Below are 72,089 nucleotides of genomic sequence, written 5' to 3'. Positions count from 1 at the left end.
CTGATTATCAAGGTTTGATGCACTGTATTTGTCCCAAGGTTGTCGATGGTTTTCACCAATTGATTGTGTGTTTGCATTGCCTGCTCGTGCACTTTACTTTAAATCTGAGCATCCAAGTACTTATATTTACTACAATAGATCTAAATCCAGTAATGTCATGTGTGATCAAGGCTGCATAATTATGTAGGGCTTAAGAGTTTCACTTTGATGATGATGCCCTTTGCTGCTCAAGATTTTTCATATATGGGCACTGGAACTCAGGCATCTATTATTTCGCAGTGAACATGTAACCTTTTCGCTTTTGCTCTGCATGTGCTTCTCAGTTTGCTAGCTATATCTCTAGGTTCTTGATTGGCTTCACTAGTTGATTGGTTGTTTGCATTGTCTGTTTGTGCTACTTTCCCCCGAGCACCCATGATCTATATCGAAGAATGTTACTTTTGAATTCTGATTATGCCGAATAGTTGTGTAGGGGTAAGAATTTTCACTTTGAAGATGCCTTTGGTGTTCTGTTACCTCCTGGTAGGTTAGATGCAGGTGATTAGTTTCCCTAGTTTAGGGTTTTCTCAGTGTATCAGATTTAATGAGTCAGCTCTGCTTTATTCCTGTGTCTATATGGTTTTCTAGTGCCTTTCACTGGATGTTTTTAAGTGTAATCCCCATGTGTTTTTAGCCCTGTATTGGTTCAGTAGGTGTTTCCTTTATTTTGTCAGTGTTAGATCATCTCACTGAATTTGTGTGTACAAGCCCTGCAGTGCAGATGTATTTTAGTGTAAGCTCAGCAACTTTTGATGAATTCTCAGTGTAATATACCCCAGAATTATAGTGCAATTTATCCCATATTTTGAGTGTATTTGTCAGTGTAATATACCCTAGAATTATAGTGTAATTTAGCCCATATTTTCAGTGTAATCTCCATGATTAATTTTTTTGTATTTACAGTGTATTAGAGTGTAATTTACGCTATAATTATAGTGTAATTTGTCCCGATAATTATAGTGTAACCCTCATGCTACTTATATATAAGTAGAGTGTAAGTTTTCCCATAATTTTCAGTGTAGCCCTGATGCTTCTTATATGTAATTACAGTATAAAACTTCCCCTAATAACAGTGTAAATTTTCCTATAATTATAGTGTAACCCTCATGCTTTCCATAATTTTTGTTTTTTTTATTTGAGGCTCATCTTGTTATATATTCTTTGTATCGTTGCAGTGCAGTTCTTGTTATATATTTCTGGTTGTTAGACTGTTCAGCTATGCAGAGTGAAATACAAGTTCAGCATGTCGATAATGATTTTGGCAGTAGTGTGAGGCAGCAGTGTGTGGCACAATTCCTTCATTGGATAATGATTTTGCAGGTACCCCAAGAGGCCCTTGAGTTTGCCGGAATGTCGATTAACTTCCGTTCCGGCAAATTCGGGTACTCCATATGTCCTATTTTCAGCAAAGGTCATGCTGAAATTTTCCGTGAATTTTAGCATGACTTTGCTAAAAATAGGACATATGGGGTACTTGTGAATAGTGTATGGGCCGGGGTATCTTAGTAGTTAATTAAGTAGGATCAAGTGCCCCGGCATACTTGTGACTAATGCATGGCTTTTAGGGTGCCTCGGTGTCGATAAAAACCGAAATGATGAAAGCTTAGGCTTTTAGGGTGCCTCGGCGTCGAAAAACCCTCAATGATAAAAGCTTAGCTTTTAGGATGCCTCGGTGTCGACAAACCCTAAATGATGAGACCATGATCTTGTTCCTTGACAATAACCAACTTTTTGACCAAACTTTGTTCCTATTTAGAGAGAAACATGGCCAACAACGATGAGGCCGGGGGTTCGGGCGGCAAGGCATTCTGGGAGCTGTCCCAGGAGATGGAGGAACAACCTCACTTGTATGAGGACGCCGCCTTCCCCACCGATCCTGAGACCACTGATGGTACCGCCGAGGATGACCCCACTGATGCCACCACTGATGGTGCCGCCGAGGATGCCACCACTGATGATGGCGGCGCACGCACAGATGGCAGCCAACCGAAGAGGCAACGGAAGGACCGGCGCCCGACCGTGCTCCGCACCCTCAAGGAGGAAGTTACTGAAGTGGACTCCGACGGGAATCCAACGGCGCCCGAATGAATAGTCGAGGGGTACTCGCTTCAGCTCGGGTGCATTCTCCGGAGCACCGTCTCGATCAACACCGAGAACCTGAGGCATCCTGACCGAGGGAATTTGCGCAACCTCCTCTTCACGAAGCTGCACGAACGATACAAGTTCCCCGCTGAATTTGAAAACACAAGCCTCAAAGGGAATAAAGTGAACAATGCTGCCCTCACGAAGATGAGCAAGGCCCTGTCTACATGGAAAAGCAATGTGAAGAGAATGATCGAGAAAGGTGGGAGTTATGAGAAGATCAAGGAGAAAAATCCTCCGATCACCGAAGATGACTACAACGACTTCAAGATCAATTGCTCGAGCACCGCAAACTCCGAATCAAGTAAGTGGGGGAAAGAAATGCGGGAGCTGAACTTAGGGGAACACAACTCGGTCCCGGCGGTTACAGAGTGGCGGAGCCTATATGGGACAAGGAGGAGGCGGACCGTGCCGAGCAAGGCCTACCGCCCCTCTTCGATAAATACGGTGACAAGCAGACCAGGAACTTTGTCAGGGCCCAGTACAAGAAGGACCCGAAAACAAAGGAGCTTACCATGGATCCGAAGACCAGGGAGCTTCAGCTTGTTCTGGTAAGGAATACACCCCCGAGTAATTAGCTCCATATGGTTGCATTCTAATTAATGAAGCCAAATTTCTAAATGGTTCACATTCCTTCCGCAGGCGACTGAAAGCAGTAGCGCGGGGTCGACTAAGAGAAACCCTTGGGACACCACTCTAAATAGGGCGTTGAATGTAATGAAGAACAAGGATAAGCTCAGTAAGCCGACGCCAGTTGGTCGTGTGGCCGGCAAAGGCTTGTCGACAAAATGGTCGTCATACTATCACACTGGTGGCCGAAAGGAGAAAAAGACCAGCTCGGAAAGCCAGGCGCGCGAGGTTCAAGAACTCAAGGCACAGGTGGCGCGGATTCCGGAGATTGTCCAAGAGCAAGTGCAACAACAACTCGGAGCGACGATCACCGCCATTGTGCCTACCTTGATCGAGGGGTTGAGTGCGTGGATTGCGGGCGGCCAACAGGGGCCGCCCCCGATTCCTAGCTTCACGGCCAGCAACTTGCAGAACGCGATGGCGGGGCCATTGGTGTCTCCGGCGGAGGCGGCATTGGTGTCTCCGACGCCGGCACAGGAGCTTAATGCACCCGGGTGTACGCCGGCCGGCACCTCTGCAGCAACCGGCCCCTCCGTCAACTGCACGCCCGCCGTTGGCGGTGCCTCGACATTAGCCGAGCTCGACGCCATCATCACGGTAACTAATTAAGCCTCTCTCGGCCGAGGACTTCATCTCCTTGCCTTTGACTGGGCATCCCTGACGCCCTACATGTTTTCGTAGGGCGCCGTCGACGTTCCGTGAACTCTCCTGCACTTCGTGAACAACGAGTTGGTCGATGTCTCCAAGGGCAAAATCGTTCAACCGGGCAACCCCTTGTTCCATGGTACCCAGATGCCACCCAACTTGTCTAGGGTTCAACTGGTTCGGGTGCTGTCAGGCTGCGACGAGTTGTTACCTCCGATTCGACCCGTCGGGGCCGACGATGATGACGTGATGACCCTCAGCGCCTGCCTGAGCTAGCCCTTGCTTTAGCCGAAGAGCCAGATTCGTTTGGGGGCGGGGGACACAACCCCAAAGGCAACACCGCCAGTCGTGCCGGCGCCAAGTCGGCCCCATGGCAAGACCGCTGCAACGGTGCCGGACATCCCTATGCCACTGGATCCAAACATGCATATGGCACAGGATCAGAACAACGACGACGACGATACATTTGCCAACGTCGATCAGTACTTTGCCGATGATGGGTACGGTGGCGACTTCATGGGGCCTCCTTCTCAAGAACCCAACCCAACAAAAGACATGCACGATCTAGGTGGTACCGCGGAGAAGCCAAGTTGCAACAGGCGTCGTCTGCCGTTCAGCTCTCAGGAGACGCCTCCAGCTGCCGACTTCACCGAGCCTCAGATAGGCGAGGTGCGAAATATTATCAGCCCCAACACACTCAAGAAGGCGGTCTGTGAGCAGAACTCGGTCCCATTACAGGAGAAGAAGAAGGCACGCAAAAGAAAGACTAACAAGGGTGCGGGCCAGCCGGCACCGAGTACGATCCGTTCTTAGGACGGGCCACCTTCACCTGAGGATATCTCGAGGAGGGTGCATGTGGCGGGTAGGCCGATGCTACCGAGAAATATGCTCGATGCTGCAACCGGTGCTATGCGGAGTCTGCATGACAGTGTTCTTTCTTTGGAGAAGCGGCGTCTCGGAGAGAAGGATGTGGCATACCCGGTTTTCGCGGCCAAGGTGCCAAAGGGCAAGGGCTTTGTGGATAACTCCATCGGGGGTACGATCGTCCTGCGGTTTGATGACATCCACGCTATGTTGAACCTTCATCCGCTGCACTACACCTTCGTTCGGCTATTTTCGCTGAGTATGGAGATGCGGATCATTCGCGACAAGACCCCGGACATCGTGATAGTCGACCCCTTCTACATGCGTGCCAAGATCTTGGGCAGCGCTGGGGACCGGCAAGTCGCGACTTCTTACCTCGAAGGCGTCATTCTGGCAAACCAAGATAAGGATAACTTCCTCGTGCCTTACTTTCCCGAGTAAGTCCTCCCCTCAACCGCCCCGTAACATATGAATTCTTAGATTTCAATCGTTTTTCTTTTAACATTCCGTGTTTTCTGCAGTGACACACATTGCACGCTCATCCTCCTAAGCCCCAAATATTCCATGGCCACGTATTTCGACCCGGACCGTCAGTCGAACGTAGACTACACAAATGTCAAGAAGGTTCTTGCTGATGTTCTCCCCGGCTACGTCAAATCTGGACGCACCTTCACCAGGCCTATTCGTAAGTACGGCAAGCACGTGTTCTCCCACAATACGATGTTCTGCTGCGTCAAGCAGCCACCTGGCGGTCATAAGGGTGCCTACTACGCCATCCATCACATGCGGGCGATCGTACGGGACCATCATCAACTTCTGCTACCGAGTAAACTCAAAGATTGGGCCGCGAGCATGTCGGCAATCTAGGACGCGGACATCAGACAAGAATTCTTTCGCATCCAGTCGGAGTTTGCGGAAATCATCCATCAAGATGTCCTTCGTACCTCGGGGAAGTTCTACCTCAGAAATCAACCGTCCAACAGTGACATCGACACAATGCTACAAATGCAGGCTGACAACGACCGTTATTTCATGACGCCCACGATAGACGGCGGCTTCATCCATGCTCCGGTCCCTTGAGTCGAGTCGAAAGCAGTGATGCTGTGTCTAGTTCTGAAACATCGATTGGCTCATGTTGTAATTAAACTTTAATGAACTTGTAGTATGTCTCTTTGGTTTCGAGAGTCGTTCAACTTAGATGTAATCGATGCTATTAATGTCTTGCTTTTCTCTTCCGATCGTTCTGTTGCATACTTATATATTGCTTATGTATTGTCTGTGAATTGGTACTAACGTTTCGTTTGGCTACTGCATAGCGATGCCGTCGTATGTCGTGTACAAGGGTAAGGTTCCCCGAGTCTACAACGACTGGGAGGAGTGTCGGAGACAGGTTCACCGATTCAGCGGTAACAGTTACAAAGGGTACACCACTAGGGCCGAGGCCGAATCTAGATACGCCCGCTATCTAGCGGGAGAGGGGAGGGAGCGCTAGAGGAACCGGATGAAGACGAGTTTAATCGTGATGATGCTCATCGTGATGACCGCAGCTCTCTTCTATGTGATGGTAGTTTAGATGATCGATATCGACTTGTAATGTGAAGACAAACTCGCTACTCGCGGTCTCGAGACTTGTAATATAATGTTCTATCTTTGTTCGGTCTTTTCAGTTCGGAGACTAATATGATGAATTGTATTCGGAGACTAATATGATGAATTGTATTCAGAGACTAATCTTCTATTGTATTCGATGAATCTGTTGTTGATGTGTGCTGTCTATATTTTGTCCAATTATACATTTTGTAGCCTGTGCAAAAAACAGAAAATAAAAAATAAAAAAACCTAATATTCATACTAATGGCGCATCACATCACAGTGCGCCATTAGTATGCCAAAGGATACTAATGGCGCATCATTAAACAGTGCATCATTAGTATGCGGAAGTTACTAATGGCGCATCTTGTTGTTGTGCGCCATTAGTATGCCAAAGCACCTGGGTATACATGGCCCCCTGGGAGGCATACTAATGGCGCACTGTTGTATATACTAATGGCGCATCTGAGGTGCGCCATTAGTATACCAGATACTAATGGCGCACCAGTGGTGCGCCATTAGTAAAATATACTAATGGCGTGGCACTAATGGCGCACCACTAATGCGTCATTAATGGCCAAATTAGGTGCGCCATTAGTAGGCCTTTTCCTAGTAGTGTTTCAATGGCTTCACTCGAAGGGATTGGTAGGTGTAGGATTTGAGTTGAGCATCACCTGGAAATTTTTCCTTAGTATTTCCTCGACCCCCTTTAACAGTACGGTGTTTCCTATGACTCAAGGAAGAGAAAATGAAACTACGAAAACAAAAGTCTTCATGCTTCATGTTCCTTGAATGAATACCACGTCTTCAGGATCACACCAATTTCTTCATTTTCAAAGTCTTCAGAAATCCAAAATCTTCAGTCGAAGAACTTCATTTTTAGGGGTTGACTTTCTCTGTAAATATCAAACTCCTCATAGACTTACAGACCTGTGTACACTCACAAACGCATCAGTCCCTTAACCTATAAGTCTTCAATACACCAAAATCACTAAGGGCCACTAGATGCACTTACAAAGTGAGAAATATCTGGGCCTGCCAACTGAGGTTGGGCAATCTAAGAGTGACACCTTCAAGTATCTCCGAGATAGAGTCTAGGAGAAAATCAAGGGATGGATGGAGAAACTTCTATCTGCTGCAGGAAAAGAGGTGCTTATTAAATCAGTAGCGCAAGCCATCCCAGTTTTCTCTATGTCTTGTTTCATGCTATCCAGGGGGTTATGTGAAAGCATCACGTCAATGATTCGTCAGTTTTGGTGGGGAAGTAAAGAAGGAAAAATACGACCATGTTGGGTGTCTTGGGATGTAATCACAAGACCTAAATGCCTTGGTGGTTTGGGTTTTCGGGATATGGAGATATTTAACCTTGCACTCTTATCCAGGCAGGCGTGGCAACTGCTAGAATATCCTGACTCCCTTGGTGCACGTATGCTAAAGGCAATCTACTACCCAGACACATCAATCCTCGAGGCAGAGTTAGGGTCCCGACCTTCTCAAATTTGGCGGGCTGTCATCGATGGGTGGAACATTACGAAGCAAGGAATTATTCATCGGATAGGAGATGGCTCATCAACATATATATGGACTCAGAACCGGATTCCAAGGGAAGGTTTTTATAGGCCTGTTTCTTCACTGGTTGCCGCCCCCCTCAGACAGTTTATGAGCTGATTGATCACAGTACAGCAGAGTGGAAGGAGGACTTTGTGCGACAAGTTTTTATACTAGTGGATGCTAAGGCTATACTCAAGATACCAATATGCACACGACAAGTCGATGATTTTGGGGCTTGGGCCGAAGACCCAAGGGGCTTGTTCTCGGTCCGGTCGGCTTATAACATGATTTTTCGAATAAAGACTGGCAGAGAGGCTTGGCTCGAGGGTATAGAGGACATGTCCAGCAATACTGGTGAACGCAGGGGGTGGTCTTCCATCTGGGGCATGCAAGTGCCGTCGAAGTTGAAGGTTTTTACATGGCGTCTTGCACAACATTCCCTCCCAACGAATGATATCCTGCACCACCGAAATATGGCTCAGTCCCATGAGTGTGCCATTTGTGGAGCGGCAGATAATTGGCGTCATTCCATGCTAGACTGCACAATGTCAAGAAGTGTTTGGGCCCTCGCAAGTACTGATCTAGCAGAACATATGTGCATGAACATGGATGACAGTGCCAAGGGATGGTTGTTTGCTATGCATGAGTCGCTGCCTCAAGCAGGAGTTCACCACTATGATTGTTACCCTCTGGGCAATTTGGCATGCTCGCCGGAAACTGATACATGAAGGGGTGTTTCAGACCCCTCTCTCCACGCATTCTTTTATCAGCAGCTATATGAGTGACTTGTAGTTGATATTCAAGCCGGCCACCAGGACACGCCCAGCGACTCAGCCCAGACTGGCAAATTGGCTGCCACCATGTGTGGAGCATGCCAAGCTAAACGTTGATGCGGCAACTCCCAGAGCTGGAGGGTACGGTGCTGTAGCAGTCATCTGCAGGGACATCTCAGGAGCTTATCAGGGTGCGTCTGCTGTCTTGTTCCGAAACATTGACGAGCCGGAAGTGTTGGAATGCCTCGCAATCAGAGAAGCTCTAGCCCTGGCGGATGATCTCTATATCCAAAAAATATCTGTGGCATCGGATTGCAAGCTAGCTGTTGAAGCCTTACACAGAGGGACATCATCGGCGTATGGAGCAGTGGTGAAGGAGATCAAACAGCACTCTAGTGATTTTATTTCATGTGTTTTTAGTCATTAGTTTAGAACCTCGAATACCGAGGCCCATAAACTAGCAAAGCATGCTTTAACTCTCGGGACCGGCCGCCATGTTTGGTTAGGCCACCCAGGAAACCTTATCTTCATCCCTGTAGAGGTGACGTTTTAATAAAAAGCTTTGCGAGTTTGCCTTAAAAAAAGTTAAGTTCATGCAGCATCAAAAAAAAAAGTTAAGTTCATGCAGGTACAGTGAAAGTACAGCTACTCCGATCTGTTTGCATTTTCTTAACTAAAGCCTTGACAGTATTCGTGTTACAAAGATTGATGCCATGTAGTAGACATTTCTAAGAGATTCCATTGTAATTCATAGTTAAAAGAGTTACTTTGTACTACTCCCTCCGTCCCAAAATATAAGAATGTTTTTGACACTATGCTAGTGTCGAACACGTTCTTATATTTTGGGACGGAGGGAGTAGTTTTTTCGATCTATGATCCAAAACATTGCACTTGTAATATTTTTCAATTCGCAAAAAATGTTAAATTGGTTCTCGAAAGTAGAAAAAAGTGCAATTGGCTATGCATATTTCACGAGAAAATACTATCCATTTAATACTAAGAAAAACTTTTGTCTAAGTCGACGTCTTGAGCCATCCCAATGCTGAAATATACAACGGCTTAGTACGTCGACTTATACAGAAGAAAATCTTAGGCAACTCGGATTTAGTAAAAACCAAGATAGATTGCATTGCTCTCTCGACCTCCGAACCAAGATGATGAACAAACTCACAACAACCAACCTTTGAGCGCAAGCACACAGTGTCATCAGATGTCAGCACCACGAGAATGCCAACGGAAAGCAAACATGTCCGTGATGCCAAAGATGCAGCGAGTACGGCACTGGACGGCACGCGTTTGTTAGGCGATGGCGGATACGCTCAATATGGGAGGTATTATATAGTAGTGCTCAAACATAATTTTTCAGAGACAAACACCGGTAACAGCTAACAACCAGAATAAGATTTTGTGTTTATCTTGGCAGCAAGATTGCAAAATCGAATTCAGTGCTGGAATAGCATCCGAATGGCCTAGAATAGTTTTATACATATTGGAGGAAAAACATGGCCCAGAATAGTCATTTCCAAAAGTGGGGTTCAGTGGAAAGTGGCATCGTTCAGCATTAACTTGTCTAGTTGTGCAACTTATGCATATGCTTCAGAAGCAGATGAAACAAATCTTAATGAGGTTTCTGGACGTACAGTGCATAGATCTATACTTTTATTTCTAAATAATATGACAAGCTAGGGTCAATAAGTCTACACAAAGAAAAATGACAATCCAGGTTCTGAAGCTTCAGGACAGACGCATATCATGAGAAACTAGTTGCTGTTTATCCAACAAATCTTAATGTACATATCAACTATATATTGTTGAGTCAATCACCTTCCAAAGAGTAAGATGTTAAACTTCCCGGATCTAATTTGCAGCATGAAACAATAATATTCTCCTGGTGAGATGCAAGAACAATAACTATTCACCAGCATTCCTACAGAATCCAAAATAATATATGATTATTAAATAGTTCTAGAAACTAAAACTTTGAGCATGTAACCAATTAATGTATGATGGAAACTTACCTTCTATATCAAAATCATTTGCTTAATTGTCTATTATTTTCCTAGCATGTCGACTTAATCTGGGCAGACCCAAGTTCCATCCGACCTCTCCGTTTGGGAAAAACAACGGATATGATGGTGGATCATAGCAACCATGGTATGCTTTTATATATTGTGGACGGTCTGATACACCATAAATCATGATACTTCTATCAAAATGACCTCGAGGATCGCTTCCCTCGAACCAAATTGCTGCCACCTGTGATGCTGTTAGAGCATTATATACTCTCTGATCTAAAGCAATATTTGTGTTGAGCTCAATCCTATACTCGCAAAGGTTTGAAATGGAGCCGAGACTTCTAAAGATATGGACATAAGGATTAGATGAGAGTATGCCCAACAATTATCTGATGAGATCTTTATCAAGGTTAGGTGAATGGCGAAATCTATGCTGTAAATCTGCATCAGTGTCATAAAAGTAAAGTTGTAGATGCTTGGGCCCATCATCCTTTGGCATTAATTGGTCAATTCGATGATAAATTTGACCTTGTGCGCAGAATGTGTAAACTCTAGATCTGTTATTGCAAAAACGTTGATCCAAGACAACACCAAGAGATGTAAAGGAGAAGTGAGAATTGAAGTAACGTATGTTATCCCGGAAATACTTCGCATCTGGATCTTGGCTGCTGTACAGTCGACGTAATTCATCAGGGACTGGTGGAGTTACTATTTTAACTTTTCCACCCATGCAACAAAACGTTGGTTTCTCATACTGGAACCTTTTTGCATTGCAATGCCTACAGTCAGGAACTGGATCTAGAAGATGATAATCAGTGGGTAAATTTTGATATATATGATCATATGGATCCACCTGAATGCAACTTTGGGCATTATTCTTTTTCTAAATACGACTGAAATTCAAAACCTGCATTTTTATTAGGCTAGATTAGAAATACAAATCATATTTAAAAGTACTATTGTCGATTAAGTACAGTAATACTTACCATGCCCGCTAAACATACGAATTTCTTCATCAGGGTCATCATTATATCCAAGCATTTCTCCTGTTTCCCCAATGTTATCTGTTGATTGTCGAATCATCATATACGTCACACAATGTTTTATATGGACCAATATAATAGATAAATGCTAGTTGGTACTGAGATTACCTTGAATGGCAGGAAAAGAATCCTTTCGCAGGTAGATGAAATCTTCATGTTGACGGCTGGTATGATCTTGTAGTTGCACATGAGTATATCCAACTGTATTTTGTACATTACTACTAATTGCCTCATCAGATGTATCTTGTGCATGGCTGCAACTTGCGTCTTGAGACTTTCTTCTTCTTTTATACTCACGGCCTCTGTAAATATGCTTCTTTTTGTTAAGGTGCCAATTGGGAATACCAGCTAGTGCGGTGTCGCCGCTTACATCCACTGTTATTTGTTTGCGCATCAATTACAACTTGGTCTTATGAAGCAATAGGAGATACAGAAATTCCAGATGCACTGATCTTCAGCCAAGTACCCTTTTTTGGGTGGCACATGTTTGGCTGAGCAAGGATGCTTTGGTCAGATGCAGACACATCATAACTATTGACTGTTGTCACTGTTTTTGACATTACAACAAACAAATTAGACTGTAATGTTAGTAAACAGAAATGTATTAGTACTGAATTAATATATTTTTATCAACCTCGTTTCCTTTTTGTCAGACACCTACTTTGATGGACCCCTGAACTGTGTGTCATAGAACCTGAAAATGGAAGGCTTTCTTGTTCTTGTAACATAGTCACTGCTATTTCTTTCCCTGGCACACAAATTACAGACTAATGTCACCACCTAATCATGTATATTGAAGATGATTATTTTACTTATCATCACACAACAAAGTACCTTCTGTCGTCATAGAAGATTCAGTTGGCAAGTGTGTGTTATCATTGGTATTCATACTGGTCTCCCCTCTTACGGGTTGCACAGTCTTACTAATTGCACAGTCACCTCGCTTGATTCGTTTGTACTCACGATTCCTTTTCAAATAAGCTTCTCTCTGTTGTGGTGTCATCTGCATATACCTAACCCGACCACGGTAACGTTTGCGTTGAGAAGGATCCGTTGGTACAGCACCGGTTTGTTCAGTTAGGTGACGATATTGATCTACAATCATCAGCTTAATGAGACGCACACAAGAAAAGATTGGTAGACAGGGCATTGGGGGGGGGGGGGTATGCTGTTTAGCCAACAATCATTTTTTCATGGGTAACACTAGTAGAAAAGGGGGCTTTGGTCCAGGCCGGGTAAGCCCATTAGTCCCGTTCAGTCCAGAACCGGGACCAATGGGTGCATTTATCCCGGTTCGTGCGGCTAAGGCATTAGTCCCGGTTCACCTAGGCCCTTTAGTCCCGGTTCGTGCCACGAACCGGGACTAAAGGGTGCGATGCCCATTAGTCCCGGTTGGTGGCACCAACCGGTACTACCTTTAGTACCGGTTGGTGCCACCAACCGGGACTAATGGGCTTTGAGGCATTAGTACCGGTTCATGGCACGAACCGGTACTAAAGGTCCCATTTTCAAACTCTACCCTCCCCCCCCTTGGATCGCCTTTTTAGTTTAAAAAAATAAAAGAAAATGATGGAAATGTCAAAAAAATAAAAAAAAACAAGTTTCTCATGTGATATGTGGTCTAGTTGTTGGGAAAATTTACAAATATGAATTTCGACTTTATTTACAAAATCTCTCTAGAATTTGTAAAATGGGCATAACTTTTGCATACGAACTCGGATTAAAAAGGTTTTTATATGAAATATCATCTACTTGAAAAGTTACATCCGATGAAGACCGCCTACAGCCTGTTTGCAAATTTGTAGAATCCTCAAATTCCAAAAGGAAAAAAGTTATGCTCAAATTTCAGTTTTTTTAAATTTTCATTAAATCTGGTCAAATTATGGTCAAACTACTTATTCAAGAAGTATTAGTGTTACTAAATAATTATTCAAGAATATTAGTGTTATTAAATAGTTATTTCAGTTTTTTTGAATTTTGGTCAAATCTGGTCAAACTATGGTCAAACTGTGGTCAAACAATGGTCAAACTACTTATTCAAGAAATATTAGTGTTACTAAAAAATTATTTTTTTTAGAACAATAGTTTCAAACTCAAACAGTGAAATGTGTGACTTCATGCTCAAGCTAAACTCCTGAGGGTTAATAGGATTAACATCTTACTATTGTCAGGAAAACAACGAGTGCAGACTTGGAAACGAGGGAGAATAGACCCGGAAGTTAAGCGTGCTCAAGCTGGGGGAGTGGGAGGATGGGTGACCGTCTGGGAAGTTAGATGATTTGGAATGATGAGGGGTGATTAGAGATTAAATTGAGCAGTGATAAGGGATGATTAGAGATTAGAGGTTAAAATAATTCAGAAATTTGAAAAATAAAAAAAATTCAAAAAAAATTCAGAAAATTTCCTTTAGTACCGGTTGGTGTTACCAACCAGGATTAAAGGTGGACCGGCCACGTGGAGGGCCCTTTTTCTACCAGTGAAACAGAAAATACTCCCTCTATTCCAAATTACTTGTCGTGAACTAAAACCACGACAAGTAATTTGGAACGGAGGGAGTATGAATTAATTATCGCAGTTGATGTCCATCAGTAATGAGTGTCAACCATATTTCTACCAAAATAAATATTTTAAATGTGAACAATGAAATGGCCCAAATAAAATAGTGGAGTCATAAAAAAATCAAGAAAAATAATCAAATCATCTTTCGTGACACACTTATCTCAAGACATAGTAGCTTTTGTAGTCTACGTACAGAATCTGCAACTTACACTGGCTTAGACAAAAACGCAAACACCTAGCACGCAAAGAAAGAGCCAAGAACATCAACAAGGTATAACCAGCTAATCCTAATGACATGAAGCAATCTGACATAAAGGAATTCTCCAAACTCATAACCATCAACAAAAAAAAAGGGTAATGTAGAGAAGGAGCAACTCACCTGTGCTTTTCTCCCGTGTTGTTGGCCGTCCGCACAGAGAATGTGTATTGTACATGGCCGGCTTGCCGGTGTACGGCGCGGCTGGAGAGAGCGAAGAGACGAAGACGTGCGAATCTGAATGAACGGAGACGGGGCGCAAGAGTGGCACACTTCATAACAACCAAGCCCTGCGATCTCAATAGCAAGGTCGTCAAAGAATTGAGGTACTCTGCAAGCAGATGGAAATGGAATTTTAGCAAGATGTGAGCGGGGAGATACAGGCAATGGGAGACAACGGGGATGGAGTTGTGGCAGGATGATAGCCTTGTGCTAGCTCGGTTTGAAGCTTTTTGTTTTTTCCTTTTGAAATCGGGATGAAGCTTGAAGGTATGCAGTCTTTTCCGGTCCAGCAGAGCGCGCGCACGGGGCTCTGTTTCAATTAAATTATTTCAAACATCGTGGGCTGTGGAGCTATCGGGAAGGTGCGAGCAGCTTCGAAACGCGCGAGCGCGCGGGAGACAGCGCGGGGAGGGAGTGGTGACGGATCCAACTAATTGCAGCCGTCCGATTCGGTGGAGCTAAGGGCTGATGAAGGGTGGATAAGGGGATACGTGGTGAAATCAACGGCTAGAAGTGAGTTTGTGTTACTTGGCGGGAATCAAGAATGGAGTGTAAATCCAATTTCAAAACTGATGCATTATACTAGTATTAGAGATAATGTCTTACATCAAAATACTTCCATAACATTAGTTCCGTACAAGAACATGCTTACCAACCCTCCTTACAAAAAGAAAAAGAAAAAGGATTTAGCGGTGACGGTGGATCCTTGCCACCGCAGCCCAACCAAAGGTAACTATGATGGGCCAAAGTGTAGTGGTCATTATGAGCGTGTACATCCTTAGTAATTCTACCATTCCTTTGAATAACCCCTTTCTAATGCATAATGGTCGTGCAAGAATAACAAATTTAGAAATAGCATCCATATATGTACCTAACCATACGGTAGGAGCAAGAACACAGACTGCAACAGCAGTATTACGAGCAACTGGACCTAGCACCATATACACACCCAGTGCAAATGAAATTGACATGAATATGAATGAACTCGAGAAGGAAAGCGCAGATAAGACTTAGTAGACTTCACGGGTGACCAAGTTAACCATCGGATTTGCAGGAAACGTGAAGCCAATTGTAGCTAGTGAAGAGCATATGAAAGCTAATGTGGTGGCCATCATGAAAGCGTCAAAAACAAAACTCCCAGCATATGTTGGCGTGACTCCACTTATATGATCATCGTTTCTGTAACCTCCAGGGATGGAAAAAGTTGCACTGAAGGCCACAGTTGCTATTAGGACTGAAGCAACGACACACGTTTGTGTTGCATCTTTCAGCCTCCGTGATTCTTTGTCCTCCTCCTCTGGCTTTGGCGGCCGACGGAACGGTTCCTCAGCTTTATCCCAGCGAACGACACCATAGTTCGCCCCAACTGACCTCAAAGCGTGGTATATTTTATTCTGAGAGTTCTGAAATAAAAACAAGAAGGATTATATGAGTACCAAATGAAGCAATGTGTCATAAATTATTTACTTTATTCAAGGGGCAAACTTGAAAGTAAAACAGAGTATTACCTCTATATAATTCAATCTGAATGAAAGCTTACTGATGGATAGATCAAAGGGAGTTTCCCCCTGGTTATTTGTTATATTCAGATTCACCTCTGGATTCCCAAATAGAGCACAGAACATCCTAAAGTTCCGAGCTTGGATAGCCAAGTGCAGTGCAGTGTTTCCATCATTGTCTTGCATATTCAGAATCCAAACTAAAGATGGAGTTTCACATACATAGAACACTATGTCCCGTATTTCTTTCTCGACAGCAACATGAAGGAATGTTCTTCCTTTAGCATTGCGCAACCCAACACAATTTGGATACTTGCCATGGAAAAACGGTATGGCATCTTTCGCACCTGCAGAGGCAGCTAAATGTATGGGGAAAGATCCATTATTGTCTGCTTCATACAGTACGGTGGGGTTCGCTTCGAATACTATCTTGAGCATCGATGTAGAAGTCTGGGAAATCCATACAAAACGACACCAAGGAGGTCTGCTGAGGAGCTCAAGTTGCAGACACGAGGCAGTCCCAAAAGACAACGATGAAGCAAAGTGAAGCGGGGTTCTCCCATCTTTGTCCACCTGTGTAGTAAGGCTTTTCTTCCAATGCACTAGGAGCTCTATCATCACTGTCAACAATACCCATTTTGTGTTAGTGTAGCAAAGTAGGAATTATCTTAATCTGAATAACATTTCGTAGAATTGGGCGTTAACTTAACCATGTTCCTATATCAAGACATGACAATAACAACATCCTACGTTGCGGAGATACTTCAGAAAGCACGCGTATCCAGCCGGATACTGCCCCGATACAGCCCGATATGTATCCCGTAACTATCCCTCGATTTTTTTTATTTTTAAAAAATAATATAATGTTTGATACATCTGGATACTGTTGCGATACGTTTTGGATACCTCAAACCTCACGTTCGACTGAAATCCCATCAATAATAAAGGCGCACCTTTTCAAGATTTCCAACATGAGCATGAGTTCATGTCAAAACATGACTATTAATGTTCTTGTTCAATTGAAAGGTGAGCAAAAAAGAGTCGATGCACTGATGGAGCAGCAAGTCTAGGGAAATCCCACTGCCAATTAATGGAAGTAGACCAAGTGCAAGAAAAGAAAGAGCGTAATCTATTGAGGCATGCTTTAACTAGAAGCTTCTTTTTTTTGAGAAGTGCATCTTAGGTTCTCGAACTATTTCAGTGGTTTCACGTAGGTCCTCAAACTATGAAAATCGCCATCCAGGTCATCAAAAGGCAATGTGTGTGTCATCCTGGTTCTCAAACTATTTCAAAGGTGTCACATAGGTCCTTCAACTATTACACTTCAAGGATTTTTGAGGACGTAGATGACACTTTTCATAGTTTGAGGACCTACATGACACCTTCGAAATAGTTTGAGGACCTAGGATGCAGTTCACTCTTTTTTTCCTTCATATTTTTAATAATTAATATATGTAATATCTGTATATAACTTATCCCTGTATTCATGTTTTTAAAAAATTGACATATCGGACGTATCCCGATATCGTGTATCCGATACGTATCCAAGTATCCGGGCAACATAGAAAACAACAACAAATACGTAAGTGTAGAGAACTATATCTACTTTATGCTAAAAGCACAATTTTGCCCCCCCCCCCCTACTGGAGATGCCTGGTTGCATGCATCTCCACAGCTTTACAGCGATATGTGAGATGATGAAAATGAAGCGCAGGATCCTCATGCGGTAAAACTAAAAATGTTTCATTTCTCTTTCAGAGCAAAAGCAAACAAATAGTTCCTATCTCTTTCGAGAGTACCCGTTACAAAATGCGAAATATGTTGCAATATATTTATGACTAAGTTTTCTTGGATTTTCTAGTGTATTTCCTTTTTTCTGAACATTCCTTTGATCGAGTATATTATTCCATTTGATTCATATTCAAAATAGGTTTTCATTTGAACAAATTTATGGCATATAACTTATAGTTTATCAAATGTATGCTAAAGGTAGGCTGGAAATTCGAGGGGACGCTAAGTTTTAGAATGAGGGAGTAGACATGGAAGTTCTAAAATATATATGCATTTAGTGAGTACCTGAGTCTCTGTGTGGAAGAACATCAATATGCAGGGCATTTTGTCCATCTGCTCCGGAATAGGAGAGATTGCCACCACTCTTATCGTACAGAATCAATGCAATTGTACTCTTCCCTAGCAAGATGGCTAGATACAAGGGTGAAACGCCATCCGCAGGATAATTAGCTAACTCTGGATCAGCACCCATCAGCAGTTTGACTATATTCTTCTCTTCCGGTGCGCCCGCAGCATCATCCTTATTCCTTTTTTCTCCGGCGGTGTCAGTAGCATCAAGCAAAGCTCCTCTCTCCTTCTGACCCAGAATTGTACCGTCTTCGTATCGGACAGCCTCGTGCAGGGCCGTCTCATGACGCTTATTTTCCATTCTCAGGAGCCTGAGCTTCGTGTCGGCACCCTCGCGTGCAGCTAGATCAACAAGATAAGAAACCATTTTGGAGTTCCCAGCTCGGGCAGCACAATGCAAGGGTGTGTCACCCTTGTGATTCCTCGCAAACAGGAGCCCCCTGTCCCTTCCGTAGATGATGCCGGCATACTCCAGGAAATGTTTGCCATCCTCGTGATTCTGCGCGACCACATGTAGTGCAGTATCACCATCAGGAGTGACGCCCTTGAGGAGTGCTCCAGCTGCAAGTGAAGCAGCAGGCTGGTCGTCGACGCCCTCTTCTACATCACCAAAAATTGACACTGCAGTTCTTCCTTGGCCACTGCTGCCTCCCTCTACCAACTCGAGAAATTCTTGAGAAATAATCATCAGTGGTGGACGTTTTGCGTCTTCCCTCTCTAAAAGGACATTCAGCGCCATCGAGGAGCCCTCGCGCGCCGATAACAGAAGCAAGGGGTTGATGGTACCAGCTGGGGATTGGTCCTCTTCGGGAGGCTTCTTACTCGTCGCCGTCGCATCAACCATCGACATGGTATCCTCCTTGTTCAGCCCATCCTTCAACTTGTTGACTTCGCCACCGTCGGTGGCCGCCATCAGCTTGGCGTCCATGGCCGCTGTGTGGTTTTAGAAGTTGGTTGGAGTGTTTGAGGTTGGTTGTGCTCCCAAACCCCGTCTCGGCGCACTCTTAAAATCCTTTCTGATTAACCAAGTCGTGCTCTTAATTAATTGGTTGCTCTTTCGCACACAAGTCTAATCTTAATTGTTTCTCATTTCATGGTGGAGATTCCTCTGGGGCACATGGCCGTCTATGTGCTCCAAACCTACTCCTGTATTAATCAATATTCACAGTGTCCTTGAGATGTGCAAGGTCACATGAACACCCGGGGCTCTATAGCTGCTCTTGTAATTTCTATCTTCACGAGGGATGGTGCACAGTCTATGGTGGACTAGGCCACCTATCTCTACACCGTAATATTGAGCCTTTTTTCACTGAGCCTTCATCTTTGACTACTTGTCATTTTTACCTCCTCTCTTCTTTGACTTGTTGATCATACCTTGGATTTCTATTGGGTTATTTGACAGGACCTAGACGATTTTACCACGTATGCGTAGGACGATAAGGCAGGACCCGTGAGTAAAATTACATGTTCTCACAGCACAACGTATACTCAACTTCTTTTTTTGTGACGACCTCACTTGTAGACTTGTAGTTGTGGTTATTATATTCCTTACCGCTCATCTAAAAGAAAAGAGGAAAAAGAATGCCGGCCAGCGGCTAGGAGTGCGCAAATGATTGTGACTTGCCTCCATATATAGAAAGCATCCATCCACCTATCGGCAAAAATATACTTTCCACAATTAATTAAAACTTGCAAGTGGATGGCCAACTTGAAATATATACGCAGCTAATACTACATGACAACTCTTTGCGCAATGCAAGATACGTGACCCAAGGGATGCGACAATAGGTGCGTCCCGTGCCTAATAAAACATCGCTCTGGATGCTAACGACGTGGAATGATGATTTTCTAATCAGTAAATCACCAAGAGTGGTTGTGGCGGCCGGCAGTTACGTTGTCAAATACTCCATTCATGGTCTTACCATGGCTACTCCTTCAGTTGCTAAATATTTGTCTTTCTATAGATTTCAACAAGTAACTACATACGAAACAAAATAAGTGAATCTACACTCTAATACATATGTGTGTGTGTGTGTGGTAGTAAATATTTAGGAACGGAGGGAGTAGATTAGATGGGACTTTGATCCGTTCCAACTTAATTTTTGTCACGATTGGACTGCTACATCCATCTTTACTTCGTGCTATAACCGCGCCGCCAGCTGCCCCTCCCCGCTCCTCCCCCGCTTCGCTGCCGCCGGAGGGGACACCGCCGAAGCCCGCGTGGTCCCCAAGGAAGGTGGCGGTGGGGCGTCCTCGTCGTTCTCGCGCAGATCTCGCGGCGGCTGGTGGCGATCTCGCGGCAGCCGGTGGTCGGCGCCAGTTGCCCGTGGGGCGGCGTCCCTCACGGCGGCGGGGCTGCCCCTGAAAGGCGCTTGGTGGTGGCCACGTGGCAGCGCGCGGGTGTGCCGGATCTGGGCTTCCGGTCTGCGCCCTCCTCGTGGCAGCGCTTGCCGTTGCCCTCGGCCATGGGGCGTGGTCTGGGATGGGCCGAGCGCTGGTGGTGCTGGCCAGGACGCACACTGGCAGCGCTCTACTTCATCTCACGCCGTCTTGCTGGCCAATGGTGGTGGTCATCTTCTTCGTCAGAGATGGCCAGCCAGAGGCTTGGTGATCGGATCTCGAGATCCATCATCCAGTCCTGGCTGCGAGTTGGGGAGACATGGTTGCCGATGAAAACCGAGCCGTTGGCAGGCGATAACGGCGTTCTACGCCGTTACCTTGATGGAGGCATCGTCGTGTAACTTCTGTCGACCCACTTGTGCTGCTCTGGGGGAAACCCTAGGATCTGATGTTTCAGATCGGACGATGGCGGCACTGCGGTGTCGTTTCTTTCTTGGGAGCATCGTTTGTGGAGCAGCGCTCGAAGTCAGAGGCAGGAGGTGGAGCGGCTTCGTCTTGCACGGAGCTTCGGTGGAGATGTTAAGTCATGCCTGACCGACAGGTGCTACACTTTGTCATGACTGATCGGCAGGTGCTACGCACGACAGATCTTTCAAAGACTTCAAACTGTGTCGGCTGGTGGTACTTGGCAGCATGGTGCCGAGGCGTATCAGTGGCGACCGCGACGTGCACGACTGTTTGCGCGCAGGGAGGAGGTGCCGTTGGGCGCCGTGGTGGCGTCGATGATAGCTAGACCGAGCAAGGTTGATACATCCGTACAGTTCTGAAGATGGAGCGGTGACAGTTGGCGGCGGCGGCCTCTGAGAGCACGCTAGACCGGCGAGACCCATGCCCGGCAGGCGTCCTGGATGGGTCCTCGGGTATTAGATGTTAGGTTTGGCTGCGATATTTGTTTGGTATTAGGCCCAGGCTACCTGCGCCCCTTCATCAACTGGATAGATGTAGCCACAGATTGTTGCTTAGACGGCAGCTTTAGTCTTACTGTGATATTATTTTGTAAGGTCTTGTGAAATAATTAATAAAATGACCGTATGCATCGCCCAGATGTAGAGGCCGGGGTCATCCTCTTTTTCTAAAAAACGATTGGACTGCTACATGCCTTCAGAGTGGAGCTGTATTAGCACATAGCGATTGATGCTAAGATGCTGGTGATTAGTATTGCATTCCTCCAGAAGAAGGAAATGATCCTCTCTGGCCATTCTGGCCATTCGCATGAGACTTTGAATGATTTCTTTATGGATGGATCCAACTTAATTCCTCCAGAAGCAAAAGTGTTTGATGATTTCTTTATGAACGGGTCCGCTCTTGCCATTCGCATAAGACTTTGAATACACACCCTCTATGTCGCAAGCTGTCGCAGAGCTAGTGAAGCACGACGTTAATTTAGAGTGTGTTCTGATCTTCTTCAACTTCTAACTTCATCAACTTTAGAAAAGTTTTTAAGCCGAACGCTTTTACACTAGCCTTCTGGAGATACACGCACGTACAACCAGCTAGCAAGAGCTCAATGGATTCTGGCGTACGTGTGTAGCCGGCGATACTTGCGATCGAAACTGTAGACAGAGAAAACTACTTTTTGCGGTGCGTTAACATGCACCTTTTCGTTTATTTGCTCAGTATATACAGGGATACAGCCACCCCGTCCAACATGTCGCCGAGTCGGTGACCAACACGACGGAGACCCGGACTCGTACAAGCACTTGTCCGATTTACTTACGTGAACACTAAAACGATTAGTACTAAGACTCTTTTGAACTATTACGTGACCATACCTAATACTACAACTAGATTAACTCTTACATTCACCTTCTTAATCTGGTTGCTTTGTCTCTATCACTTGTACTCCCACTTTCTTCCTCATCTCAATGAACTTCTGTCGACCGAGGGACTTCATGAGAATGTCGGCAAGCTGGTCCTTCGTGTTCACGTGTTGAACTTCGATCATCCCTTTCTCAATGCACTTCCGGATATGGTGGAACCTGGTATCTATGTGCTTGCTCCTCTCGTGATGAACCAGATTTTTGCACAGTGAGATTGCAGCTTGGTTGTCGATCTTCAACGACACCTTCTGCACCGCCCGCTTTGCAAGATCAGCTAGGAGTCTTCTCAGCCACACTGCTTGACAAGCCGCCGTGCTTGCCGCTATGTATTCTGCCTCGCATGAAGACAGCGCAACCATCTTTTGCTTCTGAGAATTCCAGCTGATAGGATTTGGGCCAAGGTAGAATACCATGCCCGTTGTGCTTTTCCGGTCATCCACATCACGTGCCATGTCGCTATCTGAGTATCCACGAAGGATCAATCCTTCCTTTCCCTTTCTGTACGTGCAACCAAGATTAATAGTGTCTTTCACATAGCGCAAGATTTGCTTGACCGCGCTCATGTGTTCGGTTGCCGGCTTCTCCATGAAACGACTCACAATCCCGATTGAATAAGCCAAGTTAGGTCGGGTATGCACCAAATATCTTAGGCTGCCCACAACGCTTCGATACATTGTGGTGTCCACCGGCGGATTTGAGCTACGCTTGCTCAACTTGTGTCGTTGGTCCATTGGAGCTTGTGTGTCGTAGCAACCTGTCATGCCACACTTGTCCAATAACTTGACCGCATAAGCCGATTGACATAGGGAAATCTCCCCTCGAGCACGTGGTCTATACAAAGAACTCCAAAGGATCAAACCTGTTAGTTGGAGTTTATGTCGACGATCTGATTATCACCGGAGATAGCGTGCAAGAAATTGAACGTTTCAAGACGCAGATGAAGAAGAAGTTTAGCATGAGCGATCTGGGATTACTCAGCTATTACTTGGGCATCGCAAGCCACAACGGATTCTTCCAGGCCTCGTCGCTACAAGACCCTTAAGAAAGTCTACAAGTACGCAAAGCCAGTTACGCTCGAGTACTCGGATTTATGTTTACTCGGAGTTGAGGAGCCGACGAACTTCGTAGAGGCGAGCAAAAGTTCAAGTTGGATGCACGCCATGGATGAGGAGATGAAGGCGATCGAGAGAAATGGCACGTGGACTTTGGTAACCGGACCTCCAAACCAAAAGGCCATAGGTTTAAAGTGGGTTTACAAGTTGAAGAAGGACACAAAGAGTGCCATTGTGAAGCACAAGGCAAGACTCGTTGCAAAGGGCTACATACAACGTTAAGGAGTTGACTATGAGGAGGTGTTTGCACCGGTTGCTCGAATCGAGATGGTGAGAGTGCTCCTAGCTTTGGCAACACAAGAGGATTGGAAGGTTCATCATATGGATGTGAAATCCGATTTCCTCAACGGCGACCTCAAAGAAGAAGTGTACGTGAAACAACCCCTCGGCTACGAGAAAAAAGGCGAAGAAGGGAAAGTTTACAAGCTCAAGAAGGCACTTTACAGGAAGCAAGCACCAAAAGCTTGGAACTCAATGTTAGACCGAAGTTTGGTCTCGCGCGGGTTCAAAAGATGTCTCCTCGATGATCCGAAAGACAGTCTACCAAGCACCAAAGAACTGGTGAAGATTGAAGACGGGACCAAAAAAGAGTGTTGCCATCAAGCTATGGATGAGTTGACAACAATAAAGATGGTCCCTGAAATACTACGAAGAACAGCAAAAGCAATGTCAAGGATATTGCCTATGAGTAGTAGTCGTTGCATTTGGGATCGCGGTCGCATCGAGAACGTCATGTTTAGGAGGTGAATGTAGGAATAAACCTTACGCGTAGTAGCTGTGTCCTAGTCGGACACTGATCAGGTACCAGTAGTAATAGTAGGATTAGAAATCCTAACCGAGTAGTTTAGATAGCTACTCCTAGCTGCTATATATAGGTACGTGACCCCCCTGTAATCTGTACCACAACGAAAGCAATAAGCAAAAAAAAGGCACGTCAAGAGCCTCTGGCAATCACCAAATATTCCTCTATTTGTTCGCTATAAGTCACGATCCGCCGACGAGACAATTAAGTCTAGCTAGCTACGCTACTAGAGGTTCACGTACACGTACGGTGGTTACGCCGGCCCGGCAAGTTGCATGTACGTGGCTACTGTTGTTAATCCATCCAGCTGCCTGCCTGTGTGCTAGCTTTACAAGTACGTGGAGTTCCTGGGTGATCTGATCTGGAAGATCAAAAGCCAACAGGCAAGAGCTGACCACTCCATCGATTTTGCAAAAGAAATAGCAGGGGAGGGGGGGCTAAGAGAGTTTAGACCAGAAACAATAATTGCAGTCTTACATTGCTAAGAGAGTTTAGACTAGTCTATACAGCCTTGGTCATACAAGAAACAATAATGCAAAGATTACCTTAAAAAAATGCAAAGACTTTGGAAAGTACAGTAGTAGTATGCTAATTTGGGAGTTGACAATTTCAGCTGTCTACATCGATACTAGCATATTGCCGAAGTATTACACCATCTCCCTTTTCAAGGTAATGAAATTCACAGATATATTCATGTCCACATTCTCCGTCATTGTAGCGTGCTCAAAGCCCCTGCAAAGATCCAGCCAGAGCTTTCTCATGTAAAGCACAACTGCACTTGTTGAGTGTGGACCACAAGTGTTACCTGCTTGATTTCTTTTTCTTATGTGTTAGCATCCCTTTAGGGCTCATTTGGTTGCAACAATTTCCCCCGGGATCCCCGCCTGATACCAGGGCGCAAGACCCACGAGATAAATCAGCCCCGGGAGAATCTTCTGTGCATTTGGTCGCCCGCCTGTCAGGGGTTATCCGACCCGTACCCCGCCATTTCCACGGGTAAATATTCCATGACCCCGGACGTCGGGGAGGAAATCCTCACGCTCGCCTCGCCTGCTCCTCCGGCGACCTTCTCCTCCTCGCTCCAGCGTGCCCCCTCCTCCAGCAGCAGCTCCTATGTGTAGCTTCTTCCCCATGTAGACTAGTGGCATCTCCATCCGGCAGCCAAACGATGGAGAGATAATTCCTCGTGATGTTGAATGCGTCAAGGAAATCTCACCCGTGCCTTCTTTACCCTGGAATTTCTCTCACCAGCAACCAAACGAGGTTAATGTTGCAGTTTTTTTACTGCAGCATTGGGATGTAAAGTTGTCAGAGAAAGTCACTAGAATTTGCCTGTTCTTTTCTCAGCATTATTCCTCAGAGGCTCAGACTTTGGAAAAGATGTGATCACTGTTTGAGAGAGAACATGACAGGTAAAGAGCTGTTGAAGAGAAAAAGAACTGATCTGAGACGTGCTGATGTGCACTTCACATAAGGATCCGAAACAACATCAAGGTTGACATGGGAGGCGTTCTGTTACAATAATTTTCGTTCGGTTCAACGCAATAAGAGCGTCTACAACCACGATTGCCAAATTTGGCACCTATATGTCAGACAGTGATCGGTCACTCCCCATTTCTCCACACACCCGTCCTCTTCAAATGCCCCCCCCCCCCCCCCCCCCCCCCCCCCTCAAAACCCCCCCCCCCCCCCCCAAGTCCAAATGCATACAATCCATGCAACTACGTGGATCAACCATAATCCATACATAGATTGGGGATAAGTTCTGTACAATATGACCCAAAAGAGCAAGTTCATCACCGGACATCACTAGATACATAGATAAACTAGATATAAACAACAAGTACATAAATAGCGCCGAACATCACCATTTCATATATTCGTCAATTTTATAAACATTCATTAAAATTTCATATGTTCATAATTTTGAAAAAATCTTAAACTTCTAAAAATATTGATGATTTTAGGAAACTTTTTAAATTTTAGAAATGTTCAAAACATTTATATTTCCATGTTTTTTTAATATACGAATTTTCAAAATATTACAAAAATTCACGAAAATATAAAGATGATTATTTAAAGAATGTTCATTGCTTTCTCTAAAAACAATGTTCATAATTTTTAAAAAGATAATAAGAAGGAAAAGACAACACACACAAGATAAAAAGGGGGAAAGAAAAAACATGAAGATAAAAGAAATGAAATAAACAAAAAATGTAAGAAAAAACAACTGAAAACAAGAAAATGGAAGAAAACCGCAATTAAAAAGTAAAAGAAAATCATACTAGAAAACTGGACATATAACTAACCTAAGAAGAAAATCGTAGTTGAAACGAATTCATGCTAGCTAGATGAGAAAAACTGAACTGAGCCTGACCCTGAATGATCGGCGGGTGTGGGTTTATTCGCCGTATGTCGCGGGCAATTCCTATTTCTCTCTTTGGGCTGGACACATAGAGCAAAAGTGCATCCCCCCGCCCATGGTCAGCTCACTTGTTAAAAAACCCTGGAAAAAACTCGCTAAAAGAAATGTATAAATAATTGCAACAACAGAATCTAATGGGAAGCCAATCTATGTTTAAAAACAATGAAAACATATGAAGCATCTAAAAAGAGAGAAAAAAACTATTGAATTATAGTCAAAAGAATGTCATTTATATTTAAGAAAAAGTGTGAACCGGTGAACTACATAGGTAAGCTGCAATCGCCCAACAAATGCACAATTCATAAAAATAAAAAATCTAATGAAAGAAATAATTTAGGACTAATATGCATGAACCGATGATTTGGCATGGCAGCCCTGCATGCATAAACTAGCGCAAAAATTGTAATTTGTGAATTAAATGTTTGACTTAGTTTGTGACATGGTTGCATGGCTAGGAAAATTAGGTAGTGAGTTGTAGCTATTTAGAAATAGAGGATTATGGTTTTAGGAAGGTCCTGCTTTTATTTATTTATTTATGTTTTTTCTCTTTGTTGCCTTTAATCTTTTTGTTTCGTTCTTTCATTTTTTTTCTTTCAGATTTTAATTTATAACTTTCAAAATAATGCTAAATTTCCAAATTCAGGAACATTTTTTTAATTTGGTAGTAACAGTTTTTATAATTCATCTTTTTAATGAAAATTGTAATCATTTTGATAAATGCAAAATTTTATTTTAAAATCCATGAACCTTTTATGAACTTCTGGAACATTGTTTTCAATTCACAAACTTTTTCTAAAATAAAAAACGGACTTTTTCTTAAATTTATGAATATTTTTACAAATTTATGAACTTAGTTCTTGAACATTTGCAAAATCAAGAACAGTTTTTAATTTTATAAAAAACAATTCACAAACTTTTGGTTAAAGTCATGAAGATTGAAAAATTCACAAACGTTTTCTGAAAATAATTATTTATGTTTGACGAAAGTTTTTATAGTTCGAGGACATTTGTTTTAATTATTGGAACATCTTACAAATTCCTTGTGCTTTTTTAAGTGTTTCTTCCTCCCTATTTTATTTTTCTTCTTGTATCCAAATAGGCAAAAGTTTGTGTATCCTTAATTAGGAACAGGACGTCCCTACGTTGCTGCACGCGCGGGGCATGGAAAGCGAGCTAATAAAACGAAATTGGTTCGTGGAGAACTGTTAGCGCACGATCTGCGACCGACGCGTGAAAAATCACAAAACTGGCTCTTTGGCCAAAGTTCAGCACAAAATGAACCCTTTTTCAAAATATTTCACAAATTGGCCCTTTCCTCATGGCGCCCGCACCTGGTGCGCCATGCTAAACATCATAACGCCCTAGTCAAGGGCGCCATGTCGCGGCGCTGACCAGCCACGTCGGTACACCTAAGCCCATCTGTGGTTGCATGACGCCCTAGGGGCGGGGGCGCTATGGGCGTGACCATGACGCCCTGGACGGGGGCGTCATGCCCCTTCGATGAAATTACCCCTGCCGCCATGATTCACTACAGAGAGAGACAGAGGCTCGTCTCTGTTCTTCCTCTCATCGCCCAGCCCGCCGCCCCTCCCTTCCCTCCTCCAAATCCGCTGCCAAGAAGGATAGATCGAAGGGGAAAACTGGTGGATCTTCTTCCCCTCCTAATCCTCTAGGTAATCCCCCAACTTTCTCCTCTTTTTATTGGTTAATTTTGTTGCATACACCCCATGTGTTGAAACCCTAGTTCATCCCCTTTTTCAAAATTTGTTGATATTTGCATTTGTATTAGAGATGTATGGGTAGGGATATGTATGGTATGATTAGTATTTGGTACTTATCATAGGTTTTTTTAGTTTTAATGTATTTGGTAGCAAATTTGACATAGAGAATAGAAGGTTGTGTGCAAATGTGTGTGTGCATATTCACTTGTATGGATGATTTGGCTTAGGTACAGATTTGTAGTTGTATGTATCCATTTGTTGTATGGATATGGATATTTGCACCTGTATGTATGTTTATATTTCCATTATTCTGGATATTTACAAATGAAAAGGAGGCTTACGATGTACATTGTAATTTTGTAGGATGGCTTCTCTGATCCATCCATCGTACGATCTACTTCATCATGCACGGTTCATGGCAGATGAAAGAAGGGTTTTTGATCAGCTTCACTTGAGGTCTGGTGCAGTTCATGAGAAGATGGAATATGACGAACGATACAAGGAGTATATCCGGAAGACTGGGCTTCTCCCATTTGTCTCACTCGTGTCTCGTTCGATGCTGAAGATGAATCCTTGTGCGATCACGGCACTAGTTGACCGATGGCGCCCTGAGACACATACTTTCCACTTCTTTGTTGGAGCGATGACGGTGACTTTGCAGGATGTTACAATGATCACTGGACTTCCTATCAAAGGAGAGCCTATTTGTTTTAGCACAGATTTAGAGGGATGGCGTGAGACTATGGTGGGACTCATTGGGAAGGAGCCGGGGGTGCAAGGGAAGTCCGCCGGTGCAAGTTATCATTGGATTGCTGAGAACTTTAGTAAGTGCCCGGATGATGTTGATGATGAAACAGTACAATAGTATTGCAGGGCATACTTGTGGTATGTAGTCAGCCGGACTCTTTTTTCGGATGGCACGGGCGTGAATGCTTCCTTTATGTGGTTAAAGTTGTTTGCTGGGTGGGAACATGGACTGAGTTCGGGTACGGTGGCACTAGCTTATTTGTATCGGCGGGTAACTAGTTTTGCATAGTATCTTAACAATGTAGATATTTTATATGGTTTGTACTGACATATCTACTATTTGTGTGTAGTTGGACGAGGCTTGCCGTAGGGGCGTGGATCCAAAGAACACCGCCAAGGCAAAGGAAGCCAATATCGGTGGTCCCATGCTTCTCTTGTCGGTCTGGAGTTGGGAACGCTTGCCAGTTGGGCGGCCAACGCCTGCGGGTCTTGGTTATGAGCCATGGGATGATCATGATGACCCGGGACGTATGCCTACATGGGCGTATAAGTGGGACAAGGTTGAAGGTTTTGTTGGCAATTCAAAGACCATGTATTTGCACTATTGCAACGAGATCGACATCATGACCCCGGAGCAGGTTAGTTTGCTGACTGTGTTGCCCCTTCGGTTTTCCAAAAATCATAGTAAGCATCTATTTTATTATTTCACGCTACAGGTGACCTTGGAGCCATACGGAACGGTAGGCAATATTGGTAGAAGTCTCACTTTCAGATTGAATCGAAAGTGTTATGAAGAAGCAAACCTATGGCGGATGCGTTGCCCGTTGATTTGTTACTATGCCGTTGAGTTTCATCAGCCACAGCGGGTTATGACACAGTTTGGCTTATATCAGGAGACCCCGCCAAAGTACAAGGACACTTTGATACATATGCATAGGTAAATGCTTAATACTACTTGAAGGTATTCTTTTTATTGTTTCATGCTACTAACGAACATGATTAATTTGAATAAGCAGCTTGGACAAGATGAAGCAAAAGAGTATAAAGAAGTGGAATCGTGAGCATGACATGTATATCCAGGAGTTCAAGCACAAGATCAATAAGATTGAGCTCTCATTGCGTGAACCTACTTCTAAGCCTCCCCCGCGGGCTTTCGATACGGAAGCATTCAACCACTATCTCATGTGGTTTCGTTCCGTTACTCGTACTCAAATAAACCCGCCGGCATTTGATCCAAATGACATATTGCATGAACCCAATCTGGGGTTCGACCGGATGGCCAACATGCAGTACAACAAACTTATAAGAGATGGTAGATGGTATGAATCGGCGCCTGTTGTCCGCTTTGTGGTAAGTTACCGTTATCTCTAGTTGGAACCATAAGAAACATTGAACCGAACATGATTTATTTTGTCGTTTTGAACAGCAATCCGAGATCTCGAAGCATGTGAACGACGCTAGCGAGGCACTCAAGTACCCTCCAGGTGATGAGGCGTACAACAAGCTAAAAGCTTTTGTTGAGGTATGACGCTTCGTAAATTGATTTCCATACACACTTGTTAATGTTTATCTCCTTACTTTGACATGTTGATTTCACAGCGGAGCAAGTCTTGGGCACCTGGCCTGGGTGCTCTACTAGGCGGCCGCTCCATCGATGCCGCCATGCCTTCTACGTTGAGGTCGAGATCATCATCAAGTGCCACAAAACACCCACTCGACGACTCGGTTGATGGCGAGGGGGGAGGAGGGCGGTGAACAGACGCATGATGAGATCAACACCTCGCAGATGCCCGATGCACCCCAGCCTAGTCAAAGGCGTGGAAAGTATACTCCGCAAAAATACGACAGGAAGGCACGTAAGGCCCCGGTGATCGAGGCCGCTTCAGAGGAGGAGGAGGAGGAGGTGGAGGTGCCGCTGCAGAGGAGAAGGCGCTTAGTGAAGGGGAAGGATGCTGCACCGGCTAAGAGGTGGGAAGGAAGGAAATGATGCATTTTTCTTGAACTATGTAGGAAACTTGATGCATTTGTGGTGAACTATGTATGAAACTTTGTCTTGAACTATGTATGAGACTTGATGCATTTGTGGTGAACTATGTATGAAACTTGATGCATTTGTGATGGTTCTCTTCCACCTAATGTTCTTGAAGCATCAGCAAAACTCCAGCAACAGCAGCAGCAGTACTCAGCAAATGGCTAGTTGACAGCATGGCGCCATGCCTGTTGACAGCATGACGCCCTGGGTCAGGGCGCCATGCCTGTTGGCTGCAGAAACGGCTAAGGACCCACATTTTTGCTCTCTAATGTTCAGGGCGTCATGCTAATTAAGTGAACACGCCATGCATGGCGTCCCAGGGTGGGGCGCTGTGCATACTTATATGACGCCCTTTCCGAGGGCGCCATGGTACTGCACATTTTTTTAACTTAGTTTCCCGCAGATTAAGAACTCAGTTTGATCCATATTATTCAACAGAAATAAGACATCAGATCATACATAAGTTCAGACATAAATGCGGGACATAGAAAGTTTCATGGACATACAAACGGTTCATGTCACACATAAATGCGGGACATACAAAAGGATCACGTCATACATAAGTTCACACATTCCACACACCTAACATGACCAACACATACATAAGATTCACGCCCCAAGCCAGTAAGCAAAGCCACGTCCTCGAGCTCCATCGTCACCACGGCCACGTCCTTGAGCTCCACCGTCACCACGGCCACGACCTCGAGCTCCACCATCACCACGGCCACAACCTCGAGCTCCACCGTCACCACGGCCACGTCCTCGAGCTTCACCGTCACCACGGCCACGTCCTTGAGCCCATTACCGTGGCTCACACCACCATCACCATCTCGTTTTGATCTCTTTCTTTTTCCCCTTGAGCTACAACCTCTACTATTGTGCCCCTCGTTGTTACATTCACCGCAACGGCTGATATCACGAGGCTCTGCGAAATGTTGTCTGCCCCATTCCTTGCGGAATCCACCACCCCAATCATCCATGTCACCCAAGAAGCGCTTTGTCTTTCGTCTTCCACGTATCACCACCTTCATTTCCAAATCAGGGTATAGTGGGGGTCCATGGTATTCCGGCCATTTAGATTGGTCTAGATAGGGATGAAACCTCGCAGCCCATGTATTTTTGACCGCATTGATCGAATACTCCTCCAATCTTAAATTGTTGGTCATGTTGACACTCACATTTCTAGTACGAGATGCAGCCATCAAGTGAGAGCACGGGAGATGATACAATGTAGGCCTCTCGCATGAACACGCGCCCATCTTAAGATAAACCTTGAAGGAGCCACCTCAATATGGCACGCCGTAACGTGACATTCCACCGTGCTCATCAACTTGTTAAATCAATTCTATGTTATCAAAGGACTGGATTTTGTGTGAATCCGCCTTGCTTGCTTGGTATTCCATCCAATCGTCGCCCTTTGGTGGATACTTGTACATATTTTTGGCCTTGTTTTTCCCGGACATCAAGTTGGATGTTTCTTCACTATACTTTTGAAAATAGACATTCAACTTCTGGAATGTATACTCTACTATTGCTGTCACCAGCAATGCACGGACACCCTTTAGCACCATGTTGAAACATTTAGCCATGTTGTTTGTCATGTCACCGTACCTCACTCCATCGTTGTCAAAAGCTCGTGCCCACATTCCTTTATCGGCAAGATTCCTATTTAGGAAATCTTTGCCACCATTGTTTGCTTTGGCATACACTTTGTCCCATAATTTCTTAAAATATCTAGTGGTGAATGGGAGACAACAATCATGAAGAAGGTCAGACAATTCCATGTCTCCACATGCTCGGTAAAAGTTGGAAACAAAATGCCTCATGCACCACCTATGGTGCACGCGAGGATGTCCTGGAATGTCAATCTCCACTGCATTGAGTATCCCTGGGTGGCAGTCCGAGATGATGCAAACCTCTCTTTTAGGTCCAATTACCTTGGTCCTCACTAGACTAAGAAACCACTCCCAGTTGTCATTGTTCTCCGCCGACACCAAAGCAAACGCCAATGGAACCAATTTGTCACCACCATCATTAGCCATGGCGATCAACAATGTGCCCTTGAACTGGCCGGTCAGAAATGTGCCATCCACGGACATAACCGGCCTACAATGCTTGAAGGCCCTAATGCATGGCTCAAAAGTCCAGAATGCACGTCCAAATATACGAATGTTTGCATCGTTGTATATCCTTGTTCTCACGCCATCTGGCTCCACAATATAGTACATGCCAGGATTTTCTGCCGCCATCGCTTTCAACCCCATCGCGAGGCAGTTGTATGATTCTTCCCAACCACCATACAATATCTCAAAGGCAGCTTGCTTGGCCTTCCATGCCTTCCCATACTTCACCTCGTACCCAAAAACCTCCTTCACCATCTCCATCAAAGCCCAAATGGGATATGTCGGAAGTATCTTTATGGAGGCTGAAAATCGATATGCAATGAATTTGGAGGTCAATTGACGGTGATCATCCTTTACATTAGCATCATCAATATCCTTGCCACTACATAGATGGTGAAACACGGAACTTGTAATCTTCCATTGTGGCCCGCCTTTGACACATCTTGCACGGATAACCCAAGGGCAATGATTCTTGTGTTCCTCACATTTGACCACATAACGCACTTTTGAGTTTGACTTCTCCACAATGAATGGCCGATGAAACTTAACCGCGTAGTCCTTGGCCCATATTTGAAGTTCTGTCAAGCTTTCAAAGATTGTTCCTTCACTAACACCATACACACTTGCTTTGGTATCTCGCTTTGAAGTTAACCTTGGTGCAAGAATTTTACTTGTGCCACCATCAACAATCGCCTTATCGGCTAGGCTTAGATCATGAAACAATGATGTCTTGTGACTACGGCCTATTACCTTCTTGAAAGCATTGGCTTCTTTAGCCGTCAAACCATCCTCATCTATTTCTTCATCCGGGCCTTCATCCTCCGAGTCCCACGCATAGGACCTATTGTAAGGAATCTCATGGTCCATGTCCTCTTCCATGCAATTTGCCTCAACATCACCAACATAATGGTCATGAAGATAATCCTCCGATTCATCACCCTCAAACTCACCACCATCCATGTGCAAGTATTCATTATCAACTTGGTCATTCCCGTCGGGGCTCAAACATTGGGTCATTGGAGGTTGGCTCATTGTTGTGTCATGCACATCCGGAGTGACATGTGTTGAATCTTGAACCGGGCTTCTAGCATCATATGAAGATGCACACCGATTCAAATCAATGTGCAGCCGAGCACGAACAACCTTTGTGGCAAATAACTCAAATGATTTATCTTGTGAGGCCAACACACTCTCTTTATATGCTTCCCAATGAAACTCAGAGTGAAGAGGCATTATCTTCCAACGAATATGTTGCCCGTACCCAACATTATACCTTTTGATTAAGTCTACTCCATCGCTTTCTTCCATCCAATTCAACCTTCTTCGAAGCTCAACCAAAACCTCCTCAAGGCTAGGACTTGTGGGAAACACCATCACTACCGGCTTCTTCTTCGGGTCACCATACTCCGCATCTCCCTTCTCAAAGGAGACAAAGTCCACATGATGCACATTGACGATCCTTGCCATCTAGAATCATAAACACCAAAATGCATCAACAAAATAAGAAAAATTGGATGACCTAGGGTTTCCCCAAATCCCCACAATGTTGAGATTTCAACCAACAAAAAGAGAATGAATGATGGAGAATACCTTGAGGGGTCGAAGGGAAGGATAAATCACTGATTTGGAGCTCCGATCCACGAAATTTTGTGGGCATTAGGTAGGGGCTTGAGTGGGGCGGCCGGGGTGGAGAAGGGGAAAAGTGAGGGTTTGTAGAGGGGAAAACAGGGGAGACTCTGTTTTCTTCACGCAAGGGGCATGGCGCCCTGAGCAGGGGCGTCATGACCATCAGCATGGCGCCCTGGCCTAGGGCGCCATGGTGGTATGTCCATGCCAACGTGGCAAGTCAGCGCTGACTAGTATGACGCCCTTGACCGAGACGTTATGATATCTAGCATGGCGCCCCGGGCGCGGGCGTCATGCGTGTAGGGCCATTTTATGAAATATTTTCAAAAAATGGCCATTTTGTGCTGAACTTTGGCCAAATGGTCAGTTTTGTGATTTTTCACGACCGACGCTTCCTCCCCAACAGTTCCCCTGCGTGCACGCTCACTGTTGGTGCTTCCACGTAAGAATCGTGCATGCGTCGGCTGCACTTTCGTCGTGCGTATAGCAGCACTGCTAATCAAAACACAACACCCGTGCGACGTGCGAGGTCTACTGTCTGTCTACATGCCCATGTGACGAGAAGCCAATCCTTAATTCACAGGCATGACAGGAACCCATTCCAAGGTCGACACGTGGGCATCCATTCTGCGGTGGCAGGCACACGCCATGATTGCTTCGATCAGAGAAAAGGTAGCGAATCCCTGCTCACATCCCCGCCTGACCGCTGCCTGTGTGCGTCTGGTTGCTTGCACAACACTTGGACTGTACTGTAGCTCTTTACTAGACTCGCTGGTTGGCCTTGGGTTGTCAGCTTACGCGGGCTGGAAAATTCGACGTACCAAAATATTGAGTTTGGTTGGGGGCCAAATTTTCGGAGCCACGCCAAAATATTGGCCGGCAGTTCAGATTCTAAGAGCATCTCCAGCCGTTCAGCCTTCCAGGGCGCCGAAAAAGAGCGGCATGAGGGCGAACCGGCGCTAGATTGGCCTCTAGGGGCGACCTAGCTCCCAGCCACGCCCCCAGGCGCTGCCCTCCAACCACGGCAAATTCAAACATAGTCTCATTCCTGCTCACAAAATAGACGCCACAAATCCGGCGATCACGCGGCCACAAGTTCGGCGTACAAAAAACAAAAAAGACGCGTGTGTGCATCAGACGGCGAGGTCAGCCTCCGGTATCGGCGGAGTCGACGTGCGCGGGCTTGGTGGGGTCTCTGTGCTGCGCGGCGTCGGCGTGGTTTCTGTGCTGCGGGTGTTCTCGGCGGTATCATCAGTCGGGCTTGGCGGCGACGGCGGCGTCGTCGATGGAAGCTGGTTCAGGATGAGGCCCCGCTCCGCCAAGTACCACGCCTTGACCGCCTCGTCGTTGCTCTGGAGCATGTCCGCCTCGCCCGGCAGAAAAGCCAGGTCGGTGTTTCTCTTCTTCGCGGCGACGTTGGTCCGGAGTAGGTCGAGCTTGATGGCGCTGCTCGACATCAACGCCGACCACCGCGCCTCGGTCTTCTTTTCACGAAAGGCGGCCCAGGCCTGTGCGTCGTCGATGCAGTGCTTGATGGACTCCTGCACTCGAGCGGTGGCCGCGTCGGCGTGTTTCCCCTTCTTGGCACATTTGTTGCGGTCCGGCCGCCCGTCTGACGCGCCCGGAGTCGGCGCGTCCGGCTTGTAGGTCTCCTTGGCCTTGTCGAGGGTGCGCCGGACTTCCGCCCACTTCTCGCATTTGTCAATGTGCTTGTAAACGTGGAGGTACTTGAATTCGGCGTCGCTGTTGCCCTGCCGATACATGGCGAACATGCGCACCAACTGCGCGAAGGAACAAAAAATTGGCGGGCGCACATGGCGAAGAGAGGCGGGAGACCGGCGTGCCATACCTGATCCTCGACGCTGGCGCCGCTCTTCGGGCGAGTTGCGACCTCCTCAACGATCCCATGCCATTTGTTGCACGCCCCCTGGATACGCCCCCAATGATTCGCCATCGCCTTCGACCCGCGCTGCATGTAGACGCCTTTGATGTAGGGGTCGACGAGTTTGCGCTTGTCGAACTCGACCTTGATGCGCTCCCAGTACGTCTCGATACTCTGGTTCGTGCCGGTGGTCAGGTCGACGCAGACGACTTTCCATGCTTCGGCGAGGCATTCCTCCTCCTTGGACGCCCACTTGATGAGCGGCTCGCCGGACCTGTCCGCCCGCTTCTTCTTCTTGCTCCTCCTCACTGGAACAGTCGCCGGCTCCTCCTCCTCGTCGTCCTCTTCGTCGTCCTCCTCCTGCTCCTCCTCCTCCTCCTCGCCGTAGACGTAGCCGAGCTCGCCTTCCATGCTGCCGCTCAGATCCACAGTGTCGTCCGGGGTGGCGAACCCAGGAGACGCGGCGGCCGCAGCCGAGCCTATCGCGATGATGTCATCCATGTCGGCCTCGATCTCGTCGGTGTCGCCGAGGTGCGAGAAGGGCAGCGCGCCACGGCAGAGAGGGGGCGTCGGGGAGGACGCGTAGGCGGGCGGCGAGTAGTTGTATGGAGGGTACTGCACGCCGGTGAAGGCGGGCAAGGGCGTACGTTGGGCCGGATATCCATGGGGGAAGGTGACGTTGGGGTTGAACCCACCGTGCGCGTCCCCGTCGGCGTAGCCCAGTGAGGGCGTGCATCCTCATGGCTGCGGCGACGGAGAACCAACGCCTTGCTGGCCCCAGGGCGCGTACTGGGCGTGGCTGCCGGGTGGATTCATCATCCCCGCGTGAGTCGCCTCGGCCTCGGCTTGGTCCGCTGAAGCCGCCGCCGCACGCGCCGCATTGTCACGGGCCTTCTTGGCGATCACCCTATTCCGTCGGTCGGTGGTGACAGCCTCCCGTCACTGAACTTCCACCCTCCACTCGGCGTTTGTCATGCCCGGTGGCTTGGACGGCGGCGCCCTCGACTTCCTCTGCTTCGGCTGGGCGACGGGGGCGGTCGCGGATGCCGCGGCACGGGGGGCAACGTACTTCCTCGGTGGCATGGCGGCGGAGGCGAGCGGGAGATTGGCGAGAGGAAGGGAGAGAATGGGAGGGAACTGGGGAAAAGTAGGATGAAACCGCGGGAAGAGGCGCTCGACTCGCCGACAGGGCGGACCCACGCGACCTTTTCGCTTATGCCGGCACCCCAGTGCGGGGCGCCGGGTTTGGCCTGGGTCCGCCGGCACCAGTTTCGGCCCGAGTCGGCGAAAAACGGACTTCTGGGGACGGAATTGGGCCGTTTTTTCGGTGCCGACGCGGCAAAAACGCATGGGAAAAACCTGTTAAGGGCGCGGCTAGAGATGTTCTAAGCAGACTCACCAGCGAAACAGATTCTCTAGCCAATATATTGGCGCGCCAGGTTTTGGCAGGCTGACGCAGGCGAAATCCAAACAGCCCTGTAGCGTCCGTGGTCAAACCGTACTTCTTTCCGCCACGGTCTAGTGCTAAGACAGAAAAGAACGTGTGCTGCGGACAAGGCGATTCGACGCATAGGGCTCACCTGTAACTATGATGAACAAAGAATACAAAAAAAATGGTAGAAAAATTCAAAAAATGGCGTTTTTGTATATTATCTTTCATGCAAAAAAACAGATTTATTTGATTTTTTTATATATTTTTGTGAATTTTCTCTTCAACGGATGCAGATGAGACGGGCTCAGAAATGGATATCCAATGTGCAACAATGCTTTTTGTTCCTCAATGTCTACATGTGAGAACTTCAGAAGAAGGAAAATGGTGCACCGAGTCGACTATGCTAGACATCTGGACTGAGCTGTTCGAACACTCCAAGCCATTTAACGCGGGTCTGTATTTGTCTCTGTATGTTTGTTTTCTCACAAACCGGAGGCTGTGGGGGTTTGCGGGAGTCCGGACCTCCGCCTTGTAGGACTCCGACAATTCTGGCCCACCCAAAACCATTGTTTCCTCACCAAAACCATTGTTTCCTCACCCTTTCCACTCCAATAGCCGCCGCCCTCCACCCTTTCCGCTGATTTTCCCTTCCGCCGCCGCATGAACCTGTACGAAAACCTGTTGCAACCAGAGGAGGTGGACGATCTGGAGAAGGTGGCCGCCTGAAATATCAACTCAGCGACACGACGAGCCTACCGCCTCAATGTGAAGGCAAATGGTGAACATCGGCGGAGGCGGCGGGCGGCCGCTGCCATCACCATCCATGCACACACCGCCTTAGCTGGAGCAATATCAACTGTCCTACTTCTACGCCAATAAGTAGCTCGGCTAGCAATCCCGGGCCTCCGCTGTCGGGTACGTGCCATATTGCGTCGACGTCAACGCGATGCCGCTCCATTTTTTGCAGACTCGGCATCGCCTCAGCTTGTCCGATCGGGGACGCTGGAAGCGGACCATGTCAGTGCCCGCTCTCTGTTCGGTGATATGTCTCAACCGGGTGTGGCGTCGTATGCCGATGTGGACGGACAGTTGCTGGAGATGATACACGACAGAGGTGAAGGTTTGTTTCAGGACGGAGAAGTCAATGACTCACAGATAGAGGTGCACGCCCAGTAGTTGGGCGCACACACGCAGCAGTCGAGCACGTACAACCAGCTGACATGTACACCCAGCAACCGGACTCAGCCGAAGCGGGACACATATGGCGACGACGAACTTGATCCGAAGGGTGTGCTAGCTGATACAAAGAATAGGGGCATAGAAGAAAGCTTCAACTTGCGGGAGTATGAATTGTTGTGTGTTGCATGATTGGCCACTAGAGTCGATCTGATCCATGGCACAGAGCAAAAGGGCATGATATTTTGGTGCAATATTCATCCATGAGCACAACCATATTGCAAACAAACTCATCTGCGATTGTGGGATAAAGTCGCTCAACCATCGATGGTACATCATCCAAGAGGTCGTTAGCAAGTATTGCGGACATTTGAAACAACTAACTGGTCGGTGGCCAAGTGGTGCTCTAATCACCGAGCAAGTTGTTACATGTGTTGGTCATTTGGCTGGACATGCTCTATGTGTTGGTCATTTGGTCGAATATGCAACTTGCTAGCAATATCATTTTTTCTAGCCCTCTCGAGCATGCAACATGTTCTTGAAGGTGGATAGGGAGAACTTCGGCTTCATGCATTGTTGGCTGAAGTTGAATGGCCAACCCAAGTGGCAACTATCCATTGCCAACTCCATCAAGACCGCTGAGACCGGCAATGGGAAAGAAGTGGGTGGTCCAACCGACCCAAGACAAGAACCACCCAAGAAGATTAGATGGGCGTTTTGGGGAAAGAAGTGGGAGGACGAGAAGGAGAAGCAAGAAGGGAGAAGGGGTGGCGACCAAGATGACGGAGAGGTTCGAGGACATCTTGGCGAAGAAGGAGGAGGCATGTGGCAATCGCTTTGATGTGAAGGAGGAAAAGAAGGGGGAGAGGTTTAACATCTTGATGGCTAAGACCAAGAAGAAGATCAACCTCAAAGAGTGAAGACCAAGCTCGAAAAGATGAGGGTTGAGCTCGCGGTCGCTTCGAGAAATACCAAAGTGTTGACCATGAAGATGGACGAGTTGAACGACAATGCGGCGATGATCGTGCGCACCGTCCATGTCAAGATGTTGAAGCATTTGGCATTCGAGACGGAGGCGTCCGAGAAGGAGGCGAGCTAGAAAGAGGCGGATGGTGAGCAGTAGTCGGTGATAGAGCGATCAAGGAGGCTTGGACAGCTTGTCTGACAGGGCAAAAATGCCTTTTTTGCATGGACTGCAGGACTAAGGCTTTTCTGACCGGGCATGTAAAAACTATGAATATCCGCCTCTTTTGGTTGTGATCGGGGCCGAGATCACTATTTGGGCCTTGTCAGTAAACTTTAGCATGATATAAACCTTTTGAAAAAAATAGCACAATTTGACCCTTTTGTCGAACGTCAAGGCATGTGACATTTCTATCCCACCTAGACAGACCAAACTTGTCGATGTTTCTGGCCTGGCATGACGTGCTTGAGGCCATGTTTGGTTCGGCCGTGGATTTCTAAAAGCAGCTGTGAAAAATCTGTTGTGGAAAAATAGCTGTGGAAAATCTGGTGTGAAAAAGATGTAGGTCAGTTGGCAAACCAGCTGATACAGATTTTTCAGATTTTGGCCAGCAGCGGAATCAGATTTTGGAAAGCACGTCCTAGGCTGCTTCAGCTTTTGATTCAGATTTTGACAGCGGATTTCTGAAATCAGATTCTGCTGAGTTCGCCCTTTGGTTCAGATTCTGCTGCACGGCGGCGGAATCCGTCGATAAAAGCTGAACCAAACAGGGTCTGAGTAGTCGTTGGCCTGCTATGTGGCAGGCAGAAACGGCAAACTGGGGAGCGTTATCGAAAGCGCCGTAGGCCCTGCATTTCTGCCCCGAGAAGAAATGTCAGGGCTTGGAGCGTCTCCCGTAACGCTTGCCCCGCAGCCACTTATCTATTTAGCGAAGAAACGCGACGAGTTTGTCTGTGTCTAGGTGGGTCAGAAACACCACAAGCCATTACGTTCCCAAAAGGGTCAGATGGTACTAAAAAATCTGGAGGGGTTCATATCATGCTAAAATTTCCTCACAAGGTCAAAACAGCAATTTTGTTGGCTTCAAAGGAGCCTTTTCCTGTGAGGCAAACATACTGCACTTTTTGGGTTCCATCTTCCGTGTTTACAAACCCCATGGATTCTGCCATTCTGGATGGATACTGACCCATGTTCATGTGAGCCGAACGGGGAGCTTGAGAGTTGGCGTGCGTGTTTAGCTGGTCCTCCTACATAGTACTACTCGTAGCTAGTACGACCGCAGCTAGATGGTGCACGCTACCGTCGAACCAAAGCGTACGCCATTGTGGTTGACAAAAGCATGGACAGACGCAGTGCTGAAAGAGATAGAGGAGTGTCAAAAAAAAGGAGGAGGGCCGGGGTGCCCACGAGCAATCACTGAAGTCCAACGTCTGTCATTGAGTTGCTTGTGCAGGTGGAGTAGCTGCGTGTGCAGTGGTCAATACCGCATGCGGTCCATGAAGGAGCAGCACTTCAGTTGAGGCAGGGACTCGATCGTTGGCCTTTTCTCTTGTCGCTGCCACCGCAGCAGGATGCTCAGGTACGTGTCGATCATGGAGTGGGCTGTTGATCTTGTATGGGCACCGCTCGGCCTACTGGGAGGAAGCGAAGCGTGGTGAATGACCGGTCCTACACCTATACGTATACGTATACCGCTGGGGAAGTGAGGAGAGAGTGGGGTCGGTCCTTCTGCAAGACACAGGTACCCGAGGATCGCATGGAGATGAAGAACTCAATCCTTCTTCCGAGCTTCCCTCGACCATGACCTCCCAACCAGCTCCTGCGTAAGGAGAGGGGGCGAGCTGGCCGAGACGGCACAAACGAAATAAACGCTGCGCTTGCGTCGATCTCCATCATCCCTCACACACACACACACACACACACACACACACACACACACACATTTTGTCTGTGGACATGTCTACGTACAACAAGGCGACATTCCTCATTTGTTCTTCCCTACAACAACGCCCATTTCCACTCCCTAAATCTTTGCAACGTAGATCCTCACATAGGACACATACACCATACGATATAGGATCACACATAGTTCAAACATAGGACATAGTTCATACACATAACTTTCACCTTCCTATCACCAACATCAGCATTTTTACTTAAAAATGTCGTACTATCCACATAATGAACATTAATGATGTTCACCATCTAACAAACAACGAAAAGAAACACAAATGCATCAATGAAAAATCAATCACATTATATCCAAAGCACATCACAAGCATATAACATCGGCGGAAAAACTCTCTAAAATAAACCATGCCGTTACATGGTTTCTTCCCGCTGATATAAACTCTGACCCTAACCCTAGTTCGTCCATGCAACAGAATTCTCCAGGGTGTTTGGCGTTGCGAAAAAGAGTCTGATTTGGTTAAAATTTCATAAGGGGGCATTTTGTGTTAAACTTTAAGTCCACTGTCAATTTTGTAAGAACATCCACCACGTGAGAGGCGGACTTTTAAGCATTGAGACGTGCCTTGCAATAAATAAAAAAGTCCCGAGTCATACAGGATGGAAATCTTCTACCTATCTACAGATTATTATTGTATTATTATTATAAAAACGATAGAAATCGGACAGTCGATAAGCTAATTGGTGGCTGACATGCCAGGTTAGTAGAATAACTTAGGTGTTAAAAACAATGTCATTGTTAGACCTCTTGAACATGCACTCGAAAAGTTGTAGTTTATGTTGGTGGTTTCTTTCCATAAATTAAAAGGATATATTTAAAAAAATCCAACTTAAAACAACATGAAACCAAATACATGACGTTCATTCATATGTGCTAAAATATCACCACCTTGGATCTGGGTGTGGTCCAGATTATTATGATGTCAGAAATGAAGAATCTAATTGACGAGTTGAACAAAATCTCAATCTAAAAGGCAGCAAAAAAATATTCAAAAAAAAGGAACAGCAAATATTTTACAAAAGGACAAAGTGAAAAATTCCCATGCAACCCATATTTAAATAAAAAACTAATGGGAATGTGTTTTAGAGAACATATTTTAGGGAACAAAATGGGAACATATTGTATATTTAATTGTGTAATTATATGGTTTGCTCTAGCTAGCATTTACACATCACGATGTATGCTTGCTCCTAAAGAGAATATGTCTGCATGATACTCCAAAAAGTGTTCTATCCTAAACTCTAATTTGTGTTCAGTAGTTGAGGCAAATATCACATACCTACATTTTCAAGCGTTATAATTCGAACAAAATAGGATCTCCAACAATATCTCTTTTTTGTTTCTTTCAGGGAATATAACTTTTATAGCTATGTACGCGGTTGCAGTACAAAAAATGCTTTGGGAGGCCGAGCTCCATGGAGGCCTCCTTTTGCAAAATTCATATATTTATATTTCAATAAATTCTAAAAAAGAATACAGATATACATGGAGGCATAATGTACATATCTGTGTAGATTTTCAGAACAAAATATGTTGAAATGAGGGATGGGCGGAAAAAATACGGGGCTTTTTAACACATGATACGGTTCATCCTCAAAGTCCAAAAAATTGTCTTTTTTTAAGGTCGCATTCAAGGTATTTCATCCTGAATTTTTACACACATATACATTACATCCTTGTTTACTTGCTTTTTTCAATTTTTTGTTGAAACCGGCAAGTTTGAATTTTGAACTTTTCAAAAATAAAGGGCTCCATGGAGCTCGGTCACCAAAACGTCCTTCTCCTAGTAATAATGTAGTATATCTCATCATTTTAAATTATGGAGGGGTGTCAGCGGTACTTGTATCATTTTGTGCATAATAATGCAAGCAGCTGTTTTGTTAGCATAGTCGAAAAGCAACAGATAACTTATAATCCAAATGGCTCCAATTTAGATATAAAGCAATTCAATTTTAGACACACATATCTCGATTCATCGTCATCACATTTCTGTTAAAAATAAAAGACACAAAGTTGTTCCATCTATCTACTAGCATCGATCGTACAAAAGCATCATCCAACACACTCTCTTCTTCCTCCTTCGCTTTTCCCCTGGCTGGCCAAGCCATACTCCCAAGTCCTCACCACATCGCCTAGCACCCAGCCTATATATCCCGCCCCGCAGCGCAGCACCCATCACAGCAGCGCCCAGACACACCCAGCCCTCACCTCTTTCTTCTCACCACCGGGCCGCCATACGCCCTATCCTCTTTTTCTCGCCATAGCGGCTCCCTGGGTGTGGAGTGTGGACGAGCTCCTGGCCTTCGTCTCCGTCGTCAAGTCCCACCGACAAGACAAGGCACTCGCTCCGCCTCTTCTTGCACGTACGTCCAGCCGCCCGCGCTCCGTCCGATAGTACTGGAAGTGGAAGGTATCCGTCCGCCCGCTCCTTCCTAAGAAAATAATACTGTACGTACGTTTTTGAAAGATGGGCATAGGAGAAGTAGTACGTAGTAATTTTCTGGTCGCTAGCATATATAGCATGGATGTCTGGACGATTTTGCCGCCTCTGGATTTACTGTATTGCTTCTCTTAATTAGCACGCGGGCCTCCTCCGGGTACGGTATTCTCATTACTATCGTCGTGCCCCGCCTCGCATAAACCCTCTCCGCGCTGCATCCCACAGCGCCCACACGAAATCTGATTTGTGGACCAGGAACCTTGCATGTGCTTAATTTGCACAACCAATCGCCGTTGTAGTTTCATTCATCCATACGCGAGATGGAGCTCATGTTCACCCTTTGGTAGGATCTTGCAGCTCTTTCATGTTTCTTTACTCTTGGCATGCATGTTTAGTCCTCCCATCTGCACGTTGATTAACCTTTTTTTTCTCAACCTCCTGCAGCAGTTCCGTTTCATATCTTGAGTTTATCTATCTATATATATCAACCCAAGAAGAAGAAGATGTCGGTGCTTATGTTAGACGTCGTTACCAGTATTAACCCTCCATTAGCGCATCTGGGCACCGGTTTTGTTGCTTATTTCCGTCGAAGAACAGTCCTAATAATAACAAATGAGCATGTTGTCCAAGGGGCTATGTTTGTTAGGGTTAGGCTTCCGGGCGGAAGCCAACAGTTCACTGGAGAAGTGCTGGTGGCAGACAACCAAGTGGACCTTGCTATAGTTCGATTGGTTAATGTGGAGGGACTGCATGGGCGGACCCAGGACAAAAATGTCCCGGTGTTCCATATACATTACATATATATGGATATCAAGCAATGTTATACATAAAAGTTACAAACTCACCATTTACATGGCACTTGTTCTTTACATTAATATCAAAACATGTCTTTTCTTTGTGGAAGACCACAAGTCACATTTAATAATATGCAGTTCATATCCAAAAATTGTCATTTCCGTTTAAAAAAACAATTATTGTGTTAGCACAAATGTACAATGTTAGTAATGTTACAATATTAATATTTCGAGGGGCAAGAATAAAATTAATTAATAAAGCATAATTAATTGAATTGTGTGATTATGGAGTTAACCCTGTTGTTGTTTTAACCTCACTGTTGTGCGTCTGGCCATCAAGGAATGACCCAAACAGATGTGAGTCGCTCACAGAAATTGACAAGACGCAATATTCCAATTCCCAACTAAACACTCCTAAAATTAAAAACCCTAGGCATACATATTTTTTTGGGATTAGTTTGAATTGCAAGAACTAGACAAAATAGAGGTATTCTCTTGGGAGAAATAATCGACTTACCTCTCCAGTTCTCGATCTCATGTGATCTACGAGTGGGTGAGGGCGAGCTGGTAGACCGTGACGCTGATTAGCGCGCGAGTAGGCGGCGGGGACGCCGTGACGAACAAGCGCGGTTCTGCTGTCTGCAGTTTGCGGGAGGAGGCGGCGAGGAAGTAGGCGCAGGTAGCGATCAGATCGATCAGATGGCATAGCTAGCTAGGGCATGCGCGATGCGTTTTTCTAGAGAGAATGGGCATCCGTGCGTTTTTTTAAGGATGGGCATGCCGTGCACACTCACGCACGCCGTTGGCTGCATGGGCCATTATTAGATGGGCTTGGGTGCGTCCCGTCACTGGCTCTTTGCTCCTGATCCAGGAATTTTACCGGTGTCCATACAGAAAATTTAGGGGTGTCATCGCGATATAGAGCCAACGTATACAAGGTAAGCAGCAGAATTACCCGGTGTCCCGTGACACCGGGAGGGCCAACGTGGGTCCGCCCCTGGGACCGTTTCAACCTATGGTGTTCGCGGATGTATCTATTGATAACTTTCCATGGACGGCATATGCTCATGGATATTTCTTGGTCCTTGGAGCGCCGGTCATCAACCCTGCGAGGGCTCCCGGTGAGATTAAGTACGTAAAAAGACACTTAAATTTCAATTGACTTGCATTGGACGACTTACAGTATACAGTAGTACTAGCTAGCACTACATCATTTAATTTACTGAAGCTGGGCTTTTTATGTTTCTCTCAGCGGCGCGTTCTTCCGAAATAATGTTCACTACCTACAAGGGGATTTCGCACTTCAGCATGGAATGTCCGGTGGACCAGTTACTATGGGAAACAGAGTCATTGGAGTCAGTACCGCAGTTGCGTGGGGACCGAGCGTCATTATTTCCCTGGATACTGTACACATGACACTTATGTTTTGGTGTGGTCTTAAATCTTAATGTAAGAATTCCAGATCAATCGACTTCATTTTTCCTTTGAAGCAGGGATTTCAATTTTTTTTACACCGTTTATAGGCTGTTTCTAATCCCATGTTTTTAGGACGGAGACCCTACTATTGATGAGATGCTAGAAATGCTTGCTGCTGGTGCCGCCTAATCAGTTCCACAATTTCAAGTAAAATCAAGGTACCTCCTCGGTTTAAATGTATTTTTCCATCAGTCAACCATGCGTCCATGCACTAACTGAAAGGAAGTAAAGCATCTAACTTGCTATGAAATAACAGTCCGAATATTTATCGTTAATTAGTCACGATATTTCCTAATGCAATGTAGTATGATATAGACTTATGTTGCTTACTTGGACAGATGGGGAAAATATCTGTTCGCTTATCATGTCTTGTTTTAAACCTTCAAGCTTAGTAAGAAGTGGCATGTCAGCACACATTTGAAAGGGGTTACGGTCCTGTTTGATAGCAAAGTAGGCTGTGTTTGATAGCAAAGTATTATATAAACCAAAGTATCAAAAACTACAGTAATTTTGCCTGTAGGTGTGAGATACTATAGTTTTATCAAAACAGACTATTTTGCAGTATTCGCAATGCATAGAACCTGTTTGGCTGTTGCCGCATAACGCTGTAAATTTTGCTGTTTAGCCGTTGTGTTTAAGCACTCAGCAACTCTCTTTTTAAAAAAGAGGTTTGGGGTTCTTCTTTTTATGCAGAGAAAAAACTGCAGTTTGCCCAATACTACAATATTAAAAGCACAGTTGTTAGGGGCAATCAAACAGGGCCGTAATTTCTAAGTATTTTGAGAATACTACAGTTTTTGAGATTACCATAGTTTTATTTATAATGAGCTGTTTGGTTGCCCCTAACAACTATGCTTTTAATATTGTAGTATTGAGCAAACTGCAGTTTTTTCTCTGCATAAAAAGAAGAACTCCAAACCTCTTTTTTTAAAACAAAGCTGCTGAGTGCTTAAACAAAACGGCTAAACAGCAAAATTTACAGCGTTATGCGGCAACAGCCAAACATGTTCTATGTATTGTGAATACTGCAAAATACTCTGTTTTGATAAAACTATGATATCTCACATCTACAGGCAAAATTACTGTAGTTTTTGATACTTTGGTTTATATAATACTTTGCTATCAAACACAGCCTACACGGAAAGATGAAACCATAAGAACATATTTATATGTTTATGCTTATATTGAAAGAAAGTGAAATGCCAAAGTGGCTACATCTGCTCTGTTTGTCATACAAAACATAATCAATTTCAAGTTTTGCTCATACAGTGGAAAACTATTTCAATTACATAAGAAAGATGACAATAGCAAGAGAACGTATAGATGATATTTATTGGATTTCATTCGTGAGACAAAAAAATTGTTGGACAACTCAGGTTTGGTAAAATGGCACTAATTTTGGCTCGATTTGCACAAGAGAACACAATCCTAGGCTCGGAGCATATAGATAAAGGTAGATATTTCCATTCTCATTCAGACTAAAGATATATGTGGATATATCTATCTTTAGTCTGTTTGATAAACAAATGTACCTTCCTTTTTCAATCCGATGATATTGTTATGCGCCCATCTGATCATTCCGATGTGCAAATATTTACCCGAACCCGCAAAACAAAATCATAATAGAAAAAGAGTTATACTATAAGAGTAGTCCAAGTTATTAAGAGATCAGCAAACAAAAAGAATCTCTGCAATTAGATTATTTCCTAAACAAAGTGATTTATAGCATCCCATCTGAAGATAGGAACATGCACCGTACCAAATATATGTGATGTTAGTAAGCACTATCAGATTAAAGGTATGGATGAATAAGGAAGAAGCAAAACCTCTTGACTGAGTACTCAAAGCGAAAGAATGGAAGCCACGGCAGACGGGATTAGGCATTTACAGTAAGTAGACCTGCGATCGAATTAGTATGCACCAATTAGTTTTTTTTATGCTGGAGCTGAAATCACGCTATATCTGCAGCTTACACTCTCAATTCTCGCAAGGACGGGGAACAATCATAAGTTCAGTTAAGTAAGAAGATGTAGAAACAACAATGCTAATAATACCACCATATATTTGAACTACATGAGAGACCAGCCACTCGAAAACCAAGGCTACACCTACAGTATAGGGAAGCAATACATCATATTTCTCTCCAATTAAAAGCGCAGAAACAAGGTTGCTAATTTGCAAAACATTGACCTACTTGTTGAATGGCCAGAGGTAGCTGGTCAAGCTTCCAAGCAGTGGTGGTGGTGCTTGCTATGATCAACATTACACCATTAAATAACATGACAAGCAAATTTGCTCTGAAATATGTGAACAGTTATGACATTTTTTTATGGCGACTATGGATGCTTACTATCACAGTTGCATAGCAAAAAACCGAAACTTCCTCTTGTATCTCGCAGTTTTGAACTAGTTTGAACTACACTTATTTTGGATTGGAGGGAGTAGACAAAATTAGATGAAGAATCAGTGTATATGTCTGAACTCAACAGTAGCTACCGTGATCACTTCATCTTCTTTTCTATCCGAGTAAACACCCAAACCAACTTCATTCCTTACATGCCCAAAGAAATTTAGAACAAGAGTAGTGTTCTTGCTAGAGCACTGCTAAAAAGTATTATGAACAGATCTAGTGCATGTATGTCCGCACATAGCCTGTGTGAAAGCAATTATTTTGCATCTCCTTATAGAAACACTAGTAGAAAAGGGGCCTATTGTCCCGGTTGGTGAGGACCTTTAGTCCCGGTTCATGAACCGGGACTAAAGGGTCGGTACTAATGCCCTGACCCTTTAGTCCCGGTTCAATCCAGAACCGGGACTAAAGGACGCGGCCACGTGGAGCTCCACCTTTAGTCCTGGTTGGTAACACCAACCGGGAATAAAGGAAATTTTATGATTTTTTTTGAATTTTTTTTGATTTTCAAATTTCTGAATTATTTTAACCTCTAGTCTGTAATCACCATCCTTCATCATTCCAAATCATCTAACTTCCCGAACAGTCACCCATCCTCCCACTCCCCCAGCCTGAGCACGCTTAACTTCCGGGTTCTATTCTCCCTCGCTCCAAGTCTGCACTTGTTGTTTTCCTGACAATAGTAAGATGTCAATCCTATTAACCTTCAGGAATTTTGCTTGAGCATGAAGTGACACATTTCACTGTTTGAGTTTGAAACTATTGTTTTAAAAAACAATAATTATTTAGTAACACTAATATTTCTTGAATAATTAGTTTGACCATTGTTTGACCACAGTTTGACCAGATTTGACCAAAATTGAAATAACTAAAATAATTATTTAGTAACACTAATATTCTAGAATAATTAGTTTGACCATTGTTTGACCATAGTTTGCCCACTGTTTGAATATTTTTCGATTTTTCCACTCTAGATCTTAAAAGCCCCGTAACTTTTTTCTATCAGGTTTTTGAGGATTTTGCAAATGTTTAACGGGGTTCCCCCGGTTAAATTCGGATGTAACTTTTCGAGTAGATGATTTTTCATATAAAAAACTTTTTCATCCGAATTAGTATGCAAAAGTTATGCCCATTTTTACAAATTTCAGAGAGATTTTGCAAATAAAGTCAAAATTCACATTTGCAAATTTTCCCAACAACTAGACCACATATCACATGAGAAACTTGTTTTTTTTTATTTTTTTGACATTTCCATCATTTTCTTTTATTTTTTTAAACTAAAAAGGCGATCCAAGGGGGGGGAGGGTAGAGTTTGAAAATGGGACCTTTAGTACCGGTTCGTGGCACGAACCGGGACTAAAGGTCTCAACCCCATTAGTCCCGGTTCGTGCGTCAAACCGGGACTAAAGGTGTAATCTTTAGTCCCGGTTTGAGGCACGAACCGGGACTAAAGGTCATCGCACCCTTTAGTCCCGGTTCATATCTTAAACCGGGACTAAAGGGCCCGAGTGAACCGGGACTAATGCCTTAGCCGCATGAACCGGGACCAATGCTCACATTAGTCCCGGTTCGTAACTGAACCGGGACTAATGTAAATATTACCCCGTGATCATAGCCCTGTTTTCTACTAGTGAAATTTATCACTATGCACAATTAGCAAAAAAAAATAAGCTATAGGATTGCATGTGGGCAGCAAACGGACACGGAACCTTCCCTGAACGTGGACAAAGAGGACGTTACTCCCTCGGAGGCTACTAAGATTCAATTCGACTAATATATAGATATGATAATAGAGTTTTTATGTGTTTTTCTAAGAAAATGGTGCATCAATTAGTAAATATATGTAGATATGATAGTCTATGCGCTATGCATATGTCTAATGTATCTCGTTTCATAATTGTATTGCTGTAAGTATCATCTGTCTCTCATGCTTCTCCTCTTGCCATGTTCTGACCAGGAATGAAATATCAGCAGTGGCATGGAGTGCTTGCTTGTTGCATTGCTGAATCCTGGAGTCGACTCGAAGATGGTTTATTGTTATTTAAAATTTTATTTTCGAAGTTGTTGGAGTGATGTGTTAAGTTATTCGTGTCATGTCAGTTTGTGTATTATTCATGTACGAGGCTACATTACAATGTTAAGTATTGTTATTTGTTGTATGTACGTATCAATGTATTGGACCGATTATGAGTACTTTGAGCTGATGTGATTCATCAGTACCTTTTTTTGAAAAGGAGGGTCACCCCCTGGGCAAAATGGACAAAACTGACCCAAAGTCGAAACAAATTCAAACAATAAACTCTCGGCGAAAATATGTCACGGAAATAACCCTTTCGGGTAGCGCCATTCTGACATGCGCTACACTTCCTGCCAACATGGTGTGGTGCGGCCATGTCCGTGCCCACCCCTGGTTGTGTGAAGCCTTTCGTCTAGGCACTATGCTATGGAGCATAGCCCTTTTACTTAGACGCTACATGCTGACTTAGAGCATTACTAGTAGAGCCCTCAAACCCTCAAACCCCTAAAAATAACTGTTTTTTTTACAGTTTTCGTCGAAAAAAAGCCGTAGACTAGAACCCCTTAACCCTCAAACCCTCAAATTTTTTTAAAGGTCCAACCCTCAAACCCTCTCCCAATCCTCAAAAGTAAGGGTTGGGGAGCAAAACCTACCCCAACCCTCATTTGGCGGTTATACTCGCGCGGGAGGGAAAAATCCTCCCAACTCCCGCGTCCATGCCCGCGACCACCGCTGCTAGTCGCCCCCGTCGCCGGTGGCCGCCCCGTCGACCTCCCGCGTGCAACGACAACGTTGTTCATGGGGAATATTCCGTTATAAGGGTTGGGTTTGAGGGTTCTAATCTTTGCCCCTGTTTTTCAACCCGTAAAAGTGCACAAAAAGATCATTTTTGGACCCTTAAAATGCTAGTGAGGGTTTGAGGGTTTGAGGGTTCTACTAGTAATGCTCTTAGAGAATTTCCAACTTGCCTCAGCCCTCGTATGCTCTTTGTTGCTCTCTGGCCCCGGCAATGGGTAAATACCAAGTCCTAGAGTAGCGTCGGGGCGTTAGGCGCTATCCAACACATCATAGTGCCTTCCCCTTAAGTACTATGATAATTGAACTGCATGTCGAGAGAGCATTTCTTAATGGACAAGTCAATAATTAATGACAGAATGATAGTCCATTCTTGCATACTCTGCACTCCCAAATTAATATCCAGCTTTCTTTTTGCAACATTTTTAGCAGATTCAACATCTCCAAAGCTATTGAGGTCTACTCCTCTTGCTTCTTCGACAAGAAGATGCATGGTTTCTGTTGGGGATATAGCTATCAGTTATGACCCGCCCAGGAGGGGCCGGGTCAAGACCCAATGGCGGGTCATAAAGGAAGCCCAGTAAACACTCAAGGCGTTAGTTTGTTAAATCTTATAGAAGGCCTAAAGGCCTAGATGCGGTTTAAGGCCCAATATTGTAAACCACCGTATGTAAGGAAAGACTTGTAAAGAAAGTCATGTAAAGAAGTCACCAAGCCGGACACGATTTATGAGCCGGCAGGGACTCTGTAGGCCACCAGGCGTCAACCCGTGTATATAAGGGGACGACCCGGTGGCGGCTTAGGGCAAGAAACAAGAGATCAATAACCAAGCCGGCAAACTAATCTCTTGGCGATCGAAACCCCAGCAATATCAACACAACTAGACGTAGGCTTTTATCTTCATCGTAAGGGGCCGAACTTGTATAAAACCTCTCGTGTCCTTTGTCCCGATTAACCCCTTTAAGCTTCCTAGTTGCGATGGCCCTACGACTAAGTCCTTTTGCTAGGACATCTGCCGTGACAATTCCACGGCAGTTGGCTCCCACCGTGGGGCTAGCGCACGGTGGATTTGAGTTCTTGAAGGGCAACTTCGAAGGGCTCAAGGGATACGCTCACTAGTAGAAAAAGGGTCAAATGTGAAGCACATTAGTACCGGTTTGAATTTGAGCCAGCACTAATGTGTCCATTAGTGCTGGTTCCAACGGCTAGGCGGGCAGACATCATTAGTACCGGTTCGTGGTGAACCTTTAGCACCGGTTCGTGCCACGAACCGGTACTGAAGTGAGTGGTGGTAGGATGTTGTCAGTCCGGGGCCCCTCCAGCACCTTTAGTACCGGGTCGTATCACGAACCGGTACTAAAGGTTGTCCTACATACACCCTTCGTCCACCTGAGCTCGCTGTGTTCTTCCCCTTTCCCCTCTCCTCTCTATTCTTTCCCTCTTCCTCTCAAGCTCATCACACATTTTGCCCAAAATTTGTCAAGATTTGAAGGCCCCCATCCATTCAAATGATCACAAAGGTTAGCAACTTTGTCCTTTCATCTCTCATTGCTAGATTAGCTTGTGCAATGCTTTATATAGTGATTGATTTTTGAGTTTAGTAATTAGGGAGGAATTATATATATGTGCTAGTATTTGATTTATATGCAATTTGAGGTCAAAAATAACACTTAGTTTGCATATGTAGGTGTGGTTTACTTAGTGCCTTCTAAATCTCCGTCGTAACCACCGTCGATCGCCCGCAACGTCCCGTCGCCGGCACCACCTTGCAGTGAGCCTCTTGTTCATGAATGTTTTATATAAAAAATTGATGTTTGTGTGATTTGGATATATAGTTACTCGTATAATTATCTTACCCATACGTTGTTTGTTATACATAGTGCCATGGTTTTGATATCCGTCCCCGTCGACCCTTGTCCGGGTTATGATTCGGATGTGGTATATTCTCTTTTAAAACTATTTGTTGCATTTCGTGTTTATGACAAATTATGCCCATCAAGTTGACATAGATATTTGTATGTAGGAGGTAGTTGAACCGGAAATTCCAACCGACCCTATTGTCGAGAGGTTAAATTTAGTTGAAAGAGAAAACGAGGATTTGAAGGAAAAATTGAAAAGAATTGAGGGGGAGAAGATGGAATTGGAGTTGCATGTTGCCAATGTCGTCGATGATCACAAGATTAAGATGGAGAAAATGCGCTTGAAGATTAGAAAGATTAGAAAATACGTCATTCATAGTGAGGCTTGCTATCATTATGCTGTTGGATCAATTGTTACCTTAGTTGCGATCTTGATCGCATTTGTTGTTGCATTTAAATTCTTTAGCTAGAGAGTTATTTGTTTGTTGCATTTAAGTATTGTATGATCTTTATGTATGAACTTTATGTATTGTATTAATTTGGTGTTTTCGGTGTTGTTTATTGAAGATGAGCCGGCAATGGATGTACGATGACCGATGCTCTCCCGAGTTCATTAATGGCGTGCGTACTTTTCTGCTTGCGGCTAAGGCAAACGAGCGGGTGGATGGTTTTATGCCTTGTCCATGTGTTGGCTGTAAGAATGGTCACAATTACTCTACGTCAAGAACCATTCACGTCCACCTGTTTGAGTCCGGTTTCATGCCCCACTATAATGTTTGGACCAAGCATGGAGAAAGAGGGGTTATGATGGAAGACAATGAAGAAGAAGAGGACGACGACAGCTATCCTGGCCATGGGTTCCCTGAATACAATGATACAACAATAAGGGAAGAAGCTGAGCCAGTAATGCGGGAAGAAGCTGAGCCGGCAATGCGGGAAGAAGCTGAAGAAGAGGCATCGGATGAGCCCGCTGATGATCTAGGTCGGGCCATTGCTGATGCAAAGAGAAACTGCGCAAGTGATTTGGAGAAGAAGAAGTTGCAGTGCATGTTAGAGGATCACAAAAAATTATTGTACCTGAATTGCGTAGGTGACAAGAAAAAGCTGGGCACCACACTGGAATTGCTACAATGGAAGGCAGAGAATGGTGTATCTGACAAGGGATTTGGAAAGTTGCTGGTAATGATAAAGAATATGCTTTCAAAGGACAACGAATTGCCCGAGAGTACGTACGAAGCAAAGAAGGCTATCTGCCCTCTAGGGTTAGAGGTGCAGAAGATACATACATGCCCTAATGATTGCATCCTCTACCGCGGTGAGTATGAGGGTTTGAACGCTTTCCCAGTATGCGGTGCATTGCGCTATAAGATCAGCCGCGGTGACCCTGGTGATGCATTGAAAGAGAAAACGAGGATTTGAAGGAAAAATTGAAAAGAATTGAGGGGGAGAAGATGGAATTGGAGTTGCATGTCGCCGATGTCGTCGGTGATCACAAGATTAAGATGGAGAAAATGCGCTTGAAGATTAGAAAGATTAGAAAATATGCCATTCATAGTGAGGCTTGGTATCATTATGCTGTTGGATCAATTGTTACCTTAGTTGCGATCTTGATCGCATTTGTTGTTGCATTTAAATTCTTTAGCTAGAGAGTTATTTGTTTCTTGCATTTAAGTGTTGTATGAACTTTATGTATTGTATTAGTTTGGTGTTTTCGGTGCTGTGTATTGAAGATGAGCCGGCAATGGATGTACGATGACCGATGCTCTCCCGAGTTCATTAATGGCATGCATACTTTTCTGCTTGAAGCTGAGGAAAACAAGCGGGCGGATGGTTTTATGCCTTGTCCATGTGCTGGCTATAAGAATGGTCACAATTACTCTACGTCAAGAACCATTCACGTCCACTTGTTTGAGTCCGGTTTCATGCCCCACTATAATGTTTGGACCAAGCACGGAGAAAGAGGGGTTATGATGGAAGACAATGAAGAAGAAGAGGACGACGACAGCTATCCTGGCCATGGGTTCCCTGAATACGATGATACAACAATGAGGGAAGAAGCTGAGCCGACAATGCGGGAAGAAGCTGAAGAAGAGGCATCGGATGAGCCCGTTGATGATCTAGGTCGGGCCATTGCCGATGCAAAGAGAAACTGCGCAAGTGATTTGGAGAAGAAGAAGTTGCAGCGCATGTTAGAGGATCACAAAAAATTGTTGTACCCGAATTGCGTAGGTGACAAGAAAAAGCTGGGCCCCACACTAGAATTGCTACAATGGAAGGCAGAGAATGGTGTATCTGACAAGGGATTTGGAAAGTTGCTGGTAATGATAAAGAATATGCTTCCAAAGGACAACGAATTGCCCGAGAGTATGTACGAAGCAAAGAAGGTTGTCTGCCCTCTAGGGTTAGAGGTGCAGAAGATACATGCATGCCCTAATGATTGCATCCTCTACCGCGGTGAGTACGAGGATTTGAACGCTTGCCCGGTATGCGGTGCATTGCGCTATAAGATCAGCCGCGATGACCCTGGTGATGTTGAGGTCGAGCGCCCCAGGAAGAAGATTCCTGCCAAGGTGATGTGGTATGCTCCTATAATACCACGGTTGAAACATTTGTTCCAAAACAAAGAGCATGCCAAGGCGATGCAGTGGCACAGAGAAGACCGTAAGAAAGACGGAAAGTTGAGAGTACCCGCTGACGGGTCGCAGTGGAGAAAAATCGAGAGAAAGTACGGGAAGGAGTTTGCAGATGATGCAAGGAATGTATGGTTTGGTCTAAGCGCAGATGGCATTAATCCTTTTGGGGAACAGAGAAGCAACCATAGCACCTGGCCTGTGACTCTATATTTGTATAACCTTCCTCCTTGGTTGTGCATGAAGCGGAAGTTCATTATGATGCCAGTGCTCATCCAAGGCCCTAAGCAACCCGGCAACGATATTGATGTGTACCTAAGGCCATTAGTTGAAGAACTCTTATAGTTATGGAATGGAACAGGTGTACGTGCGTGGGATGAGCACATGGGCGAAGAATTTGACCTAAAGGCGTTGCTGTTTGTGACCATCAATGATTGGCCTGCTCTCAGTAACCTTTCAGGACAGACAAACAAGGGATACCGCGCATGCACGCATTGTTTGGACGATACCGACAGTATATATTTGGCTAATTGTAAGAAGAATGTGTACCTGGGACATCGTCGATTTCTTCCGAGCAGGCATGCCGTAAGAAAGAAAGGCAAGCATTTCAAAGGTGAGGCGGATCACCGGACGAAGCCTCGCCACCGTACTAGTGCTGATGTACATGATATGGTCCAGGATTTGAAGATAGTCTTTGGAAAGGGTCCTGGCGGACAATCTGTTCTGAATGACGCTGACGGACGCGCACCCATGTGGAAGAAGAAATGTATATTTTAGGACCTGCCCTATTGGAAAGACCTAGAGGTCCGCTCCACAATCGACGTGATGCACGTGACGAAGAATCTTTGCGTGACCCTGCTTGGCTTCTTGGGCGTGTATGGGAAGACAAAAGATACACCTGAGGCACGGGAGGACCAGCAACGTATGCACGGAAAAGACGGTATACATCAGGGTCATGCCAGCTATGCTCTTACCAAAGAAGAGAAGGAAATATTTTTTGAATGCCTGCTCAGTATTAAGGTACCGTCTGGCTTCTCGTCGAATATAAAGGGAATAATAAACATGGCAGAGAAAAAAGTTCCAGAACCTAAAGTCTCAAGACTGCCACGTGATTATGACGCAACTGCTTCCGGTTGCATTGAGGGGGCTTCTACCGGAAAACGTTCGATTAGCCATTGTGAAGCTATGTGCATTCCTCAATGCAATCTCTTAGAAGGTAATCGATCCAGAAATCATACCAAGGTTAGAGAATGATTTGCTGCAATGTCTTGTCAGTTTTGAGTTGGTGTTCCCACCATCCTTCTTCAACATCATGACGCACGTCCTAGTTCACCTATGCGAAGAGATTAACGTTTTGGGTCCTGTATTTCTACAGAATATGTTCCCCTTTGAGAGGTTCATGGGTGTCTGAAAGAAATATGTTCATAACCGTGCTAGGCCAAAAGGAAGCATCTCCAAGGGCCATGAAATGAGGAGGTCATTGAGTTTTGTATTGACTTTATTCCTGACCTTAAGCCGATTGGTGTTCCTGAATCGCGGCATAAGGGCAGACTGGATGGAAAAGGCACGCTAGGAGGGGATCAAATAATATGCATGGACGGACATTCTCTAACTGAAGCACACTACACAGTTCTATAGAATTCCGCCTTGGTGGCTCCGTATATGGACGAACACAAGAATTTTCTACGCTCCAAACACCCGGAGCGGTCTGATGACTGGATTACATGTGAACAAACCAGGAGTTTCGCCGGCTGGTTGCAGACACGTACCATGCATGATGCTTCTATTGAATATGACCTATACTCGCTGTCCCAGTTACCATCTTCAAATATAATGAATTTCAAAGGGTACGAGATAAATGGTAATACATTTTACACGATCGCCCAAGATAAGAAGAGCACCAACCAAAACAGTGGTGTCTGCTTTGATGTAGAAACCAAGATGGGAAAGGAAACATATTATGTTTACACAGAGGAGATATGGGAACTTGACTATGGACGTGGTTTGAAGGTCCCTTTGTTTCGGTGCAAATGGGTCAATATGACACGAGGCGGGGTAACGGAAGACCCGCAGTACGGAATGACAACAGTGGATCTCAACAATCTTGCGTATGCAGACGAACCATTCGTCCTAGCTAATGATGTGGCACAGGTTTTCTATGTGAAGGATATGTCTACCAAGCCGAGAAAAAGAAAAGATAAGGAAGCGAATGCATCATACGATGAGCCAAAGCGCCACATAGTTCTTTCTGGGAAGAGAAACATTGTGGGAGTGGATGACAAGACAGACATGTCAGAAGATTATGAAAAGTTTGATGCAATTACTCCATTCACAGTGAATATTGACCCGAGCATCCAGTTAAATGATGAAGATTTTCCATGGCTACGACGCAAAGGGACACACGCGAAGAAAAAGTTTCACACCCAAAGATCTGGGATGTGATCGGCTTCGCTATCATCACTTTCTTCTGTGTTTCACACCCAGGAGGGAATCTCTGTAATAGTTAGGGTAGTTATGTGTTTTGGCATTTGAAACATGAAGAAATTTTATGTGCAAGCAAATTCTTTCGTGCATTTACTGAATTTTTCAGCTAAATGACCCTGAAATTGAAAAGCATTTCAAATGAACTCAAAAAAGGTTGAAAGTTGGCATGGTATCATAATTTCACCCACATAGCATGTGCAAAAAAGTAGAGAGGGTTACCGCAAAAACTGGATGCACTTCGTGTACAAAATGGACAATCTCTTTCGAAGTATCAGGGTTTCGGACGAAAACTCATTCGTTACAAAGGCATTTCATTTTTTAAATAACCTAAGCATTACCAAATTGAATATAATGATAAAACACACTAATATTAAACATAAGAAAAAAGAATCACTGAAAAATCTATTTTCAAAGTTAAGTTATTCACAAACTAGTGATTCACACAAATTTCAAATAATTCAAAATTTAAACTATTCAAATTTGTAAACTACCGGCACTAACAGAAAGTTTGTAATTTTTTTTACCTAAAGCAAAAATATTCACAAAGAAACTCTAACTACAGTAAAAAAACAACTCAAAAATAAATAAAACAAAAATAAATAAAGCCAAAAAATAAGAAAAAAGCCCACCTACTGCGCCACAGCAGCCTGCATATGACTAGAAACCCAACCTGTTGTTGGGCCAGGATGCAGGCCCACAAAGGCCCAGTAGGCCCATAGGGTAGCACAGAACATTTAGGCCCAGTAGGCCTGCTTTGGAGAGGAGCTCGAGGGAGTTACCACACTGGGGCTTATAAACCAGTGCGGATGCCCCTCGGCTAGCGACGTGGGACTAAACATGACGCACCGCACCTGCGCCAGTGCACCCCTTTTAGTACCGGGTGGTGGCTCAAACCGGTACTAAAGGGGGGTCTTTAGTACCGGTTGGAGCCACCACCCAGTACTAAAGGGGTGCCGTTCCCGCCGCTTGGCCTGGCCAAAACAGACCTTTAGTACCGGTTGGTGGCTCCAACCGGTACTAAAGGTTGTTCTATATAAGAAAGCACTTCAAAAAATTTGTTAGTTTCTCATCTCTCCCTCTGCTTCTTTCTCCTCTGCCCCGTCGCCGCCGCCCCTCGTAACCACCCCCGTCGCCGTCTGTCGCCGTCCCCGTCGTCCCCGTTGCCGCGCCACGCCGCGCCCTGTCCTCCCATCGTCCCCGCCCAGCCCGTCCCCATCCCCGTCATCGTCGTCCCATCCCCGTCGTCGCTGCCCCGTCCCCGTCGCCGTCTCCGTCTCCGTCTCCGTCCCCGTCGTCGCGCCTTGCCGGTGAGCTCCTGCCCCGGCCGCCATGTACCCCCCACACACATTGTTATAGAAATGTTAGAAATCTTTCTGTTTTTTAGTTATAGAAATATTAGAAATGTTAGTTATATAGAAATGTTTTTTAGTTATAGAAATATTAGAAATGTTAGTTATATAGAAATGTTAGTTATATAGAAATATTAGAAATGTTAGTTATATAGAAATGTTAGTTATATTAGAAATGTTAGTTATATAGAAATGTTTTTTAGTTATAGAAATATTAAATATGTTAGTTTTAGTTATAGAAATATTAGAAATGTTAGTTTTAGTTATAAAATTTAGAATTTGCATATATGAAATCACAATCCATCATTTAAAAAATGTTACTTTACTTTTGCAGCATATAGTATTTGTTGTCGATGATGCCCGGCCCGCATCCTCGCCGTCGACCAGTTCGCGACGACGTCCTGCTTCAGAGGACCCATGTCCGGGACTGGGCTCCGCCGGGCTGGCACCGGGAGGTGCTACCTTCAGGGGCGCGATGCTTGGTGAGGAACCCGGCCCCAGGTCCCGTCGTCGACCCTGATCTCCTTTGGTGGCGTTCGCGTGGGCCACTTTCGGTGCGGAGGGAGCCGGCCCAGCCGGAGGTGGTACGTCGCCGTGTGAGGGAGGAGGACGAGCACGTCCATCGCTACATAGCTGCTATGGACGTCAGGTTCTCCAATACCTGGCAGGTTCTTTCGGGAGATCACCCGAGTTATGATCCAGTGATGGTTCCTTCACTTTGGTTGTCCACCGCCCGCGCCTCAGGAACCGCGAGTGGCCTAGATTACTCTCTAGTATTCGATCTTTATTAGCTAGCTAGCTAGCTAGTGATGTATTCGATATATAATGTTTGAGATGATTTATTCGAGATTATATATATTATTCGAGACGATGTATTCGAGATTATATCTATTATTCGAGACGACGTATTCGAGATTATATTCGATGATCCTTATTATGTACTATGATTGATTCAGTTTTTCCTTATTAATTGATTGCATCCATGCATTGTAATTTGAATATATTTCTTTTGGATTAGTTAAATAAAACCTATGGCGGACAATACTGGTAGAGAGGGAGAAGAGGCCCTGTTCAATATCATGCGCAATCCTCGCGGGCCAGATGATGATCAGAATGAAGAAGATTATGACGGCTCCGAATATCTAAACAACACCGGGGAGGGTGATATGATATTCGATCGCGACGACCGAATTGATGAAGTCATGAACTATGAACATGACAAAGAAAATGTTGATCTTGAAACAACAAAGACCGGTGAGGTATATTTATATAAGCAGGCATCTGGTGATCATCACATGTTTTAAATGACTTGAAGTTATATATTAACGAATCGATCTTTCTTCCTTCATCCATCTGGATCGAGAAAATCTTCAGGCAGCAGGACAGTACGAGGCCCGAACAAAAATTTGAAGGAGGGCGTAAAGTACAATATCGAGGCCATCAAACCTAATGGCGAACTATTAACGCCTAAGAAGATTGCGGACAAGTTCATTCGTCAGTGCGGAGTTCTTGTGAAGGACCAACTCCCGATCTCTCTTAAGAATGGAGAGAGCCAGCAAAGCCACGTCCAGATCTTACTTTTGTCGACAACAGACAAAAACTTCTACTTTGGGAAACGCTCATGGAACATTTCACCCTACCAGATCATTTCACAGATGCAGATGTGGAGAAAGTCAAGGACGCTGCTCTTAGGAAGATGGCGGTTGCATTCAACAACCACATGAATCGTGTATGGGACGAGTACGTCAAGGGAGGAAAGGAGACTCCAGTATTCAAGGGAACACTAGAGAAGCAAAGTGCTCATTCGGCCAATTTTGTGAAATTCAAGGAACCGGAATTATCTAAGGAACGGTCGAGAATAAACAAGGCCAATGCCGCAAAAAAGGATAAGTTCCATAAGCTGGGGCCAGGTGGCTACACGGTGGGAATGCCTAAGTGGAATAAGTCTGAGAAAGAGATGGAGGATGCAGGTGTCACTCCAGAAACATTGAGCTGACCCCCCAGGTGCAGGACTTGGTTCTATGCGCATGGGGGGGGGAGTTGGACCCGAAGACAGGCAAAATTTCGAAGAAGGCATGTCTGGACGGAGCCGAAGATAAGCTACTTGTTGCAATAGAAGAGGCTCGATCGGGGGTGTTCGAGCCCAACAGAGAAAACGACGAGCTTACGCGTGCCCTGGGAAATCCCGAACACCCGAGAAGAACATGAGGCAATGGCGCTATTCCGTGGTATGAGGGGTTTTCGGACTGGAACGCCGACTACAAAACCCGTGCGAGAAAGAAGATTGCGGAGGATAAGAAGAGGAAGATGGAGGAGGAGCAGAGAAAGCTGGACTATGAACGCCTTCAAGGCCTAGAATGAGCGCACGCGGACTTGGTAGTCAAATTCCAGCGGCAGCAGGAGCAGATCGACTCACTTAGCCAGCAAAGGGGGTCTCAGCAGCTGCAGCAGCTAGCGGATGATCCAGCATTGGATAGCACCCTCCCATCCATGCCGAGAAGCAGCATGGGTTCCGCCTCGGGTGACGCATTGTTGGATAGCTACCCAGTGGATGACATCATGGAGAACACTAACTGCGAGCTACACTTCAAAATGAAGAACATATCCATTAAGGTGGTGGACGCCGTTGCTTTTACAAATCCCCACTACTAGGAAAAGGGCTATAGATGGAATTGACACTAATGGCGCACCAGACATGTGGTGCGCCATTACTATATACTAATGGCGTACCATGTGTTGGTGCGCCATTAGTGTGCAAATACTAATGGCGCACCACGTCCACGGTGCGCCATTAGTAATTTTTTTTTCAAAACTACTAATGGCACACCGTGGGAGTGGTGCGCCATTACTAGTTGAACTAGTAATGGCGCACCACTCCACGGTGCACCATTAGTAGGAATTTTTTTTCCTACTAATGGTGCACCGTGCAACTAGTAATGGCGCACCATGCCACGGTGCGCCATTAGTAACTTGGCCCAAACATTCGCCCGAATGCACCCCCTGGACCGCCTTTTCAGTTTAAAAAAATAAATAAAAGAAAATGATAGAAATGTCAAAAAAATAAAAGAAAATAAGATTCCCATGTGATATGTGGTCTAGTTGTTAGCAAAATTTACAAACATGAATTTTCAACTTTTTGCAAAACCTCTCAAGAATTTGTAAAAACGGGCATAACTTTTGCGTACGAACTCGGATGAAATAGTTTTTTATATGAAAAATCATCTACTCGAAAAGTTACATCCGAATATAACGGGGAAAACCCCGTTAAACATTTTCAAAATCCTCAAAAACCTAACAGAAAAAAAGATACGGGGCTTTTAAAATCTGGAGAGGCAAAAAAATTTTAAAAAAATTCAAACTTACTAATGGCGCACCTGCCCATGGTGCGCCATTAGTATCTTCCCGCCTTCAAAATTCAAAATAAGTCAAAAAAATAAAAATAAAAAGTTACTAATGGTGCACCTGCCCATGGTGCGCCATTAGTATCTTCCCGCCTTCAAAAAAGTCAAAAAATAAAAAAGAGTTACTAATGGCACACCTGCCCATGGTGCGCCATTAGTATCTTCCCGCCTTCAAAATTCAAAATAAATCAAAAAATAAAAAAGTTAGTAATGGCGCATCTGCCCACGGTGCGCCATTACTATGTCGTATATATGGCTGGGCGCACCTCCTCCACTCCTCCTCTCCTCCACTCCATCTCCTCCTCTCCTCCACTCCATCTTCCCTTCTCTCCTCCACCATACTACCCTCCTCCTCTCCGGCGACCTCCTCCTCCCTCCTCTCCTCTCCTCCCCTCCCCTCCCCTCCCCTCTCGGTTTCTCCTCCCTCCTCTCCGGTGAGCTCCTCCTCCCTCCTCTCCTCCCATTCCCTCATGGTTTCTCCTTCCTCCTCTCCGATGCTTCGGTGAACTCCTCTCCGGTGACCTCCTCCTCCTCTCTGGCGATGTAAGCGAGCGCCTCTCCGGTGACCTCCTCCTCCTCCTCTCTGGCGAACTCCTCTCCGGCAAAAGAACACGGCAAAAGAACGTACAAGATCCAAAAACAGGAACAAAATTTGAAATAATATCGTGCCAAAAAACGAGCAAAAAAACTAGCAAAAAATGGGCAAAAAATCACGATCTAGATCCAAATTCTAAATTCAAAAATAGCAATGGCGCACGGTGGGGTTTAGACGGTGCACCACTACTATTTTCCCGCCTTCAAAATTCAAAAATACTAATGGCGCACCGTGGCCTATACTAATGGCACACCAGTGGCCTATACTAATGGCGCACCGTGGCCTATACTAATGGCGCACCAGTGGTGCGCCATTAGTAAAAAATACTAGTGGCGTGATACTAATGGCGCACGAGTGATGCGCCATTAGTAGGCAAAACTGGTGCGCCATTAGTAGCCCTTTTCCTAGTAGTGCCCCCTGAGGCAACCTTCCATTGCAACCCGATTCCAGCGGGCTATGCTCGTGTCTTGGTTGATGAGGTGGTGGACCAATATTCGGGGCTACAGCTTGACATTCCTGGAGGTGACGAGGAGCACACACTGGGAGAGGCCAACCATCATATCATCCTATAGAGAAAGGATTGCATCATCTTTCGAAGGCCACCAACACCGCGTCATCCGACTCCTCGTCGAAGTCCGCCACTGAGTCAGCAGACTCCCGGTCCTCCAAGTCCACCAACGCGTCAGGCCACTCCTCCTCCAAGTCCGGCACAGCTTCAGGCCACTCCTCCTCCTCCAAGTCCGGCAAAGCGTCAGGCCACTCCTCCTCCAAGTCTGGCACAGCTTCAGGCCACTCCTCCTCCTCCAACTCAGCCACGTCAGCCGTCTTCGCCGCCTCAGCAATCATGGAAGAGGGCCGCCTCAGCTATGGTGCGTAGCGGTACTGTTGGAAATATGCCCTAGCGGCAATAATAAATTAGTTATTATTATATCATATTTCATTGTTCATGATAATCGTTTATTATCCATGCTAGAATTATATTGATAGGAAACTCAGATACATGTGTGGATAAATAGACAACACCATGTCCCTAGTAAGCCTCTAGTTAACTAGCTCGTTGATCAATAGATGGTTACGGTTTCCTGACCATGGACATTGGATGTCGTTGATAACGGGATCACATCATTAGGAGAATGATGTGATGGACAAGACCCAATCCTAAGCCTAGCACAAAGATCGTGTAGTTCGTATGCTAAAGCTTTTCTAATGTCAAGTATCATTTCCTTAGACCATGAGATTGTGCAACTCCCGGATACCGTAGGAGTACTGCTTTGGGTGTGCCAAATGTCACAACGTAACTAGGTGGCTATAAAGGTACACTACAGGTATCTCCGAAAGTGTCTGTTGGGTTGGCATGAATCGAGACTGGGATTTGTCACTCCGTGTAAACATAGAGGTATCTCTGGGCCCACTCGGTAGGACATCATCATAATGTGCACAATGTGATCAAGGAGTTGATCACGGGATGATGTGTTACGGAACGAGTAAAGAGACTTGCCGGTAACGAGATTGAACAAGGTATCGGGATACCGACGATCGAATCTTGGGCAAGTATCGTACCGATAGACAAAGGGAATTGTATACGGGATTGATTGAATCCTTGACAGTGTGGTTCATCCGATGAGATCATCGTGGAGCATGTGGGAGCCAACATGGGTATCCAGATCCCGCTGTTGGTTATTGACCGGAGAGTTGTCTCGGCCATGTATGCATGACTCCTGAACCCGTAGGGTCTACACACTTAAGGTTCGATGACGCTAGGGTTATAGGGGAAGTATGTACGTGGTCACGGAATGTTGTTTGGAGTCCCGGATGAGATCTCGGACGTCACGAGGAGTTCCGGAATGGTCTGGAGGTAAAGATTGATATATAGGAAGTATGGTTTTGGCCACCGGAAGTGTTCCGGGCGTCACCGGTAGTGTACCGGGACCACCGGAGGGGTCCGGGGGTCCACTAGGTGGGGCCACCAGCCCCGGAGGCCTACATGGGCCAATAGTCGGAAGGGACTAGCCCCTAGGTGGGCCGGGGCGCCTCCCACCAAGGCACAAGGCGCCTCCTAGAGGGGAGGGGGGCAAACCCTAGGGCAGATGGGCCTTAAGGCCCACCCTAGGTGCGCCTCCTCTCTCTCCCCCCTTGGCCGCAACCCTAGATGGGTTTTGGCGCTGCCGCCACCCCTAGGGAGGGAACCCTAGATGGAGGCGCAGCCCCTCCCCTTCCCCTATATATAGTGGAGGCAAAGGGGCAGCCCAACACACGAGGTTCTTCCCCTGTTGGCGCAGCCCTACCCCTCTCCCTCCTCGTCTCTCATAGTGCTTGGCGAAGCCCTGCTGGAGTCCCGCGCTCCTCCACCACCACCACGCCGTCGTGCTGCTGCTGGACGGAGTCTTCCCCAACGTATCCTTCTCCCCTCGTTGGATCAAGGCGTAGGAGACGTCACCGGGCTGCACGTGTGTTGAACGCGGAGGCGCCGTGGTTCGGCGCTTAGATCGGAATCAACCGCGATCTGAATCGCTACGAGTACGACTCCTTCATCCGCATTCTTGCAACGCTTCCACTTAGCGATCTACAAGGGTATGTAGATGCACTCCCCTTCCCTCGTTGCTAGATTACTCCATAGATTGATCTTGGTGATGCGTAGAAAATTTTAAATTTCTGCTACGATCCCCAACAGGTACAAGTCGAGGTAGTACTGGAGGTACATGCGGAGGCAAGCGGTCTCATTATGGTCCAAGCAGCCTCGCGCCTCTTCCGCAAAGGCCTTACGACAAGTCCGAGGAGGAAGCCCATTTTGCACCGAAACCGCCACCGCCGCCAAGGGAGAAAGTGCTTGAGGAAAAGATTGACCACTTCATTCGTATGGCTAGAGAACCAGCTCCCAAGCCTGTTGTCACAGACTATGAGCGCCACCTCAGGAAGTTAAATCGAGCACGTCTACAGAAAGAGGCGAGCTCGAGATCGAGCAAATCAGCTGGCAAAAGGAGCGGTAAAACTGTTCCCCAGCTGGGAGAACAGGCGGCGCAATCAATCCCCCCGCTTGTTGTGCCAACAACACATGAGAGTACGCGCGCCCAATATTATTGTGGGCAAACCATTAACGTTCCCGGGCTGGGCGATGTGGTAATAACCGAGGAGCATATTGAGCAGGCTAAAAGCCTCATGATCACTGTTGGACAACTCCTCGATATCGAGCCCATGTCTCTGATTACAGAGGAGGAAATAAAACGGAAATATGTCCGGGGCCAACCTTTGGTCGAGCCAGACGAGGTCAAGAAGCTCCCAACGAGAATGTATGAATTGAATCAATGGTACATGGACATTACCAAGATTTCCAATTGAGAGTCCCTCATGGTGAATGTCAAGGAGGATCATTACTACCATGAGAAAGCTGTGTTCGTTGAGTATTCAGAACTATTTCAGTCATACAATCAAGACGCACTTGACAAATCTATTGTCAGTTGCTATTGTCTGTAAGTGATTTCTTTCTATAATTTAAGTCTCAAGCTACCTGTAGTGATCATTTTGATCAATCATTACCTGTAATTATCCTCACTATATTATTTTCTGTGGTATTATGCAGGATGAAGATTTATGAAATGAAAAAAGGTGGACGCTATGGTATTGGGTTCGTTGACCTAAATACCATTAATGAATACACATGGAAATTAGATCCATATTATGAAAAAAGTGTAGAGGAAAGCATGCTAGAGTTCTTCAAGCGCCTCAATACCAATGAAGATATACTACTTCCTTACAACTTCGAGTGAGTCACACTGTCTTGTACTACAAATTCTGTTTTTGCCTACTAGCTAGCTACATGTTTTTGCTTACATATTCCCGCTTAATTAAGACATGCAAACGTGTGTGCATGCAGATTTCACTGGATCTTGTTAATCATTAAAGTTGATGAAGGAACAGTTGAAATACCGGACTCACTACTTAAAAAAGCAAGTGACTACACCATCTTGTTTGGGATAGTCAACACGTAATTTCAATCATTATTAACTATATCTCGGCCTATTTAGTTCGTCATTTCCTGATATGAACTATTTAATAACCCCTTTATTCATTTTCTTTGTCGGTGGACAGGGCTTGGGCAAAGTTCATCAGCGTCACTCCAGGCCAATGGAAAAAAAGCTAAAATGGCATCGACCCAAGGTAAGTAATTAAGTAGTACTAGCTAGCTAGCTGCCATCTCTTTAATTATCATGCTTGATTAATTATTATCTGATCAAATTCCATTCTCGTAAAGGCCCTGAAGCAGGCGCCGGGGAATAATCTGTGTGCATACTATGTTTGCGAGAACATTCGCATGATGGCGTCCGAAAGGAGTAGATCTCAAAGAAAGGAGTGGGTACGTTTGTCAGAACACTATTCACAATTTTTACACCATTATCGATATCTAGTCACACAACTAATACACATGCATATTGATCTCCTTCTTAACAGTTCAAAGAGGTGCGGGAGCAGCTCCTAGCAGAGGACCGCATAGAAGCAATTCAAGAGAAAATAGCGGGAGTTTTGCTCGACCAGGTCATAGATCCCAAAGGAGAATACTATTACCTGCTACCGCCTCCATGAACCACTTCCAATTGTCATCGTGGTCTGGAGGCACCAATTAGGCTAATGCCACTGGCTCCGAAGGGACCAATTAGGAGAAATTGTATATAGCTAGCTAATTGTATATATATACATGTGTGTATATGTGTGAATTAATTAATGGTGGTTGTGAGACATTCGGTGATATATATATATATATGATCGGTTCTACTAGAAATTCTATTTATATATATGCATAACATGTACAATATGTAGTATCGTAAAATACCAGCAAACGAAAAAGAATTAAATGGAAAACACAAAATTAAATGAAAAAGAAATCATAAACCCAACCCCCCCAACCTTTTAATACCGGTTGGTATCACCAACCGGTACTAAAGGGCTCCCTGCCCCCGGAGCTGGCTCATGCCACGTGGTTGCCCTTTAGCATCGGTTCGTGCTGAACCGGTACTAAAGGGGGGGGGGCTTTAGTGCCCACACTTTAGTGCCGGTTACCGAACCGGCACTAAAGGGCCTTACGAACCGGTGCTATTGCCCGATTCTGCACTAGTGGCTGTGGGTTGGATGACCAAGAGTCGTCTCGGCAAGCTCTACATCGACGACGAAGGCTGGTGCCCTGAGGCCAGCTCAATTGAGTACAGGTATCGAGCCCCCTTCGGCGGAATTCATGTATTCATCGGCCGGATCGGCGAGTCGGGCACTGAGCTGGACGTCCACACCAACCTCATCGAGATGGCTCAGCACGCGAGGTCCACCTGTGTTCAATCTGTCGTGAAGCATGCCTTCATAGGTTGCATCCACGGTGGTGAATACTCTAAAGAATCGGTGGATGGCGGTGAGACGGTCATCTGTTCTGACGCCACATCATCAACGGGAGAGACGGACTCTTTGTATCAGCTGCAGGATGGCATGCTCGGGGGCTGTTTCGATGGCAGCAGTATTTCGGACCCCCTTGAGCCGCCGAATTGGGCCGGAGTCTTCATGGCAGGAACACAGCCGGGGCAGAACTCCACAACAGCGGTAGCAACAACTACCGGGTCAGCCGCAGCCGGGTTAGGAGACCCCGTGCGCCCCCGGCTCAGATTCTGATGGACCTCATGGATAAACTGATGACCCTGTTGACTGCCGTGGTAGAGCAGGCGAATCAAGCTCAGCATGACGCAGAGGTGGCATGCGTACGTGAGGAGATGGTACAAGCTAAAGAAAATTTAGTAGCAGAAGAGGTCAGGATGGCCGCGGAGCGGGCGGTTTGGACGCTCGTGCTCAACAGCTTCAAGCAGAGACTTTCCGGCTCTCGGTGGATCTGAACGCGTCAAACGAGGTCATGAGAAGAAGGCATCAGAAAACACAGTCACGTCTACCTCTGACGCTCGATCCTAGGAACCTTTTTCATACGCCCAGGGCCGGGACAAGTAACCCGCCAGAGGCAAATTGGATCACGACACCCGGGGCACCGGTTCAGCCGCGCGCCATGGAACCGCCTCGTATACATACCACTCCGCCTCATTATGTACCAACACCACCGGGTCACTTCTCCAATCCATTGGAAAACCTCATTGCAGGTTTGGCTCGTTTGGCGGCTCTCCCGATGGAGGGCGACTCTTCGGCGGCGATCGAAACACGAAGGGTGAGAGAACTTCTTCAAATAGCTTTGGCGCATCAGAATGCATACTATTACAATCGACACAGGATCCATTCAACCCCTCGCCCGAGCCGGAGCCCAAGCTACAGTAGGCATATGGATTTAGCTGACATGTCAAGCAATGTTCAACGCTGCAACCGGCCGCACAGGCATGAGCCGGGACAGGCTGGAGCCCTTAACTTGGCGGATCAGGAGAGGATCCGACAAGAGGCTGAGCGAGCGGTTCAACTGGCGGCGGAACAGGCGGCTCATCAAACATTTTCGGCTTATCCAGCAACCTCAGTTGAGGCAGGAGTGGCCACAAGAACCGGAGGTGTTCCTTGCCTGGTTCCGGCCATACGCAATGAGCGTTTGCCAAAGGATTTCAAGGGGCCTCGTAAGGTGCCTAATTACATGGCCGATTTGCAGCCTAGGGCCTGGATTGAGAGTTATGAGATGGCCATGGAGCTGTTGGAGGTCAGCGACGCGGCAATGGCTAAATATTTCACCATGATGTTGGATGGAACGGCTCGTACTTGGCTAAAAGGGTTGCCCCCCAATTCCACCGGCTCATGGGCGGAGTTAAAGGCCCGGTTCATTCAGAACTTCAAGGACACATGCAACCAACCTATGTCAATCGTGGACTTGGCTAATTGTAAACAAGAGGAAGGTGAGTCCACAACCCATTGGGTGCACCGGGTCAAGGAGATAATTCATTCATCTGATAAGATGGATGCCGGTTCGGCAGTCTTAATGTTGGAGAAAAATTGACGTTTTGAACCTCTGAAGTAGAAGCTGGGGCGGCTTAAACGTGACTACCATGACATGAGCCAGTTGATGGAGGCTCTCGTTAGGTATGCCGATTCTGATAGTACCAAGGACCATGTGTCTGATGAAGAAAAGACACGGAAGGGAAAGAAGAACGGCAACGGCAAGGGTCACCAGCATAACCCAGCAAATCAAGGAGGTAATAAATGTAAGGCTGACGAATTTGTGGCTAACACCAATGTGCAGGGCAACAATCAACGGCGCAAGGGTAGGCAACCCCCTCGGTCGGGCGGGTCAGGCCCCACCCTTGAGCAACTATTGAATGAACCTTGTACAAGACACGGCACCCGGGAGAAGCCAGCCACCCATCTGTGGAAGGACTGTACAATCATGAAGGCATTCAAGAATTCAAATGCATTTGATGGAAGTCATGGCCCTGGCAGCGGTTCAGGTGGAGGCGGCTTTCATGGCCTGGGCGCCGGTTCAGGTGGAGGCGGTTTTCAAGGTCAGGGGCATACGGGTAACCAAGGAGGTTATAATCCACAACCCGGCCAAGGTAATCAGCAGCAATCCGGATATCAGAGCAACCCAAAGCAGTTGAATAGTGGACAATATCATGTATTTACCACTAGCTTGTGTAAGAGGGACCAAAAGCTTCACAAAAGGGATGTCAATGCCGTTGAGCCGGCGATTTC

The 72,089-nt window shown here is 45.6% G+C and overlaps 1 protein-coding gene and 1 long non-coding RNA gene across 4 annotated transcripts; one reads left to right on the top strand and one right to left on the bottom strand.

The window, feature by feature from the left end:
- Positions 1-14,940: 14,940 nt before the first annotated feature.
- Positions 14,941-18,948, bottom strand: LOC125556560 (ankyrin repeat-containing protein At2g01680-like). Its single transcript, XM_048719268.1, has 3 exons — positions 17,905-18,948; positions 15,838-16,448; positions 14,941-15,732 (listed from the first exon to the last, which is right to left on the bottom strand). The coding sequence occupies exons 1-3, from the start codon at positions 18,893-18,895 to the stop codon at positions 15,340-15,342; spliced, it is 1,995 nt and encodes a 664-aa protein (XP_048575225.1). The 5' UTR covers positions 18,896-18,948; the 3' UTR covers positions 14,941-15,339.
- Positions 18,949-44,302: 25,354 nt separating this feature from the next.
- LOC125556559 lies at positions 44,303-51,540 on the top strand. Of its 3 annotated transcripts, XR_007305135.1 has the most exons (5): positions 44,303-44,608; positions 45,083-46,563; positions 46,685-46,881; positions 46,981-47,066; positions 51,276-51,540. It is a non-coding gene; the product is annotated as an uncharacterized LOC125556559 (long non-coding RNA). The 3 variants fall into 3 exon arrangements; XR_007305133.1 differs by lacking the exon at positions 45,083-46,563; XR_007305134.1 differs by having other exon boundaries at positions 44,303-46,563.
- The last annotated feature ends 20,549 nt before the right edge of the window (positions 51,541-72,089 follow it).

This window comes from Triticum urartu, chromosome 5, assembly GCF_003073215.2.
Source record: "Triticum urartu cultivar G1812 chromosome 5, Tu2.1, whole genome shotgun sequence".
NCBI lineage: Eukaryota > Viridiplantae > Streptophyta > Magnoliopsida > Poales > Poaceae > Triticum > Triticum urartu.
The sequence above is the reverse complement of the archived record's forward strand: the minus strand, read 5'-3'. Positions and strand labels throughout refer to the sequence as shown.

Coding starts and splice junctions, on each gene's coding strand:
- LOC125556560 (XM_048719268.1), bottom strand. CDS start 18,895: ATGGACGCCAAGCTGATGGCGGCCACCGACGGTGGCGAAGTCAACAAG. Junction 16,449..17,904: donor TCTTCCACACAGAGACTCAG/GTACTCACTAAA, acceptor TATTGTTGACAG/TGATGATAGAGCTCCTAGTG. Junction 15,733..15,837: donor TCAGATTGAATTATATAGAG/GTAATACTCTGT, acceptor TTTTTATTTCAG/AACTCTCAGAATAAAATATA.